The sequence below is a fragment of the Mytilus galloprovincialis genome, chromosome 11 (assembly GCF_965363235.1).
Source record: "Mytilus galloprovincialis chromosome 11, xbMytGall1.hap1.1, whole genome shotgun sequence".
NCBI lineage: Eukaryota > Metazoa > Mollusca > Bivalvia > Mytilida > Mytilidae > Mytilus > Mytilus galloprovincialis.
Genome location: NC_134848.1, coordinates 45430282 through 45502370, shown reverse-complemented (window position 1 = coordinate 45502370; position 72089 = coordinate 45430282). Strand labels below are relative to the sequence as shown.

The window sequence follows — 72089 nt, the reverse complement described above, 5'->3', positions numbered from 1 at the left end:
TGAATTTTGGTGATTTCTTTTTTCTGTTCTAGGGTTATGCTCCATTACAAATAGAAAAAATGCTGATTTTGTTTCCGATCTCTAACTTAAGTTTGCCTCAATTAAATGTTATGAAATACATATATAATGATTATTGCCACAAAACTCAGTTTAAGTTCAAATTTTGGTATCGTCACTTTTAAGTTCTTGAGATCTCTCTCTTTAACTTTATATGTTATCGGGCGCATCAACTGAGTCCCTATGGACACATTCTACAGTTTTTCAAGTTAAATTATTCAATCTTTCGAATTGGGCGAAGAAAAAGAGGAAATTAATTGAAACCTTTTTGTAAATAAAAATAGAGCAAAAACTAAACATTGTGAAAAAAAAGGGGTGGGGTTACATGTCATAAGGCTGTTGTTAGCAGCAAATAATCTTAGATTATTATTCAGTATGCAAAACTAAAAACATATGTATCTGCTGTCTCTGTTTGATATATATACATAAATAGTATTATATCTGATTTGCGATGGTTGCTAAGCAAGATATTATATCATGAATATGTTCCTGTGTTCCCATGGAAACACTGAATTAAAAATTATATTAGAACTGCACATCTGCACTAAAAGGAACGGATAAATATCCCTAAGTTCCACGTTTAAGATGAAAATAATATGAGTTGTATGAAAATATTTGATTTTTAATTTTTTTTTTATGAATAACATTGGATAAAAAAAGTACTTTTGTGTGGTCATTAGGCAACATTGTGGTTGCAACTTTGCTATTAAGAACTTTTTAAAAAGATAAACACAACAATGATAAATATTTAAGTGTTTGGTAACACATTACCATTCATTTTAGAAGTCTTTTCCTAGGGGAATTGCAATAAAGATGAATATCATAGTTCGTTTTATAAAACCCGTTGCTAGGCAACCAAATAATCACATAATCACAAAATGTTCAACATTTTTTAAGTCACTATGCATAGACTAATGATCAATTCAATATGCAGTCATTTAAAGAGGGGCCAAAAATGACCCTTATCATACCTTGTAATTTATGCAAACTTAATTATGTAGTAATTGTGTTCAAGTATTTCTATCATTTGATTTATAGAATACATCTTGATAAAAAATATTATTAAAATATCATGCAGCTATATAGCTTCACATGATAAAGTGCAATTATTGTAAGTTTTGGTTGATGCGGTCAAAGAATTTAGTTATACGAGTTGTCAGCCTGAGGCATCAAAAGTTGAGTTTCTTCACGTATCAATATATTTCAACAAAGGACGACGTGATAGCACTCTATTTTTGCAGACACAATTTTGTAGTTATTGTGTTTCAATATTGTTGTCATTTGAATTATACATTCTATCCTGTGATTAAAATTGCTGATATTCTATATATTAAAATAATAATGTGCAAATATAATTTATACGATTCAAATAATTTGATGTATTGGAATATATATCCAATGTCCGTTAGCATTGGAACCAATTTTTTTTTTAATTTATTTAAAGGCAGATCATTGATAAATGTGTAAAACAAGCAAGATTTGCGTACTTTATTCACCAATACATGTACTTAATCGCATTTATATCGATGAAGTAAATTTTATTTTACTTATACCAAAAAACAAACACATAGAAAATATTTAAAAAAAATCGATGTGGAGCAGTTCTGGTTTTAAGTTAACTCAGTGTTGAGCAGATCAACCACAAGTTAAATTGAGAACAGGTCTGGTTCGATCAGAATTGTCAAAATTAAACTTATGGCAGGAAGAGTTGACTTATATCAGTAACAACCTTGTTTCTAAGTTGTCATTTTCGGCAGACATAAAAGCAGTCCTAGGACCAAGTCCGCTTTTAAAGTTAAATAGATTGTGGTCCTAAGACTAGTTAGAGCAGTCCTAAATTCAGTCACATGTTAACTTTGATCACTTCAAATGACTGGTGATCAAGTTAACTTGCTATACAGGACATGACTGCATCCATTTGTATTTCAGCAATTATCCCCAGAAAAAAAAAAGAAACGCACACAAATATAAAATGCATGTTTTTGTAATTTTCACAATAATAATGTACTTACCTGCATTCTTTAAGTACAACACACAGAAAATAGACACCACAGATATGATTGCAAGATACATCTCAGAAAACACAACTAACATTGTCTGTCATTTTAAAAAGAATACCAGAAATGATTAAATGCATTTTTAAAAAATGCTGTTGCGCAGTCACAGTCTCGCCTTTATTGTTTCTGTATTGTAGGCATTTATGTTAATGACTTTTCCATAATTCATTTTGATTATTTATATTTTGTCATAAATTTCTCGTTAGTATTTCAAACATCATGGATACCTGTAACATAGCTAGATGGAAAAACAAATTATTTTGAAATGAATTTCGTGTTTTCCATCAATTTAGATTTTATGAAAGATGAAGATAATTAAATTTATTTTGAATATAACATAAATAATACATAAACACGAGTTCCAACAAATAGCAATCCATATATAGTACTTTCTCCATCAGAAGGTTGTAGATATTGATATCATTTAAGTGTTTGATTTAATGAAGCTGATCTTATTTTCTTGAACACAATCACGAGTCAGTGAATCGTAGTTTAAGATAGGTCACTTTACTCAGTTTACGAGAGTGTTGTTAAACTCGTCATTATTTACCTAAGGTATACATAATTGCGGACAAATCAGGCTAGGCGTTTCTTTTTAAGAAAAAAGGGGGATGGTTGGTAAAAGTAAAAACACAAAAAAAGTAAAAAACACAAAAATACTGAAGTCCGATGAAATTTAAATATGAAAGTGTCTAATCAAATGACAACATCAAATTATAAAACACATCAAAGGAATGGACAACAACTGTCGTATTCCTGACTTTTACAGGCATTTACAAATGTAGAACATGGTGGATTATACCTTATTCCATAGCGCTAAACCTATCACTTGTTTGACAGTCTCATTACATTCTATTATATTTACAACGATGCGTGAAATAAAAACAAAAATATACAAGGTAAAATTTTCAAAATAGGGGTAAGAAATTTGGTCTAACACGGAGAGTTACATGGAATTTTATACTCATATTTATTCATATTGACAAGATAACTGTTGGTCTCAACTGTGTACGAAAAAAGTCTTTAGTTTCTTCCCAAACTGATCTTTTAACACTTATCTCCTAATACTTGTAATAATTAGTATGTTATAGTGTCTATAGAATTTTAAAGATATTGTCTTTAGTCAAAATGTTTGTTATACAGACTAACTTGGAGTGTTCACATGCCAAGTAACTTATATTGTCTCTATAGAAATAGAATTTAATTTTGGATGTAACGCGTCTTCTGATTGGCTGACGTTATTTTGTTATGAGCCTATAGACATAATTTAGTCATGTGACCGTGACGTCATCAACTTTTTTCATGGTTTTCTACAGTTTAAAATGGAATTTAGAATTGAATTATAAGTAATGACTGAAATATTTTTCTGTCTATTCGAAATAACATAAAAAATGTGGTGCACACTGTTAAATAACCCGCTACGCGCGTTATTCAGTGTGCACCAAATTTTTAATGGTATTTCCTCATAGACAGAAAAAAATATTATTACAATACCGTCTTTAGTCATGATGTTTGTTAAACAGACTAACTTGGAGTGTTCATACGCAAGTATCTTATATTATCTTTTAGAAATGTATATATATCGTCTTTAGTCATGATGTTCTTTTATAGAGACTAATTTGGAGTGTTCACATAGCAAGTAATTTATATTGTTTCTATAGAAATGAGTAAACAGTCGTTTGTCATGATGTGAGTTATTCAGACTAACTTTTAGTGTTTACATAGCAAGTAACATATATTGTCTCTATATAATAGTATGCATACCGTCTTTAGTCATGATGTTTGTTATAGAGACTAACTTGGAGTGTTCACAAAGCAAGTAGGTTATCTGGTCTCCATATAAATGTATAAATACAATTTGGAAATTATTATGGCGTTCATTATCACTGAACTAGTATATGTTTGTTTAGGGGCCAGCTGAAGGACGCCTCCGGGTGCTGGAATTTCTCGCTGCTACATTGAAGACCTGTTGGTGACCTTCTGATGTTGTTTTTTTTCTATGGTCGGGTTGTTGTCTCTTTGGCACATTCCCCATTTCCATTCTCAATTTTAAATAACGTTTTTTTGTCATTATGTGAGTTATACAGACTAACTTGGAGTGTTGACATAGCTAGTATCTTATATTGTCTCTATAGAAATGTACAAATACCGTCGTTAGTCATGATGTTTGATATACCGACTTATTTGGATAGGTCACACAGCAATTAGGTTATCTTGTCTCTATAGAAATGTATAAATACTGTCATTTGTCATGATGTGAGTTATACAGACTAACTTGAAGTATTAACATAGCTAGTATCTTATATTGTCTCTATAGAAATGTATAAATACCATCTTTAGTCATCATGTTTGTTATGAGACTAATTTGGTGTGTTCACACAGCTAGTATCTTATATTGTCTCTATAGGAATGTATAAATAACGTCTTTAGTCATCATGTTTATATTTATATGTGTTTAAATGTTTTGCTTTATACGCAAAGGAAAACAGTGTATTACGGGTAAACAGTTACCTACCTGCATGTCAACCCCTATCGATAAAAATGTACTTCTATTTTTGAATATGATCTTCCCTACTAGGTAAAACGATTGATAAGTTTAACTTCATTATTTATTAATTTTATAATTATGTTTTGTACCGATTAAATTTATGTATGGCATATTTTATTCTTTAAATGACTGTTGTGTGGGATTTTTCCCTCACGTTTATTTTCTAGCCTTGTCAGGCTCATCAATAATTGAAACTCTGCTGTTCATATTAACTGTTTTAATTGTAATTGCATTTTTGATGACACAACTAACATAGACAGTTAAAAGTAAAATCACAAAAATACTGAACTTAGAGGAAAATCAATTCAGAAAGTCCATAATCACATGGCAAAATCAAATAACAAAACGCATCAAAAACGAATGGACAAGAACTGTCATATTCCTGACTTGGTACAGGCATTTTCAAATGTAGAAAATTATTTTAATTCTTATATCTCTTTTTTTATATAACAACTTAAAAGATTAATTTGATAGATTAAACGGTTATTCTAATAGGATCAATTATCATTGTAAAAACATTTTTGAATTATCGATTCGAAAGAATATTAAATTAAGTAAATACCCTTCAAGACCAACACAACTAAGTGGTCGGTGTATTCATTGTGTTCAATGTTTAGTTTCCATATTGTGTTTTATGCATAGTTGTCTTTCGTCTTGTATTAATTTATTTTTAACAGATCTATTCCATTTAAGCGAGGGTCAAAATGTCAACATATACACATAACTTATATATAAATATATAGCAGAACGTATTTGGCAAAGAAACACATGAATAATAGATAACAAAAGGCATCACGTTTAAATTTATTACGTCAAAAACGCGCCTCGTCCAAACAAGACTTACCAGTGACGCCCAGATATAAAAGTTCGAAAGTCAAAAAAGGTACAAAGTAGTACAGCTCTTTTCGGATAAAAAGTTGAATAAGGTTGTGCTAAATACGGCTAGGGATTTATGCTTGTGATAAGAACATCCTTATTATATAGAACAATTTATGCTATTGCAAACAGTAAATTTTATCAAATGAATATAAAAGATTTACATGATAAAACTGACGTCTTAACTAATTATAGAAAACAAAACCCGAATACATAATACATTAAAGACCAACACAGAAAATAGACACACCCGACTCAGTGACAAACCAGGCCTGAACGCAAAAAGTCATAACCATTACCTCACATACGAAGTATACCGTCTTTAGTCATGATTTTTGTTATTTTTGTCCATCTGTTGAGTTAAGCTTTTTCAACTGATTTTTATTGTTCGTTCTTACGTTGTACTGCTATACCACTGTCCCAAGTTAGGGGGAGGGTTGGGATCCCGGTAATATGTTTAACCCCGCCACATTATTTATGTATGTGCCTGTCCCAAGTCAGGAGCCTGTAATTCAGTGGTTGTCGTTTGTTTATATGTTACATATTTGTTTTTCGTTCATTTTCTATACATAAATAAGGCCGTTAGTTTTCTCGTTTGAATTGTTTTACATTGTCTTATCGCGGCCTTTTATAGCTGACTATGCGGTATGTGCTTTCTTCATTGTTGAAGGCCGTACGGTGACCTATAGTTGTGAATGTCTGTGTCATTTTGGTCTTTTGTAGATAGTTGTCGCATTGGCAATCATACCACATCTTCTTTTTTATAACTTATATTTTCTCTATAGAAATGTATAAATAACGTCTTTAGTCATGATGTTTGTTAAACAGACTAACTTAGAGTGTTCACACGCAAGTAACTTATCTTATCTCTATCGAAATGTATAAATATCGTCTTAAGTCATGATGTTTGTTAAACAGACTAACTTGGAGTGTTCATACGCAAGTATCGTATATTATCTCTTTAAAAATGTATAAATATCGTCTTTAGTCATGATGTTTTTTTATAGAGACTAATTTGGAGTGTTCACATAGCAAATAATTTATATTGTTTCTATAGAAATGAGTAAATACCGTCTTTAGTCATGATATTTGTTATAGAGACTAACTTCGGGTGTTCAAATAGCAAGTAGATTATCTGCTCTCTATAGAAATGTATAAATAACGTTTTTATCATGATGTGGGTTATACAGACTGACTTGAAGTGTTGACACAGCTAGTATCTTATAAATGTACAAATACCGTCGTTAGTCATGATGTTTGTTATACCGAATTATTTGGAGTGTTCACATAGCAAGTAGGTTATCTTGTCTCTATAGAAATGTATAAATACCGGATTTTGTCATGGTGTGAGTTATACCGACCATTTTGGAGTGTTCACATAGCAAGTATCTTATTTTGTCTCTATTGAAATGTAGAAATACCGTCTTGAGCCTTGATGTTTGTAATAAAGACTTACGTAGAGTGTTTTCATGGCAAGTAACTTTAATGCCTCTATAGAATTGTACAAATACGGTCTTAAGTCATGTTATTTGTTTAGAGACTAACTAGAAGTGTTCTTATAGCTAGAAACTTTTATTGTCTCTATTGAAAGGTATTAATACCGTCTTTAGTCATGAGTTTTATATTTAGATGTGTTTAAAGGTTTTGCTTTACAGGCAAAGGAAACAGTGTATTACGGGTAAACAGTTAGCTACCTATCTAGAAAAATGTACTGCTGTTTTCGTATTTTATCTTCTAGAGGAAGTCAAACGATAGATAAGTTTAGCTTCATTATTTATTGATTTTATAACTATATTTTGTTCCGATTAATTTTATGTATTGAATATTTTATTCTTTTAAATGACTGTCTTTTGGGATTTTTTCCACACGTTCATTTTTTAGCCATGTCAGGCTCATCAATAATTGAAACTCTGATGATCATATTAACTGTTTTAATTGTAATTGCATTTTTGATGACACAAGTCCCATAGTTTGAAGTAGAAAGTACAAATTATTTTAATTCTTATGTCTCTTATTTCAAATTACAAATTAAAAAAAAAAATTTATAGATTAAACTGTTGTTTTAATGGAATCAAATATCATTGTGAAATACGTTTTTGAATTATCGATTCAAAGGAATATTAAATTAAGTAAAATACCCTTGAAGACCAACAGTTGAAACGATTTATTTTTAGTTATTAATCGAGTTTTGACTTTTGAGTAGAGTTATACAATTGTCACCTATATTCGATCTGTCCTGTTTACCCCTCCGGATCACCTGAGTGTTTTGTGAATTCGTGTTGCTCAATGTTTCTATGTTGTGTTTTATGTATTGTTGTTTGTATTTATCGGACCACAGATGAATTATCACGTTGTGATTGGTTAAATGCCGTCACGTGGTGACCCCCTATGAGACCGTATGGGGTTAGAAAGTTTCATATGGGGTTCATGAAGCGTTAATGGCGACGTCATCTATTAATGTTGTTGTGTTTCATTATTTATTTTTCAACAAAACGCCGCAGAAAAAGACCAGCGTCCGATAAATTCGTTATACGGTTAACTACTGACCCCCTACGGATCCATAGAGGGTGAATAAAATTCATAGGGGCCTCGGCCTCCAGCATCACCCCCTATGGATTTTACTTACCCTCTATGGATCCGTATGGGGTCAGTAGCGAACCATATAACTTATATTATTCTTTTTTTTTTTTGCTGTTCTATTCCATTGAAACGAGAGTCAAAAGTCAAAATATACACATATCTTAATTATGTATATGTATATAAAAGCACGATGCTACATTCTCGAAGACTCGAGTTAGAAAGTCCATGTATTGAAATGTAAAAGAAACGATATGGTATTCCAATGTAAATTTACATCTGATTTCGCAACATCTCATGTGTAGTTTTTGTAAACGTGTGATTAAAATCACACCTCTCACTTGATATCGTTTTCTTTTTTTTTTTTATAAATATGATGCTAAATATAAATTATGTAGGCCACAATTCATTTAAAATGAACATGGTTTCTTAAGGGTGAGCACATTCTTTGTTTCTTACGCTGTAAACGTTCGATTTATTTGCAACTCGAAAATGTACGTTTTCATCTTATCGATGAAAGTTTTTTTTTTCTCGAAATCCGTACTTTGAGCATTTTCGTTGATAAGCTAAATAATACAGCCATTGGAAACTAAATTAAAAAAGTATATAAATATGTATACACAATTGAGTTAATGTTGTTAATAAAACTACTTGAATCCCTCGTCTAAGGCTATGTTTACTATGAGTAGAGTATGTTTTCTATATTTTGTTGTTTTATGTCTGTATATTTGAAAGTATATATTTCATACAAAAATATGATTTAGAAATAACATTTAAATGTATGTCGAGTAAATTGGAAAAAAAAATGACATTTTTTTCTATAATATACCTTAAAACATTCAATTATTTTCATTTCTTTCCTTCTGTTTTAGTTACATTTTGTATATACTCACAAAAACTAAGCATGCTTTATAAAATTAAGTCACATTTGACATTATTTTAAGGAATGTTTGGTCTTCAATGCTCTTCAATTTTGTAATCTATTTGGCCTTTAACATTTTTTGGGTTGAGTGTCACTGATGAGTCTTTTGTAGACGCAGCGCACGTGTGGCGCACATATACAATTGAAATTCGGATATCTATGGTGAGCTTGTTAAACTAGGCAATTAACTGTCAACTATGTTAATCCGTGGTTTTCCAGTATTTCTGGAATACTGTTGAGGAAATTGAATTATCATTAAATACGAAAAGAAATACACATCTTAAAACACTCTTTTGTGAAAAGTAAGTTACAAAACTTCAATTTAAAATATCCAAATCAAATAACATTGAACTATTTATTGATCATTGGTTAAACTATTCACCATAGCAGATAAAATCAGAAAATTATTTTCCGACTAAAGAGCGATAACTGTAGGCAGCATCACTATATATTTTATAAAGCAATTTGTTTTTGTTGCATGATGATAAATAATTTAAGATAATCAAGACAGAATAAATGCATCACGTCAAATCCGGAATTAAATGAAACCGTTATTGTAAAATGGTGAGAGACAAACAACCAAAAATGAAACACATTTTAACAACCATCCAATTTTTTCATTGATCTTTAAAATGCATTGTCTGACTGTTCTGGGGGAAGAGAAGCGATGATGAAGGTATACACATAACATTTTCAATTTTCAATACGCTTCCGGATACAGTTTGCTAGTTATCTACGGCATATCTTTGAGGGCAAGAAAAATCTAATTTCTATGCCAATCGAATACCAACACCATTCGGGATGGTATGCATTTGGTTCAATCATTCATTTCTTAGATACTGCGATTGTCTGTATTTTTTATTGTATCTATTGATGAACATTTACCTAGTAGAAGGACATAGCTTGAAGTTGAATAAAGTAGTCCTAATCCGCCTAATGATGATGTTTATAATAATTCAAAATAACAAACTCTTAAAATTAAGATGGTCATACTGTTCTTTAAGGAATTGGTGTTTATATATAAAAATGAAGATGTGGTATGCTTGTCAATGAGACAAATATCCACAACAGACAAAAATAACAGAAAAATTAACAACTGTAGGTCACCGTGCGGCCTCCAACTATGAGCAAAGACCATACCGCATAATCAACTATAAAATGCTCCGAAATGACAATGTAAAACAATTCAAACGAGAAAACTTACAGCCTAATGTATGTACAAAAGTTAAACGAAAAAACAAATATGCAACACATAAACAAACGTCAACCACTGAATTACAGGCTCCTGGCTTTAACCAGACACATACATACATAATTTGGCCGGGTTAAACATGTTAGCGGAATCCCAATTCTCCTCTAACCTGGGATAGTGGTTACAATTTTTTTAGACTCAGTTGATTTCATTTACACAAAAAAGGGAACTAATGTCTGATACGGCCAATGTTTAGGTTTTTTTTTTATTATCTTAAAATCAAAAGGTACTAATTAAACCCCTAGATTTACCTGTTGAACATCAGTATTCATCGTTCTGTTTGATGTCGCTCATATTGAAGTTTGCCCTTCGAAATTTTATATTTATTGCGAAGCAATAACTTTATTATAAAACATATATAAGGGGAGGTAAACAAAATCGTGCCTGTTCCTCATCAATTGTGCAAGTCAAAATATTGTGTCAGCCGTTGTATTATATTGATAGAAGCATACAAATTGTTTCTTCGACTGTTTTAATCATTTTGTGTATTATTATAACGTTAAAAACATATTGACATTTAGACCTTCTTTTACTAGGTAAAGTTTGCAATTATAAAGACTGTATTGTATGTTGACCTATTCACGTTGTTGTTATAGTTTTGTTGTTTTGGTTCATTTTTTTAATAAATGCATCCCCCCAGAAATTCTGGCCTTGCATGCAAATCATGATAGTATTTTTTTTTCTCATATAGCACTACACTTCTACATTATTAATACAGTTCGTAAATCTCATAACATCATTATTATAAGTACATTTTCAAATATGAAATGATGAAAAATTAGATGTACTGCATCCACTCCATTCTGTAGTATTTTTCTGCACGTCTTCTTTGATAAATTACTTATTTCATGTCGACAGGACGAGAAATATTGCCACATCTGCTATCATAACATTGCTTGGCGATATCTTTTTGCAGATGTTTTGCATTATTTTCGTGATCTTGGACAGCAGAAATTGCTGTGATTCGGTTCCGTTTTGCTCGAACACATTTAGCTTGGAAGTGAATGCAGCAGTTTAGTATGTCAATAGCGACCAACAAACCCATTGGAAGAATGAGAAAAACAATACAGCCAAATCCTATAAGATTTTCGTTTGTTCACAGAGGAGTTTTTCTTTCGTATCTCCTTTGATACAGTTTTCTTGTTAACCGAGATCTCATATTTTATATTTGAGATAAAATCTTCAAGGACCATTTTCTTTACTTGAGCATCTGTTATATTCATTCCATCGAGGAAGTGCCATTTTGTATTAATTAACCTCTTTGGGCATTCACATAACAATTTCCTTGGTCTGATTCCTAAAATAACAAAATGCAAGTGTTTTTATCATGTATTATATTTCATTGACCGAATTTACCGGATTTTCTTTTAAGAAAACGCTTGTTTCAACAAAAGTTGATATTATTAAGATTTTCAATTTGTTCCGAATTTGCATATTAAAACTCCAAAAAGCATAGTCGTTTTTGCATTTTAAACAAGTTTATGTTGTATGCGGTTTTGAAAATGAAATTCTTCAAAACTATTTATTCTAGATAAATTGTTTTTGAAGACTTACACTGTTGTATTAACCATGGTAAAGTCTAAAAATGCAATTATTGACCCTTTTTTTAATGCAAGATTCAACACATTTAATATATTTCAACGAACTCTTTATGTTTTGGTGTAAAATTAACAAACGTTATATTAAAAAATTAGCAATTGATAAAATACAACGAAAATATATTCAAAAGTGTATTTTCTTTATTATTATTATAAAAATAATAACACTTATTATATCATTATAATAATATAGGGTTATTGCATGAATATTGGGGAATATTGTCCCGAGTAAAATTTTATATTGCACGAGCTTGTGAGTGCAATATATGTTCTACGAGGGACAATATTCCCCAATATGCATGCAATAACCCTTTTATTGTAAAGCAATATAATATTTGAAAGTGAAAATTGTTTTAAAGTAAGATTGTGTCGTCATGAATTTTGAAAATGTATTGCACTAGTGCAATATTATAACTTATTGCACGCTAACTTTTTGTTACTTTCTGTGGGAAATATTATATTGCTATTATTATTTTTACTATAATCATTATCATTATCATTAGTAGTAGTAGTAGTAGTATAGTTATTATTATTATATAATTTCAACATTATTATTATTCAAATACTATTATTTTCATGATTTTTGTGATGATGATGATGATGATGATGATGATGATGATGATGATGATGATGATGATGATGATTATTAACATTATTATTATTATGATTATTATTATTATAATTATCATTATTTTTATCAATGTTCTAATTATTATTATTATTATTATTATTATTATTATTATTATTATTATTATTTTTAATTTTATTATTATTATTTTTTTTATTATTATTATTATTAATATTATTATTATTATTATTATTATTATTAATATTATTATTTTTATTATTATTATTATTTTTATTATTATTATTATTATTATTGATAGTATCATAATTTTTATAAATCATTATTGATAGTATATTTGCATCTATTATTATTTATATTATTACTAATATTTTTTTATATTATTATTATTAGGTCTTTCCACCTTTCCGTGGAAAGACCTATTGATTTTGTTCTGATTATTATTATTTTTTTTTTCTTCCGCCTAATTTTTTTCTTGCGTAATATTGACGTTTCAAAAGATGTCGCTTAGATATTTGGAATATGATATAGTAAAGCGTATGCAATTTTAAAACTGACAACTGCGTAACCAAATACTTTACGTTGTAAGAGTTATCTCCCCAAACACTGTTTTTCTTGTGGCCACTACTCTTTCGCAACCATAAAAGATTACGACAAATTTATTTTACCAAATTGCTCGTTACATCTTCAGGATTCGGAGTTTAATTTTGACCGAAGCTATCCGGAGACTTCATATGACAGTTATTTCCCCTTATGTATATGATATAAGTGATTTGCATTTCTAACTGGTAAACCATAAGTGATAGAGATCTAGGGTCTTTTGATTTGAGATCCTTGGTCCAAAATAATTAAAACTAGGTCAAGGTCAAAGGTCAAGGTCACATTCTAAATTTTTATTTTGGCTTATTTTTACTAGTTTTCAAACCCTTATAACATATCAACATCTTATTTTCACTAACGTGTTAGTTGCGACATGACGTTACTTATAAATTTTGGTTGAAAGGGTGCGTAAACAATAAATAGGAGTTTTCGCCCATCTTATATTTAGAATTATGAGTAAAGTGATATAACTCATTTACCATACATAATAAAGACCTAGGGTCTTTTAATTTGAGATCCTTGGTTTATGACCTTTAAATTGAGGTCAAGGTCATAGGTAATTTGCACGTTCTAGATTTTGACCTTTGCTTTAAATTCATATTTATACATCATAAAGGCATAGGAAATAACATTTAATACTGATTTTTAATATTTTGATAACAAAATAGATATTGACTGGTGGAAAGACCTTCAATTGTTCTCTGAACAATTGTTTTTTAATTATTATTGTTATTGTTATTATAATTATTATCATTACAATTATTATTTTTAAATATTATTATTGTCATTATCATTATTATTATATTAAATGCATTGTTATTATCATCATTGTTATTATTATCATTGTTACTTTTGTTATAGGTTGTCACATAATCTTGCAGCAAAGTTAGTCTTTATAAGTGTTGATAGCATGTTACTTATTTAAAAGAAAAGCTAAAATTCTTTTTTTTTCTTATCTTTTTTTCTTCTTGAAGTTAAATATTTTTTTAGAGATTACACACCATAACTATGTTTGCAAAGATAAATTACTATCAAAGTGGACCATGTTTATCAAGTTGATAATTATAGACATCTTGTTGATTAGTTAATGCCCCATATAAATCTACACAAATAAGATAACTCACTGACAACATTACGTCTTGTTGTTTGTGTTGAAGTCTCAGTTATTGCAGCTGAAATGCCAGTATTTGCATCTTCAGAAGTATAGAATAATACCGGTAACGTAGAATGCGTACTCTGCATAACAATTGCTGGGGATGTGTTGCTGGTCATAATGTTTTTGACATCTGCCGTCGTTGAGGCTCTTAAGGAGAGAAACGTTGACTGAGTCGCATCTGTATTTCTTACAGTCACAATTTTAGGTGATTGTCCTAAAAATAAAAAAAATAAAAAGAAGTCGAATATACATAAGGGACAACATACAATAATAATTGGAAAAAAAACTATGAATTTAAGTATTGTAACTGATGATATTTTGGTCATCATCATCATCATCATCATCATCATCATCATCATCATCATCATCATCATCATCATCAAATTTATTTTACCAAATTGCTCGTGACATCTTCAGGATTCGGAGTTTAGTTTTGACCGAAGCTATCCGGAGACTCCATATGAGAGTTATTCCCCCTTATGTATTTGATATAAGCGATTTGCATTTTTAACTGGTAAACCATAAGTGATAGAGACCTAGGGTCTTTTCATTTGAGATCCTTGGTCCAAAAAAATTAAAACTAGGTCAAGTTCAAAGGTCAAGGTCATATTATAAATTTTTATTATGGCTTATTTTTACTAATTTTCAAAACCTTATAACATATCAACATCTTATTTTCACTAAATTATTAGTTGCGACATGACGTTACTTATAAATTTTGGTTGAAAGGGTGCGTAAACAATAAATAGGAGTTTTCGCCCATCTTATATTTAGAATTATGAGTAAAGTGATATAACTCATTAACCATACATAATAAAGACCTAGGGTCTTTTGATTTGAGATCCTTGTGTTTTATGAACTTGAAATTAAGGTCAAGGTCATAGGTAATTTGCACGTTCTAGATTTTGACCTTTGCTTTAAATTCATATTATACATTATAAAGCCATAGGAACTGACATTTTAGATTGATTTATAATATTTTGATAATAAAATAGATCTTTACTTGTGGAAAGACCTTCAATTGTTCTTTATTATTATTATTATTCTTCTTTTTATTATTATTATTATTATTATCATTTTAATTAGCATTATCACCTTAGTTTTAAATTTTCTCTCATAATATTTTTTTAGTACGTTTTATAATCCATAACAACATAAACAATACCTGTTGTTGCTTTTGTCAAAGTCTTAGTCATTAAATTTGAAATATCAGTATTTGCATTGTCAGAAGTTGTAACGAATAATTACCATAGAGTATAGGACGTACCTGGCGTTACTATTCTTGGAGTTATGTCGGTGGTTATTGTATTTATGGAATATGCCAATCTAGGTGTTGAGTTAGTCGCCTTTGTAGTTTTTACAGATACTGGCACATTTGACCGTTCTCTAGTTAACAATATTATTGATTTTTTAAAGAAAAGAAGCAAAATATTATGTTAAAGAAAAACGATATACAATGGCAAAACTGAAATCTACCAAAGCACAACAAAAAGTCGTTAAAACCAGAAAAAAAGTAGGAAAGAGGAGCTCGAACCCTAATAATAATCGGGGTTGATTCCGAGGAATGAGTGATTTCCAAAATTATCTGCTATATAGTTTGACTAAGTTTCGCCTTAGAAAAAGTTCGATGTAGATACACAAAAATATTTGTTATCCCATCGGTATATCGGTATATAACGAGATCATACACACAACTAATACAACGAAAATTATTTTTAATTCATTCCTAGATGGTGTTATATATACTTTTGAATTACTACTTAGTATGCTTTGGGTATCACTTGATAAAAAAGGGTCGGTGTTTTAGTTAAAGTATATAATTCATAATACATCTTAATTTTGCTGTCAGTGAAAAATATTTTTTTTATGATAACTATAACTATTATTATCATTATTACCTACTTTGAACATTTTCTATTAAAATTACCTATTTTGGAAACCGTAATCAGCTGTTCTGCGTTCCTGTACCTAACGTAAGTACCTCCACAGACTTCGAAATTTCCACCTTTGCAATTAAAATGGAATGTACAATCATATTTAGACGTATTATCAATCCATTTTGGCCTTGTCTTTCGACAGTAGCAGTTTTTCCGCTGAAAAACAAATTCATAAATTTAAAAAAGAAAAAAAGACAAAAAGCCAAAGAAGCAACAACAATTGAAGTTTTTTCTACCGTATATAAGACATTATAGTATGCTTTTGTCTAATGCTTAGTTCGTGTCTGTGTGTGTTTTAATGTTGTGTCGTTGTTTTCCTCTTATATTTAATGCGTTTCTCTCAGTTTTAGATTTTAACCCGGATTTGTTTTTTTCTATCGATTTATGAGTTTCGAACAGCGGTATACTACTGTTGCCTTTATCTTAATAAGGAGCCCGTTTGTATTTGCGTCAATTTGTTTTGTTTTCGTTCGGTTTACGATTTTCTTTACAGAGGGTTGCTGCTTACAAGGAAAACATTAAACAAACGATTAAGTAGTGACCTTGAAATTATTTCGTCGACTACTTTACGGAAACAATCACGAGTTGGTTGATTGTTATGGATTATCTGATCAACATAACAGAAGATGACGGATATGATGTTTTGATTATTAAAAGCACAACTGCACAATCTCGTCCTCATATGCTCAAATGTAACCTACTTAAACTTATCAGCGCGTTTGTAATTACAAGAGCAAAACATCGGTAAGAATACATGGAGCAGGATCAGTTTTTTTTTTACCGTAGCACCTGTGGCCACCAGGGTTTTTAGTTGGTTCGTATAACTAAATCTTGAATTTTCTATGACATGTTTTGTATAGATAAAGGTAACAGTAGTATACTGATGTTCAAAACTCTTAAATCTATAGAAAACAACAATATTGATTTTTTTTTCGTTTTTGCGTTTTTTGCCATTGCGTTTTCAAATCTGTTTCTTTTCATTATGCGTCTCTAGGAACCAAACCAAAATTGTATTTGCTACCATGTGTAAAAACTTACGTAATCTATATAAAAGTGAAGAAAAGTAGTAGGATACCTAACTATCCATCATTTCCAAATTTAGTCAGTATGTATATAATTTTGGTTTAAATGCACATTCACGCCGTGTAATATCAGACCCTCGTAACAGTTTAAACATTTTTGAAGTGTAATTTCGAGGTAAACGGTCCATCTCGTGTCGAACGGCTGAAATTTTAAGATATATTTAATCAAACACAATAATTGTCTTTTAATTGTACTAATTCTTCTTGGTTGTTTACCTAGACAGTTAACCGTATTGTTGTGTAAGAGAAAATAAGGGTGAACAGTTCTTTTCGCATATAGTGAAGTATCTGATAACTTTTTTTTTTAGAAAAACCGCAGACGAATTCAGATTATATAATCCAATGGGAAAACTTCACTTTATATTTCACTCTTGACGAAAAACTAAATCAAATATAAAAAGAATAAACACCCTTCAACAAAACTCCCACTTACAAAGTTGACCGTCGACTAATTGATAAAGTGATTGATATATTTCCAGAACGAAACCAAAAAGAATCGAAAAAACATTAACTCGAATGTCAGTGCTGTGGGAAAGTAAAACTGCATTTCGTTGCAGATTTTGTTCGGAGTCATAAACTTATATCATGCACCATATTTTCCCCAGTGTTTATATATATATGAAACTAGAAGTGACATGGTTATCAAAGCTTCTAGACTGGAAAAAAGAGACAAAAATTTGATTGATTTATTTCAGGTTATGCATATTATCTTATTTGCCATAAACTGTTATGTGAAATTTTCATTTTCGTAATGGACAGGATAAAAATTGTCAAAACACAGACTGGAAACAAACAAAATAAATGTAAAATAATTAGGCCGACATAATGAGAAATAGACCAATGAAACTAAATAAATTGATTAAAACAAACAAATCTAAACACGATGTATTGATTGATTGATTAGTTGGTAGGTTGATTAAATGGCCAATTAAAATCATAAGACAAGTCTCCAGGCACAAGCGAAAACGGAACCGACAGCCAAGATCTGACACATCTGACGAACATATTATTGATTAGTTGATTGATTGATCATTACTTAATTGATTAATGATTGATCGATTGTTTACTTGGTTGGTTGATTGATTGATTGGTGGGTTGATTGATTCACTGATTATAATGATGCATGACACCCTATACGCGAGACATCGGATTTCTGAAGGAATGTGGCTGTGTATTTATACATCCCACACAGAAACACAGACGCAAAACTCGGACTTCAGGTTTTATTCATTTGTTGTTTATGCATTTTGCCTAAATTTTAGGACGATTGGGTAACTGTGGTTGGACGTTACACTTTCTAATATAGAATAAGGAATACTTTTATTCTAAATTAAGGTCTAAGGCGCGCGTTGGTGTTTCTGAGTCACTAAGCTTATTGATATAAGCTCAGATAGTTTAATGCTTTTTTATGGGAGATCGTTAAATAGACCATATGTGTACTGAAAACCTACACACAAATTATTGATTTTATTTTTTACAGGTAATTGTTGATTGATTGTGCATGTTATTTTGTATATATAGCACGGGAACCGATTATTTTCAGAAAATGTACATGTTTGAACAGGTTTTACGGGTGCACAGATTTGTTTTTTAATCATATTTCGAAATTGATTATAAGATTTCACGATTATTTTCGAATTCCGGAGCAATTTCTCTGATATTGATTTTAATTTTTCAATCAAGGTCACATGGTCAGGCACACCACACACACACACACATACACATAATGCTATAGTCCATTCAGAAATTACACGAATTGGTGCAAATTTGGCACAAATGGATTCTTATTTCAGATTTTTGTAGATAAGTCGGATTGCAATTTGGCAGTTTAATTAACGGGACAGAAGGCGATTTTCATAAAATTATGAAAAAACCGGTTTTTCATGTCGCGAATGACATCTGTGTTAAATAATTTTTTAATATCTTTTTTGGGGGTTTTTGAAGTTTTGGGAGAAGAAGCGATATGCATTAATAAAATGTCTAAATAAAGTACTCGACGTTGACCAATTATTCCACATTTTTTAATCGGATGCCATTGATAGCTCACTATACTGTATGAATATTACTAATGGTTGAAGACGGTTGATTTTAGTTGTTTGATTTGTTTTCTGGTTTATAGTTGTCTCGTTTGAAACCATACCACAGCTAGTTTCTTATAATAATAAGAGATGTAATTTGTCTGGACAAAGGCAAAGGACAAACATATTCAACTATTAGTTTTCAAGACTTACATGGGAGTAATGATGTTAGAGAAAATATGGGGTAATAATTCATCTTTTTAGGCGTAAATCAAATAGGTAAAGGGGGATTTAGAATAGAGTGTGGGAGTATTTCTATATGAAAATGAAAGTCATTATAATAGATATCTACAGTGCAAACACATTCATATACTTCACATACAATAAGATGACGCAGATAGTAATGTACATTACGTATCGGATGGGTTTCACATTATTGGCGTACTATAATAAAAAAAAACATGGAGATATTTATGTATATATTAATTCTTAGATATTCCTCCAAGATTTATTTTGGCTTTAAAACTTACAATTGTCCCAGAATATTGATAATTTTCTGCATGAGCTTTACACTGGTATTCACACAAATTGTTAGTACCTGCGTTATTCGTACAAAGAAACGTCCACGTGGAGAAGTGATACATATAGCATGGATAAACCACTACACAATCTGTAAAAAAAGATTATAACTTGAAACCAATAAATATATAAGATTTGATCAATTTGTTATGATATCCAATTCCCTAAATATGACTTTCTTACCATTTCTTTAAAACATAATTGCATTCAATTTCTATTATTTGCAGCGTAAACTCTGCATAACTTAACGGATTGTTTCAATAGGAATTGTATATCTTCTGTTGTCTAATCTTCTTTACTTTTGCCGCAAACTCAGCAATTTCAGAATAAAAAAAAAAGATTTAGAAAACATTTTGTTATTTATTTCCAAGTAAAATGTGTTGTAATGGTGCATGATGTGATGTTTTACTGTGCCAGTAGCTATGGTTTCAAACATTCTACATTGTAGGTAATTTGTAATTGTCCAAATTGTGTATGAGTCTAAAGGAAAAGGGAATGAGGGGATAGTTGTATGGTATATTGCATGGAGTTTATTTTTGAGGTGTATGGTGTATAAAAATAGTGTAAGGTAAATGTTTTTCTATAGAAGAGAAAACAAAAACAGAACATGTGTCAAAGAGAAAAAAACCTGACCAAAGAGCAGGTACAGTCAAAGGATACCAATGGGTTTTCAACGCAGAGGACACCAGCTGACCCCTTAACAATAATGTATAATAAATCAGTTATTATATAAATGGACGCCACACTTAACTCCGAAACATACAAACGAATTAAGAAAAAAACACACCATCTTTTGAACTATAACAAATTGAGCCAGTGAATTTCTCAAATAAAGGACATTTTTCCAAAAAGTGAACATAAACGTTTGCTATAAAACCGTAAATTTATGCAACACTGAACATTTCAAAACAAAAATTATGGAATACTGTGAAAACGATAGGACTAGTAAAATCACTTTTATTCCAAAATTAAAGACTTGAATTACTATTAAAACATAAGAACAAGACTGAAATTTATGTCAACATCAACATCAAGAAACAAGAACGATCAGTTATGGCATTACATTTGCACATTACAACTGTGCAGTTTAGAAATGAAGGTTCGTATCTTAATCTAGCATTGTTTTATTGAAAATATGAATATTTTTGTCCATCTGATAAGTTCGGCCTTTTTCAACTGATTTTTATAGTTCGTTCTTATGTTGTTCTATTATACCAGTGTCCCTGGTTAGGGGGAGGGTTGGGATCCCGCTAACATGTTTAACCCCGTCACATCATGTATGTGCCTGTCCCAAGTTATAATTAGAAGCCTGTAATTCATTGGTTGTCGTTTGTTTATGTGATACATATTTGTTTTTATATAAATAAGGCTGTTAGTTTTCTCGTTTGAATTGTTTTACATTGTCTTATCGGGCCTTTTATAGCTGACTATGCGGTATCGGCTTTGCTCATTGTTGAAGGGCGTACGGTGACCTATAGTTGTTAATGTCTGTGTCATTTTGGTCATTTGTGGACAGTTGTCTCACTGGCAATCATACCACATCTTCTTTTTATATTAACTTTTAAGTGACTTGTAGGTCCCACGTGTCGGATGTAATTTAACAAAACTATTATATTATAAACGTGTGACAAGGATGGTCAATATTATACGTGTGTGTACGAACTAACTGCCGACAGCGTGGACTTATATCTGTATTAGTGTCTGATCTGTGAATTTTCGATTGTGCTTATTTTTACTACGTGGGGATTCTAATGGCTGTTGAGACGAGCATATCAGGACAGACACTTACTCTGTTGATCATGGTTATCTTATATAAAAGAAGGACAAAATATACCAGAGGGACAGTCAAACTCATCAATCGAAAATAAACTGACAACGCCTGGTTAAAAATGAAAGCAGACAAACAGACAAACAATAAATAGAATACATGACACAACATAGAAAACTAAGGAATAAACAACGTACACTAACCCCACCAAAACCTAGGGGTGATATCAGGTGCTCCGGAAGGGTAAGCAGATCCTGCTCCACATGTGGCACCCGCCGTATTGCTTATGTAATTAATTGGTTATATAAATCATCCAATTACACCAGATTTTCCTTTTATCCTCTTAGATTTGAACCACGGTAAATTACTGTTGCCTACATTCAGAGTAAGACCAACGTTGAAAATACGTTTCCACTTTTTGAAATTTTAAGTTGACTCCTGGTATTTCTTTTATGATTACTGTCAACTCGTAATAGTCTCTTCATAGTTTATGCAATAAATAAGGAAACCCTTATGTGGCACATCAAGTTTTAAAAGACGAAACGTAAATACCCGTCCTTGAATTTAATGTGCGTATTGCTGTGTGGTTGTTTATTCCACGTTGGCTAGATGTATAGAGAGCTGATTGAGATCTCAGGCATTCATGTTTTTTTTTAAACGGAAACGGTATAATTCTTTCATTCCACGGCCTTATATATATTAATGTACGGTTTTGGTTTTTGCTAATCGGTGATTATACATACAGTGCCTTATAACTGTTAAATCCCTCGTCCTTTGTTTTATGTTTAAACCAATATCTTAAATATATCATATATTAAGCTGAAAATAGTTTCAAGTTCAGCATATATGCAAGAGAAAGGCGAAACACAAAGTCTGGAGAGATTTTTTTACAAATCTGTCAAATTATCCCCAGTTAGGTCGAATATTTAAGTGAACATTGACAATATATGATAGATACGACCACTATTAAACCTATTAATCACAGACTGCAAGACTCTACTATTTCGATGTTCAAGTCAGGTGATTCATCTGTTAATAAAACTTGATTTTTAAAACCCCTTTTATCCTTCCTGTTCCAAAACCTTTTTAATTTTTTTTTTTAAAGTTAAAATGTTTGTTCATTATAACTTCATAAAGAGACGCTGATATGGTTGCTTTAAAACAAATGAATTATTTAATTACCTGTCATTATTAAAAGTCTGATTCGTTGTGATTATGGCTTTCTAATGTTAACTTAAACTTTGGGCTAGAATAGGGGACAGTATGTGTACACAGTTGAAACACTAAGAACATGTTAAGCAGTCTCTTAAAAATCGAATTGTATAAGCAAGTACATGCTATCAGGCGGAATTTAAAGAATGTAGGTTTCGTTTTACATACATGCCGTTATAGTACTACACGTCGTTTAACCGGTTCAATTCTTGACGATAAAAGTTTATAGGTAATGCATATATTGTTTACAAAAAGAAACAATTAGGCAATGACTTAATATTGTCAGACAAAACAAAAGCAAAAACAAAACCAGTTTCAAAATAGCATAATCTACTACAGAGGCTCCCATTTATTTTCAAAACAAGTGTTGCGTCTGAAGTTTTGCTCGAGAGTTGTAACCGAGATATATCGTATTGTTCAACCGAAACGAACGAGCGTTTAAAGAAGGAAAACAACATGCTGTATATCAATTATCTCACTTTTTACAACAATTCACAAAATGTCAACCTCATTCCGTCATCTAAAAAAATCTCCAAGGTTAGGATGTTTATTTCAAGCGGTTTTATTTTGAATTCATTGCGCACGATTCTGATGACACGAACAACACGGTTCAAAGAGTAAATGTTTACGTTATTCCCGCTTTTTTTTTAACTTGTCTACTTAAGTTTTTAATTTGAAAATAAAAAAAATACTCTGGTAATTTTCAGTCAGTTGCTCATAAAAATGTAAACGTTAACCATGCATTTCAGGAAATTATTAAACTACTATCTAGACTAGGCTCAAAAATAATTTTTACGGCTAAATTTTAATTTCAGCCTTTTCAAGATAACTATATTCTTACCTGTGCATTTTAAGTCAATAACCGAGAAAATAGACACAACAAAAAGAAATGAAGTCTACATTTCAGGCTGAACCTTTTTTTTTTAAAAATCTCAGAAAAATGATTGAAAGTCAATTATTGAAAATCCTGCTGCGCAGAATCGGTGTTATAGTTGTTTTAATTTCTATTGGATACTTTTATGGTAATGATGTTTCCTTATTTTTAACTGACTCTTTAAATTTTGCAACAAATTTCTCTTTAATAATTAAAATTTCAATCATGTTTGGATCTAACATTAGAAGATGAAAAGAAGATACCTACTTTGGTCATTCTTTTTGTATAAAACAAAGAAAGGACAAATATTTTAACTTAGTTTTAGTTTGGAATTAGGAATAAATGTGTAAAGGGTAGATAAGTCGAGTGAAAAGGTTGAAAAACTACAACGCGAAACTTTGATACAAAATAATAAAACATTTAGCATGTTTAAGGTATCAAAGTTGCCAACATTAATACATGCTAATGTAATGTATGTACACATATGTTTATCTGCATTAGTTCGGATTGTTGTTTGTACTATAAATATATGTATGCTGTATAATTTTGAGTGCAATTAAAGTATATGTTTCACTGTATACGATATAGGTCTAAAATTCTGATAGACATTGAATGCGCAAAAATAAATTGAGCAAACCAATGTATGCCGATCTCAATGACCTTTATCTCCAACTACAAACTAGGAAAATATGAATTAACACCCGTCTTAATAATCATCATTTCACTAACAGGAAGTCCTTGACTAGCTGTGAAAAGTAGAAATTAGTTCATATACATGATACCCATCATAAACGGAAATGTAATACTATTGTTCACCCCAACAAACAATTAAAGGAAGTTGTGCAGTTAATATTTATCGAATCAAATTTATTTTAGCGTGAGTCATCTGGTAGATCTCGAGTACATAAACAATAAGTTATTCAATATTCGGATTAAAGATTTTCAATAATAAGTCTTCTGTGTGTTTAATCGTTTCAATCTTTTATTTTGATATTTCAATGACAAGGAAGTAAAATTTAATTAATGTTTTGTGTATGAAAATTTATAATTGAAAACAGTTGAAATTTTTGAATTGCTTGTTTATTCATCCCAATAAAGTCAGCACAACATGAATTTCATGTATGTAAACAAACACATCTGGATACAAAGATAAAATCAGTAAGTGCTTGCACAGTTCTCCATTATATTACAGGTTGCTCTGTAATTCTAACAGGTTTGATTGATTGTTGAATAACGCTAACATCTTAACTATAATATAAGTGAAACGGTGTTTTTTTATTTGACCTATGAACATTTTGAAACATTAATTTGACGCGCCAAACAAAAAACAAGGACACAGACCTTTCATTTTCTGAGCTTTTGATTTTGGCATTGTTTTAGGAACTTTCCGTTTTTGAATTATCCTCGGAGTTCAACAATTTTGTGATTTTACTGTTTGCTAGTCTATTTCAAGATAACCAGCTTTTTATAATACTTTCAAGAATAAAATGCATTTTAAAGAACAGAACTAAAAGTGCTGAAAATGAAAGGTCTGTGTCCTTGTTTTGGAGAGTAAAACACATGAAACGAATGGAGAACAACTACCAAATTTCCTTAAATAATTACATATATTTCAATCATATTTGATGCTAAAGTATATTACGTAGAGACCAAAAGTTTGACTGCTTGATGATAACATTTCTGCAAACCTTGTGTAATTTAAGAGTAATAGAAATCAGTTGTGTTGTCTGGTCATGATTATAAATCATTGTAATGCAATGTAAAAACATAATAGATACAAAAAATAATTACATAGCTCTTTACTTACTTAAAACTGGTGACTGTCCACGGATTTTTTGTTTTATCATATGTTAAAAACTTCAAATCTATGACCAAAGAATTGTTCGTGTTCAAACTGCATGTACTCCACATCTGAATTATTCGAATGTAAACTTCGTACCTGAAAGATAGATTTGTTTTAAATTTTATATATAAAGATATTACTCACGCAAATTTGCTAGTCTTAAGCAGACAAATATATATTCTGCCATCGCATCAAGTGTGATACGATATGCATCCACTCGAGACATTTAAATCTTTAAAGGAGTAGGTCCGGTAAGGACCGATTTTGGCCTCAAATTTCAGGTTCATCTGACGAAAGATTTTGACCACTTTTTAAACACTTTAGTGTCTATTTCATTTGATTCAATTAGTTGATGTGAAAGATTTTATCTGATTTAGTCATTAAAAACGATCCGATTCAAGCTCAAATATGAAAAATCTACCAAATATGCCGAAAAATGTCACTTTTCAGATGGTTTTTCTCAAAAATGAAAGTGCCCGCATCCGTGTTCATCCTCAACCTTTATATATGTTATGTATTATCATAAAATACAACTTGCATTTCAATATTAAGGATGAACACGAATGCGGTCACTTCCGTTTTACACGAAAACTGTCTAAAATTTAACTAAAATGCTAGAATTGTGAAGATTTCAGTAATTTAGCATGACTTAATGGTGCTAGTACCCGATATATGTGCATTCTATCGTAAAAAACAGCCCATATGTATGTAGCAGAAGCATTCTACTGTCCAATAATTAACTAAAAGTTTACATTTTAACAATTTTGTAAAACTGCTATATTTTAGGGCCAAAAAGGGGTCTTACTGGACCTACTCCTTTAAAACGCAAGGATGGCCGAGCGTTTAAATATTTAAAATTTAACTGTCAAAAGTGGATTATTTCGTATTTCACGAGATTCGGTGGTGGAATTTGTTTCTCTAATGATTTTTAGACGATATGCAGATAATCGTTATCCTTCTTTTCGAATGATCTGCAAAAATATATCTTTTTTTTCTATGTGGCGTCATCGGAGGCATGGTCACCTTTTTGCATGACGTGACAATGGGATTTTCAGAGAATAAAAAATAGAAGTCATAATCAAATTTTGACCAATTGAAAACTGAGACCAAACAAACGTTGATAAATTAGAAATAATCAACAGGTCAAGAAAAGTATAAATCGAGTAAGAATTAACGCTTGATATCTAAAGTCAAGCAATCAAGATGTAAACTTCTGAACATGTCTGTTAACGCAAGGTGTTGTGAATCAAATGTGGATACTAAACAATTCAATCTAAGACTCTCTCATCTTGCAAAAGTATTAACACGGTTGACTTTTCTACACTTTACACAAGTATTCCCCATTCCATTTCAATTCTCTGAAACTGATATTATCAAGATGCTTGATTTCTTGATTAACAACATATTTGTTACGTTTGGTGGACGTGTTTTTCAACAGACTGTCAGAATTTCAATGGAAACCAATTGTGCCCCTCTTCTCGTCGACTTGTTTCTTTATTATTACGAGGCTGAATTAGTACAGGAACTCTTAGGAAGAAAGATAAGAAGTTAGCAATATCCTTTAACTTTACGTTCCGCTATATAGATGACGTTCTCTCACTAAATAAGACAAAATTTAGTGAACCAATCTATCCCATCGAACTAGAGATAAAGAATACTTCAGATACAGTTAAGTCTGTCTCATATCTTGACTTACATCTAGAAATTGACAATGAGGGTCGGTTGAAAACAAAACTTTACGACAAAGGCAACAGTAGTATATCACTGTTCAAAACTCGTATATCGATGGACAAAAAAACAAAATCGGGGAAACAAACTAAAACTGAGGGAAACGCATTAAATATAAGAGGAGAACAACGACACAACATTAAAATTTAACACACACAGAAACGAACTTAGCATTAGACAAAATCCGATGAGAATAACAAATTTAACATCAAAGACAAATACATGAATTTGGGATAGAAAAGTACCGTGACACGTCTTATAGTAATATGAATTCACACTTAAATATAAGAGAAAACAAACGACACAACGTTAAAATGTAACAAACACAGAAACGAACTACAATATATAAATAGCAATATTCCTGACTTGGTACAGGACATTTAAAAAAAATGGTGGGTTGAACCTGGTTTTGTGGCATGCCAAATCTTCCGCTTTAATGACAATGTTACTGGTTTTGTGGCATGCCAAACCTCCCGGTTTAATGGCAATGTTAAAAATAACATCAAAATGACAACATAACATTGCAGGACTACAATACAAATAAATAGGAGAACACATTAGACAAAGAAACACATGAATAATAGCTAAGAAAAGGCACAAGGTTGAAAATTCAATACGCCAGAAGCGCGCATCGTCCACACAAGACTTACCAGTGACGCCCAGATATAAAAGTTCGAAAGTCAAAACAAGTACAAAGTTGTACAGCACTGAGGATCAAAAGTTCAAAAAGGTTGTGCGAAATACGGCTAGGGTTTTCTGCCTGGGATAAGAACATTCTTATTATTTAGAACAATTAATGCTATTGCAAACAGTAAATTTTATCAAATGAATATAAAAGATATGCATGATAAAACTGAGATGATTTCAGATTCCTAATTGGTAACTTTCCAAAAGACAAAAGAGATGATTTCAGCTACCCAATTGGGAACTTTCTTTTTCATGTAGCAAAATTCTATCAGCGCCTGCATACGGAGTTTTTATCTCCCAATTGATACGGTATTCCCGGGCTTTTATTTCCTATCATAATGTCCTTAATCATGTTAATAGAGGATTACTGCCTACAAGGAAGTTGGTTGACCGTTATGAAATAACCGTTTCACAGATGATTTCGGATATGATACTTATGTCATAACTACAATACCATTCCCTTATCACGAATGTGACCTACCAAATTAGACTATTTACCGGATTTGTAATAACACATGTAGTGTCACAGGTGGAGCAGGATCTGCTTACCCTTCCGGAGCACCTGAGATCGAACCCAGTTTTTGGTTGGGTTCGTGTTGCTTAGTCTTAAGTTTTCAATGTTGTGTCTTCTGTACTATTATTTGTCTGTTTGTCTTTTTATTTTTAACCACCACTCCGAAACATATAAATGAATAAAAATCAACAACATACAAGACTAACAAAGGTCAGATGTTCCCTACTTGGGACAGGAGCAAAACTGCGGCTGGGTTAAACATGTTTTGGATATCCCAAAATCCAGCCAATGTGAAATCAACAAATACTAGTACATAGTAAAACTTAATTAAAAAGAAGTCTACGTTCGACGTTGTGATAGATAAAAAAAAAAAAAAAGAATCAAAGCAACATGACAATGATCAACATAAAGTAACACAGAACAACCGGCAGTTACTGCTATGCCCGATCCAGACATAAATTAAACTGATTGAAATATTATTTCTTCATCGTATGAAAATCAAACACAATCCCTTTCGTTGGGGGTTCAGTATCGTACCATCCTCAAATATATGAGCAGAACATAGCTTCGTATCATGTCAACAACTGGTTTTATATTAAATGTGTTTATTTCCGGTTCAAAGACCCTGTGGGTGAATCAATACAAATTCAAAAAATGTCATCTATAACTTTTTGACAACAGAATCTTAACTTTGTCTCTTTTGAATACGTCTGTGTAAATGTTTAGTTAGTTTTTGAAGTTAATGACAATATTGCTGTGCTTTGCTTTCTATAGAGTATTACCAAAAAAAGAAGGGAGGTGAAATACACGAACGAATAATATGTATGTAGGTTGATTTATTTTTACGAATCATGTCCTTGTACCGATGTTCAAAATTTTTAATCGTTTCGATCTGTTATCGAAAACAGAGATCAATGTCATGCAGATTTAAATCCAGGGCTGACGTTTAAGAAATCTAGACCTACATTGAAAGGTCCAGAAATAAAGATGACAATGCAAAGGTACTCTAAGAATGAAGATTGAAACCTGATTGCTCACCGTACATTCTGCAATTGATGAAGATTATTATCCGGCGCTGAACTTGTAATGTTAAGTTCAACACTGTGGATAGAAATATCTGCGCTTAAGATATTATTTTAAACACGCACATTAAAAAAAAAAGTTATAAAAGGGCAGCAAACAGACATAATGTGTAAAACAAATTATTAGTACATGCACGTGCTTTCAAGATTGTATAATCAACATTATATTCTGATTCAAGTAATAAAAACCTTGTGTAGATTGGAGGAGATATGAACTAAACGGGTCGTAGAGAAATTGTACATTTTTAAGTATGTATTGAATGTTGTCCTATTGAAGTTTTTTAGGGAAATATATTTGTGTAGGGTAGTTGTGTAACTGGTGTATAAACAAACATGTTTCTTTAATGTAAAACATGATAATTCGAAGGAAAAAATATAACTATATCTTTATTTTCATAACAAAAACATCTTTCTACACTACAGGACAGTGAGTAAAGTAAAAAAAAAATAATTTCATTTAGAAATCTTTCTGATGAGCACATATTCAAATTGAACAAGGATATTTAACCTTTTTAAAGTGTTATATGTACTGCAACCATTCATCTCTGTGTTGCTGATAGCTGTCGTCCCTTCTTCTTTGATAAGTTTCAAGTCTCATTTCGTCAGGATGAAAATTATTACCACATCTGCTGTCGTAATAACTTTCGGTGATATTGACATTTTCTTGCAAAGGCTTTGTACTATCTCTCTCAACTTGGATGTTATTAGTTTGGCGAGTTCGGTTTCGTTTCCTGCCACCAAGACGTGACCGGAAATGAATGCAGCAATTTAATATGTCTATGAAGATCAAGAACACCACTGGAAGAATGAGAAAAACAATGCAGCCCCATCCTATATTTTGTGATGATTTTCTTTTGTTTGCCGATGAGTTTTTCTTTCTTACCTCCTTTGATACTGTTTTCTTGTCAACTGAGATTTCGGATTTTATATTCTTGTTGAAATCTTCTAGGACAATTTTCTTAACTTCTAAATTCGTTATATTCTTTCCGTCAAGGAAGTGCCATTTTGTTTTCAATAACCTCTTTGGGCATTTACATAACAACTTCTTTGGTCTCATTCCTAAAATATTAACATAAAGTAGTGTTATGTTCCTGCAATGTTCCATTGTGTTTATCATTTGTGAAATAAAATATATTTCATATAACATAAACTAAATAATAAGCTTAATCAATAAACATTAAATGAAAATAAACAACGAAATTGTGTTGATACATTAGATATACATGCATATAACATGTATCAGAAGGTAATACATGTTAAGATTTCAGTCAGACACGCCATCACAATTGATGAGTGCATACAATGTAAAAATAAATGCAACTTAATTACTTGGGGAAAAGAAGAAAACAACGAACAAGAATTAATTTGGAAGCAATTAAGGGCTAACAACTGCATTAGAATACTGGTTGATGGCAAGTGCTCCAAAAATTGAACCTTAACTACTTGAATAACTATGTATTCGTTTGAAATGAGGAATCTGAATACAAATTTGTGAACTTATTTTTTTGTATTTTTGTTTGAATCTGTAGTCAGGTGGGTCCGTGTATATCTGCGTCCATTCGTTTTTCGTTTTGAAATATTAAAAACAAAAAACAAAAAACGAAAGTGTTTTAATTTTTCGTTTTTGATTTCTTAAAAACAAAAATGAAAAACGAAAGTGTTTTCATTTTTCGTTTTTGATTTCTTAAAAACCAAAATGAAAAACAAAAGTGTTTTCGTTTTTCGTTTTTGATTTCACAAAACGAAAAACGAAAAACAAAAGTATTTTCATTTTTCATTTTTGATTTCTCAAAAACTAAAATCGAAAAATGAAAGTGTTTTCATTTTTCATTTTTGATTTCACAAAAACAAAAAACGAAAAACGAGAAACGAAAGTGTGTCCAATTTATCTTTCCCACACTGTTTTTAATTGTCATTCAAAAAATGACAATGTTGTCATTTGTCATTCATTTAAAGGTGCTTCAGACAATGAAATTATAACAATGTTGTCGATTTTTGTTACATACCAAAAAGGTGAACATAAAGTTTTGTATATAATTTTAATTATTTCTAGATTTATAATTTAAAATCTTTTCTTTTCTTGATGTACAGTTATTGATAGTAACTGTTGCTATTGCAAACACTCCGGTATTCATTCTACATAATGTAGACAAAATAGACCGCATGACTTCTGAATTGAACTACGGTGATAAAGTAATCAAAGACTTTCAAATTACCTTGTTTATATCTTTGATAAAGAATTAATTATTATATTTAAATATTAAACGAATCACAAATTTAAATTGTACAATATAATATTATATAAAGGTGGTACAAATAAATAGATTGATGACAACATCACACTAACAAGGGAGGTAACTACTTTTAAAACTGACACGAAAACTAGCCCGGTCGTTAAAGTATACATGCACAGTGGTTGTGAGATCAATACTACTTAATCGAAGATAATGGATGCAAAAGTCTTTAACAATCTGAACAATATGGGTGGGTGAACTTTACTTTTAAGTTTAGAAAGGTCGATCCAAGATTATTAGAATTGATTACCAAGGTCCATCTGCCAGTATTTTACGAACATCGAGGACGAGTCGATAATGTATTTTGCTTGATCAATTGATTAAAAAACAAATTTCTGCAATTCACAATTCAAACCGGGATATTAAAGCATTCAATTATTTTGCCATTTGGAGCCTATTCGGTATTAGTTTTGCTTATTTGTGAAGACTATAAGAAGCGTGCTTTCATTATTTGCCAACATATTACTTATTTTGAAATCTACCATAGATTTCAGGTAATTGTTCTGCATAAAACCACATTGGAGTCCCTGCATTTTTTTTTTCAAGTGGACCTCAGTTACCCAACCTATCCCATCATTACATAAAAGTTAATAAACAAATTTCGACGGCAATACTTTTGTCCGCACAATGTGTAAAGGGGAGCTGGGAAACTGGATAAAAACAAATCAAGGTTGCTGTTTGGTTTATTTTTTCAGATAGGTCCAAAGTTGGGGTCGAACACCCAACCCCACCCTTACCGAAAATGTAATAAATATTGTCCCCACTAGGTGCAAAGGGAAGCTGGGTAGCTGAGGTCTGCAGTAGAAAAATCCAGGGTGTTGTTCTGCTTAGTTTTTTTTCTAAAGTAGGTCTAAAGTTGAGGTCGGATACCCTACCCAACCCTTACCGGACAGTTAATAAAAAAAATCTGCGGCAATACTTTTTTCTGCACTAGGTGAGAACGCAAGTTAGAGATCTAGGGCCTACTTGATCAAAATTACAAGTTAATTTATAACACGGATTAATCTTTTTTAGCTTAATAAATAATGTTCTTGCCCACCATACTTCGAATACAAAAAATAAACCTTTTGTCCAATCATATTTAAGCGGAATCCACTAGTTCAGAGGTAGAATGTTTTGTAAAAACAGTTTTGTGTGGCAAAAAGATAAAGGTTTCTTTTAATGCAGAATAATTATTATTCAGTTTCATGAACTATTTGACAGGATGCCGATAATAAGGAAAGCTATTTCACACAATAGTGCAATTTTGCCATCATTAAAAAAAAAATCATTATTATTTACGATTCTATAAACACTCAAAAGTGTTGACTATTTAAAACGTAAAGCGGGCAGTACGCTGTGTAATATATCGAAAGCGATTGATTTGATAATATAGTGGTTATTTATTAATTAAAACATTTGAAGTACGTTTGAGTCTTATGCAACATTTGTGTTCAACTTTATATAAATATTTGAAAACTGGCTGCTAACGACTGGCTGCTTGAGCCTGGTCTCACAAACTCCGCATTTTCATTACAGCTGATTACATTGAGTGTGTAGACAAAAGTTATATCTTTTGTTTGCTTGCTTGTTAGCTGAACCGTGACGTCATTATTAGGTAAGGTATACTACCCTCCTGTAGAAGGATCCTAGTCCTACAGACAGATTGATTGGTTACATGTCGAACTAGTCTACTCTGAAAGGAGGATAGTTTACCTACTCTAATAATACAAGCAAGCTAACCAAGGATGCTACCCGTGCCTACACACTCAATGCAATCGGCTGTAACTTCTTTACATAAAAGGTTGTAACACCTTGCCAAATTATTGGGTTCCAATAAACGTTTGGAAAATGAAGTCAATGTGCTTTCCCATAGGGTTTTATGCAGAACAATTACCGGCCGGAAATCTATTATGGAAGCTTGCAAAAACAATATCAAAATCGAAATCTAATTGAACAATGAAGTTACTCACATTAAAAAAGGTTGAGACATTGAAGGCCAAATAAGTTTTCATATTTCATATTCTTGCGTGTCTTATTTTAATCAGACGGTCATTTACAAAGAAATTTAATATTAAGACAAAAATTAATGTAGAGTTTCATTGGTGAAACTAACACTACGATACAAATAAAGGATTCTCAAATGATCATGACTTTGCTTGAAGTAAAATGATCAATCAATCAATCAATCAATTGATCAATCAATAAAATTGAGAATGGAAATAAAAAATGTGTAAAAGAGACAACAGCCTAACCAAAGAGCACAGCCGAAGGCCACCAATGGGTCTTCAACACGAGAAAATCCCAGAGGCGGGCTTCAACTGGTCTCTAAATAAAAATATATACTAGTTATGTGAAAATGGACGTCACACTTAACTTAGATAAAAAAAAAAACACACATAAAAAACTAACAAAGACCGAAATCTTCTGACTTGGGACAGGCGCAAAAATGCGGCGGGGTTAAACATGCTTTGTGAGATCTCAACCCTCCAACTATTCAACTATAGCCAGCTAATGTAAAATAAACAAACACACACAAATATGTACAGAAAAACTCAGTTTAAAAGAAATCCGAGTCCGATGTCAGAAAAGTAAACAAAAGAAACTACGCAAAATAAATATGATTCATAAATTGACAAAGAACTACTAGCAGTAACTGACATGCCAGCCCCAGACCCCAATTAAACATATCGAAATGACATATAGATATAAGAAGATGTGGTATGAGTGCCAATGAGACAACTCTCCATCCAAGTCACAGTTTGTAAAAGTAAACTATTATAGGTCAAAGTACCCTCTTCAACACGAATCCTTGGCTCACACCGAATAGCAAGTTATAAAGATCCCCAAAAATGACTAGTGTAAAACCATTCAAACGGGAAAACCAAAGGTCTAAACTATATAAAAAACGAGAAGCGAGAACCACATCAACAAACGACAACTACTGTTTTTGTGTGTGATTATTTGATTACAAGACCAAATATTTCATGATTTTTTATTATCTAGGACTGTATTTTTGATTAATGATTGATTACCAAGTTTAATAAAAACCTAGTGTGTGTATAGCAAATATATTAACTTTGGCTTGAAAGACGTTTATTTGTTTTTGCCTCGGCCAAATTGATAAGAATAAAATCCTAAGATTGAACGCGTTCGTTCAATAATCTTATTAAAATTCATATCTATATTAATGTTCTCATACACATAAGGATAACGAAATCAGAGATATACCTTTTTATTAGATTAGTTCGTCTAATTTACAAATGTAGTATTTTTATCTGAAGTAAATTTACTAACTTCTTTAATAAAGAATTTGAATAAGAATAAGTCCATAGTACATAAATGACCCACTCGCACTATCATTTTACATGTCTAGTGGACCGTGAAATTGAGGGTCAGAACTCTATATTTGGCATTAAAATTAAAAAAATCATATGATAGAGAATATGTGTACTGAGTTTTGCGAGAAATATGAATACCTACTCAAATCCAATCTATTTGAAAAATCGAGTTATTACAGAAGAGTGTCCACCATGCACTTGCACTGTATTATTATTAATATAGTAAAATAGAATGATATACAAATGGATGAAAATCATATATATAAGATGTAGTAACTGTAATATACAAATATTAATATAACAAATACAAACAAACCAGAATGTACTGATTTGTATCACTACAATAAACTACAGGACATATACAAGATATTACGTTGAAGTTGATTCTCTGTCATTTATTCACCATACACGCAAGAACTTGTCTCAGAAAGACAATTTTATCTGTATATTAACCTCACTTTCAGGTATAGAGATGTGATATTTTTTTTCTGAAACAAGTGCTTGTGACAATCCAAATGAACTTGCAGTCATTCGATGTTCAGTACTTCAGTACTTTGATTGTTTGAAAACGATGTATAAATACACTGCCACATTCGGTATGTGTTTTTGTTAGGTGTTTTTTTTTATCTGTTTTGTATCGATCTCATGCGTTAAGCCCTTTCCCGGTGATTTGTATAGTTTGTTCTTATTCTGTACTGTAACAAACTGTTCCAGGTTCAGGGGATGATTGAGCGCTCACAAACATGTTAAACTCCGCCATATATTGCATGTGCCTGTTCCAACCCAGGAGCATGTAGTTCAGTGGTTGTCGTTTGTTGATGTCTTCATATTTGTTTTTCGTAATTTATGTTGTTTTAAAATAGGCCGTTATTTTTCTCAATTGAACTGTTTCATATTTTTCATTTCATGGACTATTGTAGCCGACAATACCGTATGTTTTTTTTCTCATTGTTGAAGGTTATATGGTTGCTTGTATAAAACTGCTTACATCCACTACATTTGAACTTTGTGGGATAGTTGACTCATTTGCAATAATACCATATCTCCTTATTAAAAAGTTGAAAGGGGGGGGGGGTGTATTTCTTCGGAAAGTTTCAATGTTTTTCTCCCAGGTCACCCAGTTTGAATAGAATATTTTGACATTTTGCTGTGCTCTTGAATTTGAATTAAGAGCCAACCAGAGCTCACGGCCTGTTGGTGGGTAGTTGATGACTATGGTAAGTTCTGGATGTCTTTTTGAGTATTACACACATGTACGGTGATTTGGTGATGTCTTTATGTCATGCATTGTCCCATTATAACTTTATATAGACAGCTGATCAGTCAACCTGATCTATCAAAGTAACTCTCCTAGCCTTTTGTATAGTCAGACGAGAAACAAGATACAAACTGACTTAGCTTGGTATATACCTGTATATTTAATATACTCATATAAATATAAAAAGAAGATGTGGTATTATTGTCAATGAGACAACTCTCCAGAAGAGACCAAAATAACACAGAAATTAAAATACGGCCTTCAACAATGAGCAAAGTCCATACCACATAGTAAGCTATAAATGGGCCCGAAATAACAATGCAAAACAATTCAAACAAGAAAACTAACGGCCTATTTTATGTACAAAAATTGAATGAAAAACAAAAATGTAACACATAAACAAACGACAACCACTGAATAACGGGCTCTTGACTTGGGACAGGCACATACATTTAGAATGTGGCGGGGTTAAACATTTTAGCGGGATCCAAAATTCAAGTCAAATTGATATTTTAAAACAACATAAAAATAAAAAAGTGTAAAAAAAAAATATTTTAATAATTGTTGAAAATATTATTGTGTTTGTGAGTGGAAAACTGCTTGAAATTGTAGAAATATTCGAAAGTAGCTCTCTCGTTTTGTTCTGCAGCTACGTTAAAGGAACACCAATCAAGTAATCGATCTTTATGGCTATGGATTCAATATTCAATGGTATAAAATATCATGTTCTGCTTGTCGTACACTCAATAATACTTAAGTTGGAATAGATCTACGAAGACTCAAGAACGGGCATGTGTGGTTTGGCAATTGTACATGCCCACGGCACAGATGTCCAGATATTGCTCGGAAGATGTTTTGAGAAGTTACAATGCTACCGGACATGGAAAATTAAACTGTTACAGTATATTACAGAACACAAAACTAACTATCTTTGCTGTAAACACAAGTTAAAGCTGACAAGGGTTACATTAAAGCTAAAAATCCCAATCCCACGGCATCAAATAATTTAAAAAAAACATATGACCTAGGCCTTTAGCATTGGAGGGCTAAAACTAGCATTGAGCCGTATCCACGTCCTAAATAGAAAATAAAGAGATGTGGAGTAAATGTACAGGGGACAAAATCGCACACAATATATAGAAAAAATACAAATTATTAATGAACAGGGCTATTAATCTTGTTCTTCATCTTGAAAGTAGCGGGAGGGTCTTCAACGAGGAACCGGACCATTGATACTCATTATACAAAAGTAACATGGGTAAGTGCATCGGACTACAAAAACAGAAGTTCCTGGTTCGATTGCCGTTCCGGGGAAAACATTGCCTAACCACTATTAATAAATATGTTTAAACTAACAATAGCCACACACTTGACTATGTAGATTACATTGTTTTTCCTTCATCCTACATATGTCCTTTGATATTGCTTCTACATGTAAATACTAAAAGTCTTACACTGTATCTATATAATTTGCTCCGAGACCAGAACATAATAAAATAAATAAGACAAAACTTGCGCTTTAGATTGAGAAAAGGTCCGAAAATTTTGTAAAATTTTTTCCAGTTCTTCCGGGGTCCTTGAGCCCTTCTCTCGCCAAAATATAGTTTGCTTTATTTGTAATAGAGGCTAGTTACGCTTCTATATTATCATCTTATATCAACCTCTCCAAACTTAAAAGTTAAGATCACGCAGCCTTAGTGTTTAGATTGATAAAGACTTTTGCATCCGTCGACATTTTCTTCGATTAAAATAATATTGATCTGACAACCGCTGTTCATGTATACTTTAACGACCGGGCTAGTTTTCTTGTTAGTTTTAAAAGTAGTTACCTCCCTTGTTAGTGTGATGTTGTCATCAATCTATTTATTTGTACCACCTTTATATAATATTATATTGTACAATTTAAATTTGTGATTCGTTTAATATTTAAATATAATAAATAATTGTTTATCAAATATATAAACAAGGTAATTTCAAAGTCTCTGATTACTTTATCACCGTAGTTCAATTCAAAAGTCATGCGGTCTATTTTGTCTACATTATGTGGAATGAATACCGGAGTGTTTGCATTAGCAACAGTTACTATCAATGATTGTACATCAAGAAAAGAAAACATTTTACATTATAAATCTAGAAATAATTAAAATTATATACAAAAAATTTATGTTCACCCTTTTGGTATGTAACAAAAATCGACAACATTGTTATAATTTCATTGTCTGAAGCACCTTTAAATGAATGACAAATGACAACATTGTCATTTTTTGAATGACAATTAAAAACAGTGTGGGAAAGATAAATTGAACACACTTTCGTTTCTCGTTTTTCGTTTTTTGTTTTTGTGAAATCAAAAATGAAAAATGAAAACACTTTTATTTTTCGATTTTAGTTTTTGAGAAATCAAAAATGAAAAATGAAAATACTTTTGCTTTTCGTTTTTCGTTTTGTGAAATCAAAAACGAAAAACGAAAACACTTTTGTTTTTCATTTTGGTTTTTAAGAAATCAAAAACGAAAAATGAAAACACTTTCGTTTTTTATTTTGGTTTTTAAGAAATCAAAAACGAAAAATAAAAACACTTTCGTTTTTTGTTTTTTGTTTTTAATATTTCAAAACGAAAAACGAATGGACGCAGATATACACGGACCCAGGTGTATGGTATGTCGGCGATGAATTTTAGCTGCTGGATCCCACATATTGTTTAAATAACATATTATGTCTGTTTGAGTTGCTAACACTAACGTGTCAATTTAACCAAAGTATAAGCATTTGTCGACAAGTGGCTAGTTTCTCCAGGCAGCAACCAGGTTTAATCTACGAATTTCTTTAAAAAATTATTGTAACAGATCAGACATATGACATTTGTTTTTCACTCAGTTTGTTGGTTTATGTAGGTTGATGTTTTAGTTTTTATGGAATTCCAATTTATTAATTTACCTTTGAATTTAATGTTTTTGTTTTATCACGTTCAGCTAAATATCTTCATACCGACAATAAACTAAAATATATTGTACGTTGAAAAATGTAGTTTACCTTTGCATATACCCGGATTATAACATGGTTCTTCTTCTAAATCATCACCATGACATTTCAAACCATTACATGTTCTCCATCTCCTCTGTGTTCCATTTGTTGTATCCTCCCGAACGCAGTTTACCTCACAGAATGTCCATGTATTCCACAAGCTCCATTTCCCATTTTCTACAAAACATCAATGTAGATTATATATATGTAGGACTCAAATCTATGGCGGGTTCCAAATCTATGGCGGATTCCTAATCTATGGTAAATATGACGTAATGCCGTCTCAAATCTATGGCAGGTTTTGTTTTCTCCAAATCTATGGCAGATTTTAAAATCGCCTATTTTTCCGCGAAAAAGAGTTATTTATAATCAAATAACGCCATATGACGTCGCTACCGCCGCCGATTTTGAAAATGGCGGAACCCATGAATACCATTCCAGATGAAGGTTTTCAATTAGCAAAGGAAAAGAAGAAGTCGGTTTCAAAGGACCCTAATCCAGAAGCGTTTTGGAGGGACTATGGCAAGGTAGTGTCAATTTGCAAATTAAAAGCAGAAAATCCGAAATGGGGGTCAGCAAAAATAATTAAGTTTTGCAAGGAACAGTCGAACGACAGAATGGTTAGAAAATATTTGGAAAATTATTTCTATGATTTGACTTCAAATCATTTGTATAAAAAAAGTGTTGACCTGGCTACTCCTCATAAGAAATGTCTTTTAAAGGAGGATTTAATTAACTTAGTTAAAAAGAATCATGCATTAGATCACAGAAAATCTCACAGCATTTATGAATCTATAAGAAGATTTGTTTTCCCAGTTGTAAGGGAAAACGTGAAGCTTTTATTCGATCTTTACGTGGATTGTGATCAATGTAAAAGTGTTATATCTTTACCCAAAACAGAAAGAACAAGACGCCCTATACCAGCAACTTATCCAAATTCAAGATGGCAAATTGATCTAAAGAAGATGCCACCTCATAAAGGATTTCAATACATATGTAACATTGTTGATTGTTTTTCAAGATTTGCATTTGGTCAAGCATGTAAAACTAAAAGTGCTACTGAAATAAGCAAAGTGGTACTTAGTTACATTTATTTATATGGAGCTCCACGCATTTTACAGTCAGACAATGGAAAAGAATTCCGAAATTCGAATCTGAAAGAAGTTGTAGACCAATTTGACACTGTCCAAATACATGGTAGACCATACCATCCTCAAAGTCAGGGCAGAGTGGATCGTTTTAATCGTACACTGACTGAGTATTTCAGAATCAAAATGTCAGAACGTTTAAACTGGTCTGATCAAATTCCTGAGTTTTATTATGCATATATTAACAGGCTAAACAAGGCCACACGTCCAAAGACTCCATACCAGCTGTTTTTTACTAGACCAAATTTTGCTGTGCCGCTTGATGATCAGGTATTTACTTTACTTTGTTAAATGTATTGAAATTACTATTTTGGAAATTAAAAAAAAAATGATTAAATAGTTTGTCTTTGTGTTATACCGAATTCTTTTAGTAATTATGTCATTAATAGAAGTATTTTTTTATTATTATTTTACGGCTATTCTGTGTCAATAAATTGTATAAGACCGTAGTATGTGTCAATAAACTGGCTACTGCAGTAGGCTGTATCAATTAGCCGTCTAGTCAATGTACCGTCTGGGACCGTAGGCTGTCAATTTACCGTCTTTGGCTGTTGGCTGTGTTAATGCGCATTCAAGTATTATAGATTGTGTTATGTGCACTTTAGCGCCTTAGTTTGCAAATGTACTATTTTTAGCCGTAGGCTTTGTTAATGTTACTGTGTCATGTGCCGTTTAAAAGTTGTAAAAATATGCATTCTAGTTTGTGTAAATAAACTATCCTGAGACGTGTTTTACGGAAAATTTTTATTATTCATATCAGTTTTTGTTTTTTTTTTAACTTGCAATTGAGGTAGTTTGCAAATGTACTATTTTTAGCCGTAGGCTTTGTTAATGTTACTGTGTCATGTGCCGTTTAAAAGTTGTAAAAATATGCATTCTAGTTTGTGTAAATAAACTATCCTGAGACGTGTTTTACGGAAAATTTTTATTATTCATATCAGTTTTTGTTTTTTTTAACTTGCAATTGAGGTAGTTTTTTTACATTATAGTCATATAGATTTCTTTAAAAATTCATAACTTGTCGAACGCCATGAAATAAAAACAAACCAATAAAACAGCGGGTTTTTGTTCATACTAAAGAAATTGAAAATTCTTACTTATTATAAAAACAGCCTTTACTTTTGAACTCACCTTTGTATTTACAGGTACCTTATGCCTCTCTTACTAAAGAAGAACGAGACTTTTTAGAGCATGCCGAGTTAGATGTTGATGAAAATGAGTCAGAGGAAGAACTTCCAGAAGTAATTGTTGATGTACGACACTCATCCTTAACTGAGGCTTCAGATGGAAACCAAATCGCCAGTACACATCGTAATGAAGAAGAACTCACTTTACATGGTCAGTTTTAAAAACATACGAATAACTTTTTACTTAAAACTATCGTCCTGTACATGCATGAAGTATTTGCCACTGGACGTTTAGCGACAACAAACAATCAATCATTAATTAAAAAACTTGTAAAGTTTAACATATAAAATTTAATTTATAAATTTATTTGTTAAAAATAAATACAATTACTTGTTTTACATGTGATAAAAATCAATGCAAATTTAACACATGCCTAGCTGTATTTAAGTTAGAATTTTATATTTTTTAATAATTTTTTTTTTTATTTTGCAGAGGCGATGAACATTCTAGACGATGGCGTAAATGAAGAAAATGGCAATTTACCACCAGATTGTACACAGGAAGATGATTTTGTAGTGCCCGAACCATCATTTTCACAAACTGCTATTTTGCAAGTATGTATGTTAAGCCTGGTGCATTACTTTGTTTATAATTTTCAACACACGCCTAAAAAAAGTAGGACAAAAATAACACATTAGATTTAAATAGTATGTTGCTTTTTTTTTAAAAAGAAAAACACATGTTGTGGTATGAGTTGCCGTACGGATTAGACGAATATTTTTACATGTGTATTAATGTATTATTTGTTTAGTGAAATATGAAGTAATAAATTGTGAATAAAATAACAGGAAATAATATGTCTTTTTTTGGGGAAAATGTTAGTCCATACTACAAACAAATGTATCAGAGAAAGTTTTATAATGAGCAAAATAAAGAAAATGTACAAGTTCATCAACAGGTACATGTATGTGATTTTGTCTGATTTTTTTTAAATGTCCTATATCTTTCACTTTGTTCCTTAGTAGTGTGTTGCTTATTATGCTGATGTATAGAATAGGCTTGTAACTGTATGATGTGCTTTTTAAAATGTCATTCTTATATCATTAAAATTTATGCATTTGATAGAAATCTTTAAAAATGTTGCGACTGCACGTTTACATTTACATGTATTAAACTTTTAATAATGCTAAACCATTGAAATGAAGATGTGAAATATGAATTTTAGCTTGTTTTGTAGGGTTATTACTAGTATATTAACTTTTTTTAAACTGCTTCACTTTGCATGGATTTTTTAAACCTATAAATCATTAAACGGCATTGTTTTTCATCGTTGAATTATGGTTTTACACTAGTAATTTGTTGGGGCCATTTATAGCTTGCTGTTAGGTGAAAACCTGTAAATTTATAAAAGTTTAATTTTACAAATTGTGACATTGATGGAGAGTTGCCTCCTTGTCACTCATACCACATCTTCTTATATATATTTAGATGTACTTTTATTTATTTAAATTTTGATGTGACTCAGTCAACATATACTTTTTGTTTATACTTATGGACTATATTTTCTTTTAGAATGTGAATCAAAAACAGTTACCGGTATTTAACACAGGACTCACCGATTTCTATAGACAAATTCACCGGGAAACACTGTCAGCTTTCCACTAGAGCAGTTTTCCGATGGTTTGAGGGAAGACATTGCCTACTATCCGGAAGAGGGACACCATGTGATGTACAGGCCAAATCCTGCGATGAATAAAGGCACCGCAGTTTCTAGTACAGGATATTTTAGGAAAGGGGTCATAGACTCAATTTCAGCTTCTACTGCTGGAAAAGTGTACAAAGTAACAGATCAAATTACAGGATACAAATTTGATTTAAATAGCAATCAAATTAAAAAGATGTGATCAGCTGAAAATAAATAGCATGTAAAGAGTCAAAGTGTTTATTTTTTTGTACAAACAGAAGATGCTTTCTTGTTGTTTAATGACTTACTATTTGGTTAAATGTATTGGTTAAACATGAAAATCCAAGTCTTTCTTAAGCTTTTTCAATTGTACCGGTAATAAAATTTGGTTACTATAAAAAAGAAGATGTGGTATGATTGTCCAAAAGAGACCACATTAACAACTATAGGTCACGCAGAAAAATCACGAAAAAAAACCAATATTGTTTTTTAAAACAACTATAGGTGATCACCGTTTCGCCTTCAACAAAGAACAATGCCCATACTGAAAAGTTAGACTAAACGTACAAAAAAGGAAGAAGTGGTATGATTGCCAATGAGACAACTCTCCACCAGAGACCAACATTACACAGAAATTAGTAGCTATAGGTAACTGTACGGCCTTGAACAATGAGCAAAGCCAATACAGCATAGTCCGCTATTAAAGGCCCCGAAATAACAATGTAAAACAATTTAAACAAAAAAACTCACGGCCGTGTTTATATAAAAAAAAAGACAAAGAAATATGTAACACATAAACAAACGACAAACACCGAACTACAGGCTCCTAACTTGGGACAGTCACGTACATACATAATGTGGCGGGGTTAAATATGTTAGCGAGATCCCAACCTTACAGTACGATATAAAAACTAACTATGAAAATACAGGCTTAACTTATCAGATGGACAAAAATACAAGTACGTTCATTTCACTAGTTTATACACTCTCTTTTGTGTAATCTATTTACAAGTCATTGGTCGTGTAAAGGTACTGCATTATTTTCCGTTTGCACAACATTTGCAATAGATCTTATAACAGTTATCTCTTAATTAACAAAATCCGCCATAGATTTGGAATTTACAAAATTTACCATAGATTTGGAATGTAGAAAATCTGCCATAGATTTGGGATGGCATGACGTCATGATTAGAAAATTTAAAAAACAACTTGCCATAGATTAGGAGTGTAAAATTTTCGCCATAGATTTGGGATTACATTACGTCATATTTACCATGGATTAGGAATCCGCCATAGATTTGGAACCCACCATAGATTTGAGATATATATTTATATGAATATAGCTATATTTGTGTATATCAACAGGAATGAATCAACACATTTTAAAAATAACGATAAATTACCAGCCGCCTTTTACATAAATTTGTATTCTAAAGTTATATGAAACGAGTTTATTTAATTAACACTTGAATTTTGTAAATAGTATTGAATAACATTTTTTATCGGCGTTTGTTTTTAGTTTTTGTCATCATGTTTTTCCACTTGCAATTACTCTAAGAGGTTGCCGAAATTGTAACTATAGTTATCAGAGGCACCAGGATTATAATTAACTATACGTGTCGTTGTTAAGATCATTATGAAATAAGAATTGGTAACTTAGAATACCAGATGACAAAAATTCAATGCAAAAAAAGTAAAATCACAATAATACTGAAATCCTGAACGATTTCAGAATCAAAAGTCAAAACACATCAAACGAATGTATAACAATTGTTCCTGTTTCTAAATACATTTTTAAGATTTTGATGATATAAATAGAGAATATCATATGGCTTTTTCAATATCGCATCCGTATCAACCCGAGACACTAATATAATCCCAAGGGCTCTGCTCGAGGGCTTATATTGGTTGAGGGTTGATACGGTGTGTAATATTGAAAAAGCCATATCATATACACTTTATAATATACATTTACATCAAGTAGATGTTTTTTATGTGACATGACGTCATACAGATTATAGGTTTGACGTGACGTCATACAGATTAGGGATTTGATAAAGCTTTGCAACAGTGACTGCAATCGATGACATGACGTCATACAGATTAAAGGTGTGATAAAGCTTTTGCAACCGTGCTGATATCGATATCCTCACAGATGGCTGATACAGCACGCTTGCCATTGATTGTATTACATTTACAATTTATCTGTATTTACTACTAAATATATAATAACGGGTTATATAGAGAGAACGTCAATAATCTGTGTTTTAAAGACCACGGCCGACACTCAGCTAACCGAGAGATTGGTCGGTTAATCTATATTGAGTATGCGGCTATATCGGCGGATGGTCTGTTAATCGGGTTGGATAAAGTCTGTTAATCAGGTGTTATCGAGAAAATCATTGAAAGTTCAGCATGTTTCATTGTATAACTTTTTAAATATATTTTTATCATAAACATTATTCATATCTAACAAAACAATTCAATATACTGAATCCAGTGGTGTAATCATTATTTTTCTAGCTTCGATGTACGAACTATACAACGAAAAGGCGGGTTACTCATCAATAAATTTATACACATTTTACACACACACACAATGTACACAAAATGAAACGTTGGTTGAATTAACTTGCATGCAATATTTTGAACATCGAAAAAAGACAGGCATTATGTTTGTTAAACATATTGATATCTTTGTATGAAAAATCTACACGAAAATCTGTATTTTGGTGACATAAATCAATCTTTATTTAAAACCTGGTCTGTTAATGGGTCGGATGTATGAAACCCGGTCTGTTAATTGGTCTGTTAAGAGTTATGAATGGCAATAAAAGTATAAATTTATTGCTATATGGGTGTTATCGGATCAAATGGGTAGGCTCAAGACGAGCGGCTAAAATATACGAAAACAACACATGAGCAATGCAACATAAAATATACGGTAACAACACATTAACAATGAACAATTTAGACAATGGAAATTGAAAATTGATAAAAATGGTTTCAAAAAGTGTAATGTTAAAGTAATATTAATTTCATCCAAGAATGGTCGCATATATCATGTGGATTCTGTTTTATTGTTATGAATGACACAAATTTGTCATCTACATTGGTAACCAGTATATAAATCAGAGATAAACGTCGTAATGTAACTAAACATGAGTGAATAAAATATATGTGGATGCTAAAATATAAAGAATAGAGAAAGAACAATATACATTTATTTCCCGTGCCTGAGGGAGATATGAAGATTTGTTCAATGACACGTTGGATAGTCTCAACCAATCAGATATTGATTAAACTGTCAATGTGTATAAACAGTGGAATAAAAAACAATTAAACCCTTTGAATGAGGGCGATACAAAGATGTATTGACCCGAAAGAAGCATATTGACTGAGGACGAAGTCCGAGGTCGATATACTACTTTGGATCGATATATCCTGTATTGACCTCATACATAGGCTATAACTGTTATATCATTAATTACCAACCATATTTGTATCAAAATCGTCGTTTGATATTGTTTGAATTTTATAGATCTCATATTGTCTCCTTTACATTAACAACATATAAATTGTTATTTTATTTCTTTTTTTTTTCTTTTTCTATCTAATATCTTTAAAGATTTTTTGTATAAAACTTTAAACAATTCAAATTCAATTCAATTCAAAGTTTAATTGCCATATAATGATATAAACTTTACAGTTTGTGACATATAACAACAACAAAAAACAAATAAAGACAATAACTAAGTAACTCAATATATATACAAATTGAGGTAAATATTAAAGGGTCCCCTGTCCTCAGTCCCATTGACCCTTTTTTTATAAAGGATCCTAGTTTATTCACTTGTGTTGGTGTTGATGGGTTAAGTATATATATATTACTTTGTCATTGTCAGTGAGATTAGCAAATGAATTACTTTCTCTGTTAATGCAATAAAATATGTTAATCTAATATTTGAATTGTGAGAACAATTTATTAAGAAATGTTTCTCATCATCTAGTACTTTGCATTTTTTGCAAAGTCTCTCTTCGCGAGGAATTTTAAAATGCCTTCCTTTTTCAATTAATAATGAATGGTCACTGATTCTAAGTTTTGTAATCAAATTCAAAGTTTGAGTTAGAGAGGTAAGGTTTGATCAATAGATTTGGCTCAAGTCTTTTATAAACAATATCATGAAATTCATAACATGACGTCACAAAGTATGTCGGCTTTTATACAATCTAAAAATAACCGTGCAATATACTATTTGCTGTGCAATATGCATTTTGATGTCCGCCGTTTTCAATCACCTTCGAAAATATAGTTTAACTTGTGACTTTCCCTGAACGAATCAAATAAGATAATATATAAGAATTTATAATATTGAGTAGGATAAATAAAATATAGAGAAAAGTGACATATATTTAAAGAATACAGAAATTAACAACACGCCCAATCCGGACCCTCGTGGATCTGGAAAATCTGGATGGAGACGCAGAATATAGAATAGTAGATTAGGACAGCAACGAGTGATGCATTGCTAAAAAAAGGAGAGAAAAAAAAAATAATTGTTTATAATACAGACATGAAACACCCCTGGATGTTGAAACAGTTACGGATTGCGATGTACTCATATTGTTGACAAATGCTAGAAGGTTACATGCGGACAACTGCAGTTCTCCTCTGCACTTATGTAGAAAGAAACTAAACGGAATAAAATGAATTAAAACTTAAGTTAACCAAATGTAGCTGCATTCACTCCTTTCCATTTACTTCTTTAGAATGATTTGAAAACAACATATGATTAAGTAATAGAAGAAAAGAACCAATTGGATGATGCTGACGAATTAGGGTTTAACGTTCAGTGACAAATATCATGTACATACATATATGAGAACGACAACACGCTATATGTACCCTGTGTTGTTTTAGAGAGACACTTTCAGTCGGATTTGAGAACGTGCTACTTTGAGCAGATACAAAAATTAAGGCTGATTGAAAACGTTAATAATAAATGCATACATATTCCAGCGGCCAATCCATATCACGCTATATATAATATTGAAGTGACACACCCTTCAATAAAATGCAAAGAAAGTAAAACAAAATGCTCTTACTAGAAGGATACTGTTGTACCGTATTGTCATTTTTTTACTCAATGCAAACATATAAAGGTAGCAAAACTATTGACGTGGCTAAATAACTCTTAAAAATACAAAGGTAGCAAAACTATTACCGTGGATGAATAACTCTTAACTGACACAATTTCAATTGTCCAACCCATTAACAGACTGTATTCCCATAATTTTCACTAAAACGTGGTATTATTCACGTTATATTACAATTAGGAAATATATACTAATATCAATTTATTTTTTAGAACCAAAGTACTATTTTGTGTCCTTTAAATGATTTATAAAATTGTTTATTTAGCCTTTTTATTAAAAAAAAAATGCTATGCATATAAGCATAAATTATACATACTTGCGCGACGCCTTTTAGTTTTACTGAAAACTGCGCAAACTATGAAATGTTTTTACAGGTGGAAAATATTCTATGATAGATATCATTTTGTCAAACACTTTTCTTTTTTTGATTTGGTTCTTATAATATACAAAAAATCTGTATATTTATTAGAGTTTAACATAAAATTGTGCGTTTTACTCTTAACAGACGTATAACCCACCCGATTAACAGACCGATCTCCCATATAGCCGCATACTCAATATATATTAACCGACCAATCTCTTGGTTAGTCGAGTGCCGGCCATGAAGACAAACTATCATAGAAAGCAATTCAAGTATACCAAACATTTGGTTTTTAATCTATAAAATCAGATGACTTTAAAACATGCAAAGATTCATTTATGTTAACGAAGTTTCCAGAGTACTATTGATATCATAGTCAAAACAGGAACTCCACGTGTAAAGATAGTTTTAGCTGAAATATCTTTCCTCGTTCGACTACAGATAAACTGATGTCTGAACGCCTTGATTCAGCATACTGTCTTTGTGAAATTGTTCTCAGTGTATTGCACGATTATATATTAATGTTAGAACACTTATCGAACAGACGTATTTGCATGACGGACTTATACTTTAGACCTTATTGTTGTTTTACCCCTCATAATACTAAGTCTGTGTTCTTGAATTGAGTTTCTAGTCGAAAAAAAAACTGTAGGATTAGGTAGTTGGGTATTTTGTTAGATGATTGGTAATTTAATTGTTTGGAATGATTACGATAAAACATAATTGCATGTATACTATTCTAGCTGATTTAAATATTTAAGGGGTATTGTCCCCCCTCCCCAAAGAAAATGTCACTGTGCTATTTGACTAAAATTTTAGATAAAGATAAGTCACTACTAACATTTTACGTATATTTATTTTTGTCGATATCTATTTTGAATTACATATTCAATAAGAAGTAAATTGTAACTATGTAAGGCATAACATTGACCTCGGATGTTTACATTTATATTAGCTGGACTAATGACATCATATGCAAAGACCCTGGTTCTCTGACTTCCGGTTTATTAGTTACACATAACAAAGGATATTAGGTAATAATACCCGCGTAGCCAAGTGCTTTGTTCGTTAGCATAGACCAAATTTCTTAAAAACGTCACCGTTGAAACACAAATGCCATCAAAAAGGCAGAAGAATAAAAAAAAATTCAATATCGCTTTTCGGGTTGAACATTCTCTGTAATTACAAAACATTACATAACAAAACAAAAAATCAATGTTTCTGTACGTCAAAAGCTTGACATTTTTTAAGTCTCTTTACATTTTTGTTCTGTGTGTGTTTTTAATAATTGATCTGTAGGTTTCAAAAATTCATACACCAACACATTATATTATCAGTCTATTTTTTTCGTTAATGTCGTATAGATATATTCAGGGAATTATGAAGTTGAAAATGAAGTAAATAAAGATAAATTACTTTGAAAAATCAAATTATCTCCTAAACATTTAAAGTTATGATCTCATAGTCATATGTATCAGACTACAATGAGAATGCTATACAGAGATTTTATTGATAATAGCACGATTTGTGTGGATATTTTGAAAAGTTCGAAGCAAAACTTCCTGATGTGATAATAATTCTAATGTTCATTGTACATTGTACAAGTATGATTACTTATTCCTGAAACAGTACCATGAGTAGTTTGCTGGTGTGCTCCAATCATCCCTCCAAGTATCCATCCATGTTCCCTTCCACAGGATTCCTGATTATTAAATGCACATTGTGATTCACATTTATCCTTCACCTTCTCAGTTAATGCAGACAGTCCAGCTTCTTGACAATAACAAGTAGTTTTCTGTAACAAATTAACTAATGCAATTGCTAGTTAAGGCTTTAGATTTGACCCTCTTTATTTATGATATAACAAATTATATTTAAAACAATAGAGTGGTTTTGGAAAATGTTTCACAGGAACTTACCACCACAAGGTGCATAAATTGCAACGCTTTGCTAAAGCTCAGCTGTACATTTGAAACGTCTGAACCATTTAAGGACAGACGTTATGGTTATTGATAAGCAACCGTCGGTTAGGGATCATAGATTTATTCTTACGAGGAAGCTCCGAACATGCTCGGAGGATCAATCAAAGCTACAGCACTTCTATGATAAGGAAAAAAGAACATTATAGAGAATGTTCAATTAACACCTCTGTAAAAATCTGGTCAATTCAAATAAATCTTGCATTAATTTTACAAAAGCTATAAAACAGATGAGAAATTAATCAATATCAATGTGTAAATTAATGGCAATGCTAGGAAAGAAATTTCTAGTCTCCACAAAAAAGTAAAAGTTATTTAAATAATTTGATATATATAATAATTATTCCTTTTTTATAATAAAAAAGATCTCAAACTTTATAAATAAATGTAATGATAGAAATTTAGTTTATATTATATAAAATGCTATATAAAAGTGATCAAGACACGAACAACAGTCAGAAGGCGGTTCTTAAGTTATTTGTTTAAGTATTTCTAATATAGGTATGTATTGTTTTTAAAAATTATTTGATACATCAATAGTTATTTGGCAAATTTTATATGTCAAAAAAATCATGTACTGAATGTAATTGTTTAAAGAACTTTTATATCATTTCATAAAATTACGTATTTTTCCTATTTGAGATGAGTAGAGAGGTAACTTTAAAAACTATTTTTTTTTATAAATTATTGTATACGTCTTTGAAAAACTTAGTACTTGCAATTATTTAAGGAACATATGTAATTGTTTTTGATTAACACTACAAATTATGAATGACTTAAAGTCTTAATTAAATCACAAAGTTTCGTCTATTTATATCTGGCTATCTCTAAATTTGTAAGGGAAATGATATTTTAATAGCCCCAAGAGACCAATATTTACCCAAGAAGTGTGGCATCGGAAGGTAATAAGTGTTTCAGGAGGATTTAAATTTTTCATGAAGAAAATAACCAGATGTTTCTTCAAACTAGTAAATACCTGTATGAATTGACATCTATCAAAGCAATGTTAACATAATTACTTTTATCTTACCTCCTATACATTTCTAGGAATATGATTGGTTAAATGCAACCACGTGGACACCGTATATATTCCATATTAGATTAGTAGGGAGGCGGGGCTTATTTCAATACACGGTTAGTAATTGTGTAAATTTTTTATTAAAATGTCCTGTACCAAGTCAGGAAAATAGCAATTGTTAAGTTATGGTTCGTTTCTGTGTGTTTTACATTTTAATGTTGTGTTTCGATTGTGTCGTAGTTCTCCTCTTATATTTGATGTGTTTCTCTCAGTTTTAGTTTGTAACCCGGATTTGTTTTGTTTTTTCTCAATCGATTGATGAATTTCGGACAGCGGTAAACTATTGTTGCCTTTATTTACGTCCATTTATAAAGACAATACGGTGCTGAGGAAAAATCTGTTAAGTTTCAACAGACAATGCAATCATGATGATGAACGGTTAAAATACATTTATAAAACACATTTAAAGCTAACAAGTTGTTATTGTTGGCAATTGTTGTTTGTATAGACAGATGGAAGTAGGTGCTGAATATTAGCGGTAGTGAAGAGTTGATCAGTTTTTATAGGCCACTAGTCTAAGTACCACAGGTTAAGCTAGTCGGTAAGATACAATTTGTTACATAGTGTGCTAGTGAATTTACCTACCCCATATATATCATATTAGGTCATTAGCACACTATGTAACTAATAATACATGATATAGAAATAATATTTGAAATAGCCACTTTTTCGGCAATACTTGTGTAAGTATTACGTATAACATATAACCATTAATTCTTTTATAAGATAGCAAACTAAGTTCTTTTAAAAAAAAAAGATATGTCTACTTTAGCAAAAGTTGTAATTCATTATTAGCATTAATATCCCCCATTGTTTTCTCTCTAGTACGTCTTTCTTTAATTGATTTTTTTTTAATTTTGTGGATATTAGTTTTGTTTTAAATCAAGAAATATATGACTTGAGTAAAATTTTATCCTGTCCTGTACTATAGTAAAAATAAAACATAACTTGTAGGTGCCTATAAGAAAGTAAACATTTACAGAAATTAACCAATTTATTGCTCATCCCTTTCCCCCTTCAAATAAAATTAAAAGCTGAAAAAAAAGCTCCAATACTTTGTACATTTAATAGTATGGTATAAATGGTGTTTATGGTAGCTGGTCTGGGCAGTTGAATTACTTTAATTCACTTTCCTAAACTATTTTGTAGCTATGAAACAGAAAAGTAATGTCATTAAAATATTTAAGAAATTATATAGGAGCCTAATTATAAAGCTCATAATTGTTTATTTATTCCGTTTGGTCCCTGTAAAATTTTTGAAACATAAACAGTTTCAATAAAACATCTTCTCAATACTGGATATTGTATATAAAATATTTTGAAAAAAGAAGTTGCGTTACATAAACAAAAAAAAGATTCCAGTTCAAAGTTTAAATTTTGTTATAAAGTGTTTGATCCACTGAAACCGTTTAATAATCATAAAAACAAAATCAAACAAACATTCTCAGAGTATTGCATGGCAATAAATAGTCCCCTATCGGTTAAAAATACATTGTAATGACACGAAATTCTAACTTGATTAACTGCATATGATAACAAACAAACCTACCACTAAATTCTTCAAACAATTTACTAAAGAAAGGGGAAAAAATCCAAAATGTCATTTATCTTAAAAAAAGAGTTGTTTCCCCTTTGAGCAGATATCTGGTAATTATTAAGTATTTCATCAAAACATTTATTCTAGGGAAAGGGCTTTAATTGAACAAGGAGAAAAGCTAAAACAGTGAAAATGGAACTTGACCTGTTACTTGTCATGATAAAACAATACACCAAATATCATATCAATATCTTCAAGCACTTCGTCGATAGGGGCTAACAAATTATTGAGAAAAAGATTTCAGCGATTTCTAAACTATAATCAATTGATCTGTTGATCATAACTATTGTGACAAGTCTTTCAACCTAGCTCATGAATTACAACTTTTCCCAAAGAAGCCTTCATTTTCAATTGAAAATATAAGTTTGCTATGTCATTTAAAGTTGAACAAATGACCATAGTTTGTGTCTTTAATGGATTTTGTATTTCATTTTATATAGTATAAATTAAAGCTATATTTTTATTTTAAATATAAATTTTGAGTATTTTGTTTTGTGTTTTGAAAACATAAAATTTATAAAGAAAATGTTATAAACACATGTTCATTTTCTGAGGACTTGGTATTTCTTTCCAAGCATTGCACAGAATTTCTCATCTATTTAACAGCTTTGTAAAATTAATGCAAGATTTATTTGAATTGACCAGTTGTTTAAACAGGTGTTAGTTGAGCTTTCTCTATTATGATATACGTTCCGTATTATAGAAGTGCTATAGTTTTGATTGACATTTTAATGGATCATGATTATTATCTTCACATAAACTTCATAGAAGAGTCTATTAAAACAAACTCCGAGCATCCTCCAAGCATCCTCCAAGCATGATCAGAGCTTCCTCGTAAGAATAAATCTGTCATCCCTTAATTGGTAACGTATGGTAAGGAACCTTCACCTGTTCTAGTTATTCTTAAATCCATTACCTTTTTTTCATACTTGATTGAAGAAATAAGAATGTTCAAATCCTATTCCAATATTCTTATTTGCTACATAAAATCTTTGTATCAATAAATGTCATTATAAGCTAAAAAAAAAAAAGGTAAGACAATCCCATAGTCATGTGAGTTTTAATTAGATGTTCCAGTAAAAAAAAAAACATTTTAGGGTAACCTTTGTAATATGTATTTATATTTTTCACGAACAATTTGAAGATTTTGATATTTGCTTTTTTTTTTAATGAAACGGAAAAAGAGCATTTAAATTAAGATAAAACACGGAATAGAACAACATAGAATTGTTAAAACAAAATGTTTACCCTTACAATTCTTTTTTTTTTTGTGCGTTTGTTGCTCCAATAAATATATATACATCTTTTAATTGATACTCCAAAATCATCATTTGAGTATTGATTATTACTTTACTCGTGTATGTCCGGGTATAGCATAGCATTTTGGTGTTTACATACAACATCATTGGTATGATAATGTCTTTATTTACTTTCCAAATAACGTTAAATTATTCGAATCACCAAGGTCTTCAAGACTTGTTCGGCACCACTTTTCAGAATCTTTTATACCTAAAGCTCTACAATTTTGAATTTAAATTGTATTTTCTGTTAGTTTTATGCAATCGTCGCATATAAGTCATGTGGAGATAAAACATACTACTGGCATTTAATAATTAAGCCTTGTATCTTTGATCATCTTTCTGTGTCATACCGGATAAATCGTATTAATAAAAACCAATTATTTTACGAATATATTTGCTATTAGATGATAATGAAACATTTATATTTATAGGAATCCACTTCAAAAATAAAACAACACATATTCTCCATAAAAACTATGAACTACATAAATCAGGATTATGCAGACAAGACTCATTTGGTGCCATGTCACAGACATATATTGTTGCACGATGCCACTAACTAATGAACGCACTGTATTTGTTTTACGGGTGTCCACTCTATAAGATGCAACCATACAACACATAGGATAATGGACATGTACTTTAAAATAATTTTTAACAGGATAACTATGACAAACACTATTCTGTTTTATCAATTACATAAACATGGAGAGTAGCAAAATGAGCAAAGGTCAAAGTTCAAAGTTCAAAACTAGATTTTTTTTTATCTCAATTTGCAAGTCCTGTATCATAAATCTTGGAGATACATGTAAAATCAAATCTATTATTTTAATCGTTTAAAATTTTACAGCTTACAATATATCTTTGAATGATTCTAAAATATAAGGTTTCCTTATATAACAGCAATGAACCAGCATTTTGAAAAACAGCACCTGAATGTTTACCAGAATAGAATCGACAATAAAGAACGTTCATAATGCACTACCTGATTGCTGTTCTTCAGTATTCAGTGTTAAATTTGTAATGCATTCTTTATATATAATTTTCAGAATAGGAACACAGTATAATTCCCTATAATCATTAGTTCTGCAAAGAATGCTGAAAGTGATATAAGGGAAAAAAATTAGATCGCCACATGAATGAGAACATATGTTTGATAAGGGCGGACTATTGTACTTTAAATGGAAAATTACAGATTACTCATATTGTTTTTGCAAGAGTTCGTGTGCGATGGAACAACCGGATGTGGCTGTACAATGTATCAATCCAGGAAATGTTTAGTAAGGCCCCTTTTCAGAAATTGTAACTATCGAGGAACCCAATATATCCGATATGCTTGTCAACGGTGGTGCATATATATTTATATTTTCCTTTAAATTTACCTTCAACTTACAGATAAATTGTCAAAGTCCTCATATCAACACACTCTATCATTTACGTTTTTGAGGTAAAGAAACATAACATTCAACTCAAATTCGTCTTTGTGAAATCCGTCGTGTTTTAAATGTCATTACAAACTCGATGATTAGAATAAATCGATTAGTCACATTTATAGTTTTCATGCTATTTTCACATTTCCTGACCGGTGTGAGAAAAATATTTCTAATCTCTAATCAGCAAATGATTGATCGAAATTTTATTGTGACGTTAAATTTTCTTTGTTTCTTCTGAATTTTTTTATTGTGACGCCATGAAAGAAAGCGACCATGCCTGATGACGTCACATAAAAATTATTTAACTTTCTTAAAATGTTTAAAAAAGAAGGATAAAAATCATTAGAGAAACAGATTCAACCACTATAACTCGTGTATTATGATATTTCTCCACTCTCGACAGTTAAATTTTAACTATTTAAAAAGCTCGGCAAAGCCTCGCGCTTTAAATATTAAAATTTAACTGTCTCGAGTGGAGAAATATTGTAACACACTAGTTGCAGTTGTGGAATCTATATGTAATTGTACTCTAACCAAGGTCACAACTCCAATATATCTCAAGTTTACCATCAACGGTCTGTTCCAAATGGTGATGCTAATATGTTATCTCAATAACGTTTTTTTCCTTAAGCTTACAAAAGTTTGAGCAGGAATAGTATGATTCAAGATTCATGTGGTATGTCAATGCACCACTGATGTAATGGTGATATCGTTATGATCTACTTAGGGCAGGTCTAAGAACTTGTGTCAAATGTTTACATTACTTGTTATTTGCTTTTTTTTTTACAGGGAGACTATTGTTCTCAATAACAACCATTTGTTCTTTCATATAAGACGTCATTGGCTAATAAAAAAAAATTGCTAAAATCAAAGCTGATTCTACATTTCGATTTCAATTTGACACACAAAATAGATCAATAAATAAATAAGATAAAAATCCTAGAGAGCCTTTTACCGCTATTTTTTAATTTCTCGAAAAAGAGCTCCATTACCTATTAGTTTTTATGGCTTCTTTTGGTCCGTAACTAATACTCTTCTGACTTAAACTGTGGATTCATTTATTTTCGTGGGCATCAACTTTCGTGGAATAAGAAAAACTAACATGTTCGTTCATATTTAATTTTGTGGTAGTGTCGAAGTCTTCATACATATAGAAAATTTGTCATTTAATCACCAGTTAATTTCATGGTTCACCTGTACCCAAAAAATCAACGAAAACTGGTAGCTAATGAAAAAATTCCACAGTATTATTCATTTTTATTTCTATATTTCATTTTAATTTCACCTAAGTACGTCATTAAGCAAAAAACTTACAGATGTTCCATAATATATATAAATAGTAGAAGCTTGTTTACACTGGTTTTCACACGAAATGTTATTATATTGCAAATAAACCAAATTAATATCTTTCCATGACGAATCCAATTTATAACATGAGTAATCCACTATAGTATCTGCAAAAAAAAGACATGTAATTTAAAAAAGATAACGTTTCACGCGTATAGTTATTTACCTTCGATGTGTTGTCAAATTCCCATAAATTTCTAACATTATGTATGAAACTAAAATGTTTTTAAATACACTTCGTCCAATTTATTATCTTACCTGCACTATTTAGGTAAATACACGAACCAATCATTATCAGAACTATGACTGAGTTGTACATATCAGCACCGAAAATGGCACACGTCTATTCGTTGTGAAAAAATGTATCTCAATTAATTAATTCAAAAATATAAAGTGTAAATTCCAAAATCATGCTGCGCAGTCTCGGTGCGTTTTTTTTTTTAATTACGCCTTGTTCTTTATGATGTGTGAATTATATTAACACTTCAATGATGCAAATTGCAAGTACTTCCTTGTGGATAAATTAATTTTCAATCATTTTGAAAAAAAAAACAGAACTTGATAAGACAACAAACGTTTACCAAATAAAACGTTTTAATTGTTCTATAGCTTCTCGATTTAAGTTCTCATTTTATTTTGAATAATTAACAAAGGTATTCCGATATCTCATATGTAGTATAATTATAAAATCGACATGCACTATCATAATATCTATGTTTTAAACATAAAAAAAAAAACAAATAGTTAAAAACTCTTACAGAAGTTGCATCGACCAAGTAGTTGTTAATAAACTCATCATAGATACCATAATTGAAGGTTTTTTTCGCCACAATATTTTGTTTTAAAAAGAATACGAGGTTGAAGAGCATTGAGAACCCAAAATTCCTAAAATAATTGCCAAATACGACTAAGGTAATCTATTCCTGAGGCAGAAATAGCCTGATTATGAATAAAGACTCTTTTTTTTTTGTGAACATTTTATATTATTTTATACTATCGCAAATGTTCTTTAACACTGTGTAGAACGCCACATGTTTTGAAGCGGAGAAAAACAATCATGGCAACTTTATCCAAATTTCTTTTTTGAGAATTGTTAGTACCAAATAATATATTGCACGGTATAATAATATGTTTCCTGCAAGCAGTGTTAGACGTTTTCTGTGGAATGTTTTCTCAAACACCTCTATTGTTTTCCGTTTTACAGATCTCGAGGCTTCATATGCAAGTTTCAAAATAAAATTCGACATTTTTTTCCTGTATGATTTATTTAGTATTGATTTCCAATAATGGAGTTTGACCAAATGCCAGCCTCTCAGTATAAACTTTTTGATTTTTAAACTATTTTTCATCAAAATATAATGCGCCGTCTGGGTGTCAGATTTTGTATCTCAAGAGGTAGAGGCTTTTATAAAAAAAAAATATAGATTTGCATTTAAATCGGCCTTTATCTGATGCTTTGATATTCATATACACCTCCTCTGTTATAATGACAAATTACAAACTTATGATATTTTTTGGGGGCACATATTTAAGTATTTTAAGTAGTGTTCATGTTTAATGTTAAAATTAGACAAAACGCCTCAAAGTAAACAAATATAATGTCGTTTTGTTTTGTTTTACACATTTAAAGCACACAACTGTTGAATAACACACGTATGAAAGCAAAACGGTGTGTCCGGTTCATTGTATTTAAAATCATTATCTTTTTTAAATAAAGTTTCACATTAAAAAATTCAAGTTAATGCTCTGAAAAGATTATACTTTACATTACCAAAGAGACAGATTTATGCAATTTCCATCGCGCACAGTTAAACAAAAGTTATTTCTTTTCATCCGTAATAATTAGATAATCATCAAGAAACACTTTTCATCTTTTTTAGCTGATGGAAACAATCGAATACACTATTGTATAAAGTTTAAAGTAGCAATTGCGCGTTAGAAATGGAATTATATACTAAAGAAAATATAAAATACTTTAAGTCGCAAATACATGCTATTTGTCATCAGTTTTTATTGCCTTTGAACTAGGTGTCAGTAAATGCGAGTACGTCTATCAGATTTGTACTAGTGTCTTTGCTTTTGGGATGTATAAATACTCGTCCACTTCTACTTTGTTTTTTTATTTCGAGTTTGTTACATCTGATGAGTTATGCCTTTATCATCTGATTTTTTTGTTCTTTTGTTATTCTGCTAAGACTGTTTTACCACTATTATAGGTTAGGGGAGGGTTGAACGTTTATGAACATGTTTACACCACCTTCTATATGTGCCGCTCTCAAGTCAGGAGCCTGTACAATGTAGTTCAGTTGTTGTTGTTGATTATGTTTGACATATTTGGTTTTTGTAATTTTTTGGTTATAAGATTAAGCTGTCAGTTTTCTCAATTAAAAGGTTTCATATTTATCATTACGGCAGGGACCTTTTATAGCCGACGATATGGTATGGGTTTTTTCATTGTTGGAGGCCTTATGGTTGCCTATATGTGCTAACGTCCACTTTGGTGGATAGTTGCCTTATTAGCAATCATACCACATCTCCTTATTTTTTTTATAAAGACAGCCTGTGCTCGAAATCCATTTCTTTGGGTTTCTTTACTGTGGAACGTCATTTACAAAAAATACTTCTATATATAATGAATCAGGTAGATCTACACCTTTTTGTATTAACATGTACTATCTAATAGTTTTGTGCTTTATACGTATAAAACAAAGACAAATAACATTTTACTTGTTCGTGTTGCTTAATTTTTCGTTTTAAATGTTGTGCCCTATTTACTATTATTTGTCTGTATGTCTTTTTTATTTTCAAGCCATGGCGTTGACAGTTTATTTTCGATTTATGAGTTTGACTGTCCCTTTTTGTAATTTTCGCCCCTCTTTGACCTCTCTTCATATTCTAATATTTTTTAACCTTGGTGCCTTTTCATCATTTTTTAAATTAAAAATGAACATTACTTAAAGTCATATGAAACCTCAAATTGAAAAGAAATATGCATATGTTTTTTTTTTTAAACTAAACGGATAGTTTTCATTATACAACTTATGTACATATACTTTTTTTTGAGGAAAATTCTTTAATTTTTCCACATTTAGAAGAAGTTTACTTATTTTTAATTGCTTGCTGCCAGAAAGCAATTCGCCGACATATTTTCCGTATGCATAGTGACCTAAGTGTGACCCTCCTCGTAAAAATCCGGTGATAGCAATACACATGAATCTGTCATTAAAATAAACAATTACCTGATTGTATATGTTAAACACGTGCTAAATACCCATGCTTTTTGTTGATTATATACTATAAGGTGACAATCGCTAAACGTCGGCTTCAAAACACGGCATTTAATGAGTAGCCATATTTGTTAAATCATAACAGACAGATAGAAAAAAAAATGACGATTATACGATATATTTGCGTAAAAAATGATAAAATCGTGCACAGAGGACTAAGTTTATAATTTATAGATGCATTGGTTCAAGAATTGGATGAACATTATTTTCACCAGTCACTCGTTTCTTATGACTTTAAAAGACTTCAATATGTGACAATTGAAGTACCTTAAGTTTGTAATGTGTCATCATAATAGAGTAGGTGTGTTTCAATTACAATGAATCAGATAAAAGCCAAATTAAAAGCAAATCTAATATTTTTGAATAAAAGCCTCTACCCTGTGAAATGCAAAATCTACAACCCCGAGCGACACATTCTATTTTCATGAAAAAGTAGTTTTAAACCAATAATTGTTTATTAGGAAGTTACCATTTGGTTAAATTACATGATAGGAATTTATTTCCAAATTATTTATATAGGAAAAAATCGTAAAAAGAAGTATTTTATCATGAAACTTGCATTTGACGAAGTTTCGAAATCTCTAACGTGGAAAAGTAGAGTGAAGTGTTTGAGAAAATAGGCCACTTAAAAGTCTAATTCTGCTAGCAGGAAACAGATAATGGTTCGGTTCCTTCCGTCCAATAGGTTGTTTGGTACTAACAATTCTCAAAAAAGAAATTTTGATACAGTTGCCGTGATCGGTTTTCTCCGCTTCAAAACCGACAGCCCGTGTCAAGCATAGCCGATACCCCATGGCGTTCTACGCGGTGTTTAATGACAAATTGTTTATCTCTGGTCAATGTAATTTTGTCGAATGTTTGTGTTATTGTTCACATGCCGAGTGAGTGATAAACTGTTATGACAACATTGCAAAATAAATGATACCATAGATAATGACAGCTGTTGAAGAAGGAATGGTAGCTGCTGTATTGTATCATTACTTTCACCATATAAATGTATAACCATGTTAACAATTGTAATTATTTTAAATATTTGTGTTGTTTTGACATAAAAAAACAATGTGTACAAACGGTACATTCTTTTTAAAAATCAGGATCAAATATGATGTTAGAAATATGAGTTTCATTTGTAAATGTCTCTGGTGTTTTGGTTCCGGTTTTAAAAAAATATTTTATTAGTTATTTAAATGCTTTTGCTCTGTCTTCTTGAAATCTAGGTACAACATCATAACCTACGAAATGGATTTGTAAAACTCGCAAAGACATATATAATATTATGTTCACGGTTCTAGATCAAGATATATCAGATAATACGCCTGATAATTGAATGTAGGTTCAACGATGAGTCTTGGTTTGGAATATGTTGATGTGATGCAGGCAATTTGGATGTCGTTATAACGGAGTTTTCGTGATATCATAGACGTTTTCACTTGATTTGTGATTATTTTTCACTCATGTCGAAGTATTCAAATGATAAAATTAGCTGAATATAATCATAAAAGAAGCAGCGAAATTAATACAAGGAAGTCAATTTTAATGGTTCAGTTAGATGATCCTATTACTTGAGTCAAATTTCATAAACGAAAAAAAAAAGACAGCTGGGGAATGGAAATCATAAATTACTTATTTTAAATACTATAATAGTGATATTTGAAACTTATTTTAAGTATAACTGAAACAAGCAATATAAACGGACATGAATTATGAAATATTATCAATAGTTATATGATACCATACGTAACATGCTTCAAGCTCTAGTTACACAAATACGTTTTTCCTAAAACATAATGTAGAATGTATGCACTTCAAATTATAAAATTAATGCAGTACGTTTGATCTTGACTTATGACCAAATACAATGTTTCCAGGCACATGCAAATAATCAACCATATTTACACTCATGTCAAATTGATACAGCTCACATATGAATCGTTTTATCACTTAAATATATGTACATACCAATGAGGAAATTCTGAAAAAACGAAAAACATTTATTCAAGAGCACGTGAATCACAATGCGGAACTACTTTTTTGAAAAGACTTATTTATGATTATATAACGTTTAACTTAATCGTCGTTGATTTCGAATTTGCTTGATCAATTTAATAAATGACATGGATCATGCACTTTTATATGACATTCTCCTATTCTTATAACAACCATTGGTTTCCTTTAAAATAAAATCCTCATCATGCCATCAGACTTATTGTATATTTTCAAATTTAAACAATAGTTTAATAGTTTACCTTTGTATTTTTTTCCATACTTCATTGTGATTGGTTGGCTTTATAATGACGGCGTATGGTGCCATTTTTTTATTTATTAATATTACTCCGTAGTTTTTTTTAACAATTTTGGAAAAATTGACAGTTTACAAATAATTCCACACAAGCTGGTTCTAGGCACCGTCTAAGTGTTTGTCCGTTTGGAAAGTTGATGAGAACAACATGGATACAAGCGATGTTCTTTAGCTTTTTTTGTTTTTTTCCGGTATATGAACGTATTCTAATTTTGATTCATTGATGGGTCCTATCTCTTTTTTCCTATTAGATGAGTTAAACATGAACATATCAGGAAGCTTATTATTCGGGGAGTCTCATCAGTGCAATCAGTTTTTATGTTTCTACCTTATGTTCTTTTTTGGAGTTACAAGTATGCTGTAATTGGTGCACGAATCCTTTTTGTGACTGATAATTTAACTATTAGCTTCTGATAAAAGAATTAAATCGTTTTGTATTGTGTAGATATAAATCGTACAATGATATCCGTGATCAGGTTCCTTTCTAAAGACAATAACATGAATTGTTTCCGAAGAAGGTCATCTATGTTGTAAATATCATTGGAGGTTGGATAACGCTTCAAACAACTAACTATTATAGATTAAATACCACCAACTTATGTACGTAAAATCCTGGTCTTACGATAACGTTTCGAAAAAAATAGTCCAGTGTGTTTCACAGTTGTAGAAAGTTCATCTTGCATTTCATTGAAAAATAATATGAGTCATAAACACATAATTTGGGTGCTTCAAAGAAGTCTTATATTTAGTTGGTGTTTACCAAAGCTTGTACACAGGAAAAAAACACAGGAAAAAAGGGTATCACAAGCCATGTAGCAAGATATTTGGAACTAGCTTTAAGTAACAGATATCGTTGAAATTGAATATGAAAATGTGTATCCGACCATACTAAATGTACAATGAAACATTTTAACTACATGCAGTTCTCATTTCAATGCTATATGAAAGATTTGTTTTACAATCATTCAAACAAAAACTTCATAGGTTATCTATCTTCGGATTTCAAATGTTTGGCTTTCTACTTGAAATATTTATGCGTTTTTATCAAGAATATTAAATAAAGTTGAGAATGGAAATGGGGGATGTATCAAAGAAACACCAGAGACCATCCGATTGCCAACAATGGGTCTTCAACTCAGCGAGAAAATTCTTAACCCAGAGGCGGGCTTCAACTGGGTCCTAAACACAGGTGTGTTCTATTTAATTAAAATTAAATAATGAATGAGTTTAAGCATTGCTGGCCCGCCATCATCAGGAATTTACCTTTATCAATTTATTTTAATTTTGTCGTTGTCAATAGATCTCACTATGTTTATGGTTTTTATAAGCTATTATTGGTTTGCTTGAAAATATTTCGTTGCAAACTGCATCCTGTTTTAGTAGGTCCCAATGTTTACTAATGCGTTGTTTTAATTTATGAATGCATGGATTACATTTCGTTGCCAATACTTAAGGAATTTCCTTTGTGTTTTGTTTGGCCTTTTTTCGTATTAAATCAGATCTATTACATGATGATGCCTCAGGTATGTACTTTTCGATTACAATTTCCTTGTATCCTCTCTTTATTAAGTTCAATCTGAACTGTACCAATATATATATTAAATCAACATCATTATTCGTTGTTCTAATGTATCTGATTACTTGGCCCTTGATAAACACTGCAAACACATGTCTTCTGTGACAGCTTTTACGATCTAGATAATGGAAGGCATTTGTCAGTTTGAGGTGTGTTTTCACATCCAAAATATTTTCATTAGAAAATCTAGTTCCTTTGAAAATATTAACATCAAGAAATATTATTTCTTTAGATAAGAATTCTAGTGTGAATTTCATGAACGGATGATGATTATTTGCTAACTCTAGCAAATTCTTTATTTCCGTCGAATCACCGTGATATATTAATATAATATCATCACGAAACCTTCCATAGAAACATATATTTTTTCTATGTTCAAACTTAGAAAGAATTTCTTTCATAACTTTATACATGAGTATATCACAGATTTCCGGGCTTGGCACTGCTCCTATCGCGGCTCCTATTGTTTGCTTGTATAGCTGTCCATTAAAATCAAAAATGTTGTTCTCTAAAATTGATCTGAGGAGATAGATTAAATCATCCGTCGGTTGGCATTTGATTTTGTAATCTGATTTATCAAACTGATCATACGAATTTTAAACTGCCGATAATAATTCATCAATCGGTCAATAAGTGTAAATTGATACTACATCAAAACTACACAGCCTTTGTAAAAGCAAAGCTTTTATACAAAGTATGTTAAATGCCACTGAAACAATTCGCCCACTCAGTTCAAAAAGTAATTAATTGTTTCGGGAAAGGAAGTACGGCACCTATGGTCAATCCTGTCTGATTCACAAAATTAGCATTACTGTAACATAAGTACTTCTAACATGTTGTTGTTGAAAACAGATTCTGAAGAAAATGCATATATCATCACGTTTCAAGAGAAACACTGAGGATATTGCACATGTGAAATCTTTGGAAATATAAAGCACACAGGTAGCTTTTTCCAACGAAACATTTGATGATAAGGACACATTAATAGAAAGCTATTTTTGCATTTTTTTGTGATCAGAATTTGGAATAAACTATAAATATTTTATTGGTTTATTTGAAATAACTAGTGCTTGGCACTTATCACCTAGTGAAGAAAAACAATAATATTTATTGTTTTTTATTTATAATGTAATTTTGGAATTTATATTTTCCATTAAATTGGTGTATATTGAAGTACGTGTTACTCTTAACATAATTACAGAAGTAACAGAGCCAATGAAAATCAGTTTAGGCAAATACACCACGCCTCCTAACATTTCGGTCTGTTGATATTGCACTGATAAAAGTCTCCAGACACAAGTCTCTGTCATCACAGATATGGCTAGACATTATAAGAAATATGCTAAAAGAAATAAACATAAATGAAAGCTGAAAAACAAAGCTGCAATGCGGCAAAGTAAGCTAAAATTTATGCTATCACAAGCTAGAAAACAGGTTGTTAATCCTACGCATGGAAAATAAACTGATGGCGAGTATTTGGTTTTATCCAGATGTTTGAAATTCATTCCTTCACCGTCAGTCAAAAGGGCAAAGCAGGACTTATTACATGATTTTGATGAATTAGCCAGAAAAATGAGATGTCGTTACTTGCATCATGGTAACTTGGATGAAATTCATCCCTTCCGAGTTAAATCTGGACACACGCCACCTTTAACCTGCAACACCCTTGAAAATTACCTGTTCAATACAAAGCACGAACTATCTTCAATGCAAATTCGAAAATTTCGAAACAATCTAAGTCTTTTACAGAGGTCCGGCATTTCTTCTCTGTTAAATATTAATCAAAGAAAGCCGATAAAAGTAACGATGTTGTTATTTTAGATAAAGTCAATTACCTTCTTGAAGGCGATCGCCAATTTAATACACAACGTAACACCAAATTGGAAAACTTTGACCTAAAAGCACTTAGATGTAATATCAATACATATGTCAAAGGCATGTACACCAAAGGTGTTATAGATTACTCCACATTTAATTAACTTAATAATGGTAATCAAATTGATTATGGTCCTGTGTATATGCATATCTTGCCTAAAATACACCAATTAAATGAATCGGAATTAGTAAAAATCATTAAATATGGATTTAACATTGATAACATAATGCCGCCATGTCGGCCAAACATATCTCAGATTGGTACTGTCACAGAATTTATTGGACGCTATATCGATTATTTTTTAATACCTATGGTACAAAAACAACACACGTATATAAAGGATACGTCTGATCTAATATAAAAGTTGGAAAGAATTAAGCCTGATGCAGATTGCTGGCTGTGTAGTTTTGATGTAGTATCAATGCACACTAATTGCCTGATTGATGAATTATTATCGGCAGTTAGAATTTCGTATGATCAGTTTGATAAATCAGATTACAAAATTAAATCCCCACCGACGGATGGTTTAATCTATCTCCTCAGATCAATTTTTGAGAACAACATTTTTGATTTTAATGGACAGCTATATAAGCAAACAATAGGAGCAGCGACCGGAGCAGTGCCAAGCCCGGAAACCTGTGATATATTCATGTATAAAATCAAGTTTGAAGGTAGAAAAAATTTATTTTTCTATGGAAGGTATCGTGATGATATTATATCAATATATCACGGCGATTCGAAGGAAATAAATGATTTGCTAGAGTAAGCAAATACTCATCATCCGTTTCTGAAATTCACACTAGAAATCTCATCTAAAGAAATAATATTTCTTGATGTTAATATTTTCAAAGGAACTAGATTTTCTAATGAAAATATTTTGAATGTGAAAACACACTTTAAACCGAAAAATGCTTTCCTCTATCTAGATCGTAAAAGCTGTCACAGTAGACATGTGTTTGCAGGGTTTATCAAGTACGAAGTATTCAGATACATTAGAACAACAAATAATGATGTTGATTAACAATATATTTTGTTACAGTTCAGATTGAAGTTAATAAAGAGAGGATACAAGGAGATTGAAATCGAAAAGTACATAACTGAGGCATTATCATGTAATATATCTGATTTGATAAGAAAAAAGGCCAAACAAAACACAAAGGAAATTCCTTTAGTATTGGCAACGAAATTTAATCCATGCATTCATAAATTAAAACAATGCATTAGTTAACATTGGGACCTACTAAATTAGGATACAGTTTGCAACGAAATATTTTCAAGCAAACCAATAAAAGCTTGTAAAAAGCATGAAAATATTGCAAATCTATTGACAACGACAAAATTAAAATAAATTGATATAGGTAAATCCCTGATGATGGCGGGCCTAAAATGCTTAAACCCTTTCATAAATGTTAAACATTTATCATTAGCATATAATACAAAAACCGCCGAAACATTAAATTAATGTCGGATTGATGTAAAGTAATAACAAGTATAGTAATACTAACATCATTTGATCAATATTTTGTAATATAATTACAATAAAATACTTATAGTATGTATACGGAGTCTTCCGAATAAGATTGTTTGCTATCGGAATTCGGATTGATGTTGGAGTAGATGTTTGGTGTCACTTTTAAACAAATTTGTTTATCAGAAATATACGATGTATTCGCCTGTTTATCTTTTCGCTTTTAAGTTTTCTTTAATAGGAAAAGCTGTCTTAAACTGAAGCTACATAGAACGGCGAAGTTTGAAATGTGAAAGTTATTGATATGCAAGGCTGAAAAACGTATTATGAAGGATCAAAACAAACACACTGAACATCGGTACAATGTAGCTTTCATACCACTGCATATTCCTGGCTCTGAGCATGCTCGTTATTCCATGTCTCCTCTGTGTACCTTCGATTGTATCATCCCGAATACAAGTTACTTCACAGAACGTCCAGTCATTCCACATACTCCACCCTCCATTTGCTACAAAGCACAAACGTTTATTATAATTATCAATGTGAATGTATTGATACAACTGCATATTACAATGTTTATCAAACAATATTACCCAATAATACTGCTGAAGTAAATATTATCAAAATTCGTTTTTCGAAAATGTTGGAAATATTGCTCAATATAAAAAGTAAGTTTATCTGTTTATTTTAACAAAAGTGTAACAATAATGATAATTTATCAAACAGATTTATTATTAAACAAATTCATTAAACAGTTTTTTTTTTTAATAAAACAAAATTATAAAACAGATTTTTCATCAAACAAAAGTATACGTAGTCCGGCGGCTACAGGCATATTTCAGACGAATTGTGCACATCCTGCTACAAGCATGAAATTTAGCATAGACCTTCCTCAACTATTACTCTTTTATTTCAGATAGGGAGGCATTTGAAAAAAAATGTTTCACTTCCGGTAAAATTCAAAATGGCGGACAACATATTTAAATCAACCCTATATCGAATGCTAGTATGTGAAAAGGTGTTATTATCATGCTACTAACATAATATCTGGTACCAACCTTTGTTATATACTAATTTTGGATATATGATATAGATAAGATGTCTTCATAACCCCTGTTTCCGGTAAAATTCAACATGGCGGATATAGTACTAGAGTAAGCTTATTTTTTAGGGACTCGGAGGGTAATTGAAATGTGTTTTAATGTATTGCTACTATCATTACATTGGGCAGGAACCTGTCTTTTGTGCTTCTCATGGATACAATGTACAAGACATATCTCTTTAAAACCCTTACTTCCGGTAATATCCAGAATGGCGGACATAGAAATATCAATTTTCTATTTTAATATTCAACTTTTTTCAAAATGTAAAGAAAATGTTTTTTGTTGGGTTTTTTTTTGCTTGTCATTAAAATATTGGCTTCTTGTTATCCCCAAAACCACTAATTTTGGTCTGTTTTATATTTTTTAATCACACTTCCAGTAAAAAAACTCAATATGGTGTAAATTTAAAAAATGAATCCTCAATCCATATCTTAGATTAAGAGTTTTAAATAGATTGGTTATAACAAAATAAAATTACTGACGTACTTAAACATTTTTCAAAAGTACTACTATTTGGCTTAAAATACATGTTTATTCACAGTCACTACAACATGCAAACAAAGCAGTGCACGGGAGACCCGATTTTCCACATTAACAACGACTGCGACATCCATGAGCACCTGAACTGGGTACCATAAAAGTCAATTCCAAGCTCGTCCCTCTAAACACTTGTCTTAGTATATTGCACGTTTCACATGCTAGAAAAAACTAGACAAAGTTGATAGAATACCCTCAATTAGCCTTACCTTTTGCGCAAATAGTTAGTTTCTTGATTCGTTAACCATAATAACCCCCATCTGATAAGTTTGTGTGATCTTACAGTTAAACCTCTGTGATTTAGGCTGATCAATCATCATTCTTTATGCCACAGTCACATACTCAAATGCCATCAATGTCTCCCACGCAGTCTTTTTTTCTTTTCAAGCAATCAGACAACCATATCACAACTGGCAAAGACATGGATCACAATAAGTGTGTGTAATCACTTATTGTCAGGTGTATTTGAAAGGTCATTGATATATATTTATCTAACGCTTTTGCCCTCACAAACACAATCCATAGTTCGTCTACCCCTGTCACGGAATAACGAAACAGTAACGATTTTTCGAATCATGACTAGTGCAAGTTCGTGTTTTATTGCATCAGACACATGCACCATGATTCTATTGTCGTCTCTTATTGTGAACATGTTGATAAACTTGAAATACATCTCAAAGTAGGTAAGATAGAATATTCTGAGCATTTGTTTTAAGAAGCAAGAGCTACATTTTCTGTCGTTGCTGTTTCGCTTTTCAGTGACATAGGGGCAGACAAACATTGGCTTGCATTTGGAAGTGTGAAAAGCTTCAGATATATATCTGTCCATGACCTTTCAAACACCCTAGGCATTGAGAGATTACACGTTTGCTAGAAAAAGTTACCAAATGGGTTTAACGAAGCAAGAAAAAATGTGTTTTTGGAAGAGGAAATACCTATTGAGGCTATTCCCACGACTCGGTCTAGTTTTTTTCAGCAAGTAAAACGTGCAATATACATTGTACCATGGCGGGTGCGAATGAGTAACAAGCTTGGTATTGGTTCCTATGTTAACAAGTCCATCGCTTATGAATGGCGAAGTGGAAAATATGATCCATGGGAACCCTTTTGGACAACTCTTTGTGGCACACACTCAGGCCTCTTCATCTTATCAGGAGCTTGTACATTATAGACGTAAAAAACAATACCACGATCTTTGTAAATTTGGAAAATAAGCTCTCCGATTGTGAATAAATATGTATTTGCGGGCCATAAATAAGTCATTCTAAAGATGTTAAAGAACTTTATTGATTTTATTTTGTTTTAATCAAACTATCCCAAACTCTACATCGAAGATATGGACTCATCTCTTTAGTTTACGCCATATTGTTTTTTTTTTTTACCGGAAGTGTTAATTTTGTATTTAAACATACAAAGCAGTATAGAATTAGTGGTTTTGAGAATGATTTAAAGCCAAAAATTTAATGACCAGCTAAAAAAACCATTTTATTTACAAAAAAAAAGTTAAATATTAAAAAGAAATTTTATCCGTATTTCTATGTCCACCAGATTGGATATCACCGGAAGTAAGTATTTTAAAGACATATGTCTTATACATTGTATCCATGAGAAGCACCAAAGAAAGGTTCCTGCACAATATAATGATAGTAGCAATACTTTAAAACACATTTCAAGTACCCTCCCTAAAAGTAAGCGTATTCTAGTACTGTATCCGCCATGTTGGATTTTACCGGAAGTAGGGTTTTTGAAGACATCTTATCTATATCATATATCCAAAAGTAGTACAAAACAAAGGTTTTTACCAACTATTATGATAGTAGCATGTTAATAACACATTTTCACATACTACATGTAGCCTTCGATATTGAGCTAATTTAAGTATGATGTCCGCCATTTTGGATTTTACCGGAAATGAGACATTTTTTTCAAATGCCTCCCTATCTGAAATGAAAGAGAAATAGTTGAGGAAGGTCTATACAAAATTTCATGCTTGTAACAGGATGTGCACAATTTTTCACAAAGCCGCCGTACTAACTGTAGACAACACGTGGTGAGCTCTATTTCTTTACTTTGAAATTTTTTGCACAAAAAAATAAAGGTAGGTAAAGAGGTTATTTTTTTAAGTTGTTAGTATAAGATAATCTCGTGATAGATTTTGGTAAAAATTGATTTGCAATAGTGTATCAAAGAAAAACAAGCAGTTGATAACACAGATAAAATGAAAAAGAGACCCAACGGTTGTTTTACGTTCCTCTGTTGGTTTTGCAAAACTTACATTGAT

The 72089-nt window shown here is 31.2% G+C and overlaps 1 protein-coding gene and 1 long non-coding RNA gene across 2 annotated transcripts; one reads left to right on the top strand and one right to left on the bottom strand.

Annotated features, from left to right (window-relative positions):
* Positions 1-29981: 29981 nt before the first annotated feature.
* Positions 29982-58099, bottom strand: LOC143052247 (uncharacterized). The gene is made up of 5 exons (XM_076225236.1): positions 57921-58099; positions 57630-57769; positions 50560-50722; positions 39459-39626; positions 29982-30612 (listed from the first exon to the last, which is right to left on the bottom strand). Exons 1-5 carry the CDS (start codon positions 57979-57981, stop codon positions 30074-30076), a joined length of 1071 nt encoding a protein of 356 aa, XP_076081351.1. The 5' UTR covers positions 57982-58099; the 3' UTR covers positions 29982-30073.
* On the top strand, positions 40155-43657 carry LOC143052248 (uncharacterized). Its single transcript, XR_012971051.1, has 4 exons — positions 40155-40867; positions 41743-41935; positions 42218-42339; positions 43298-43657. It is a non-coding gene; the product is annotated as an uncharacterized LOC143052248 (long non-coding RNA).
* Positions 58100-72089: the final 13990 nt, after the last annotated feature.

Excerpts from the sequence above, each read along its gene's own strand:
- LOC143052247 (XM_076225236.1), bottom strand. The coding sequence starts at position 57,981 with ATGTACAACTCAGTCATAGTTCTGATAATGATTGGTTCGTGTATTTAC. Across the intron at positions 57,770-57,920 it reads TATTTACCTAAATAGTGCAG|ATACTATAGTGGATTACTCA; the intron begins GTAAGATAATAA and ends TTTTTTTTGCAG. Across the intron at positions 30,613-39,458 it reads TAATCCGGGTATATGCAAAG|GAATGAGACCAAAGAAGTTG; the intron begins GTAAACTACATT and ends TTAATATTTTAG.